This window comes from Chamaea fasciata, unplaced genomic scaffold (genome assembly GCF_029207755.1).
Source record: "Chamaea fasciata isolate MVZ Bird 193981 ecotype frontalis unplaced genomic scaffold, bChaFas1.0.hap1 SCAF_4, whole genome shotgun sequence".
In the NCBI taxonomy this organism is placed as follows: Eukaryota; Metazoa; Chordata; class Aves; order Passeriformes; family Sylviidae; genus Chamaea; species Chamaea fasciata.
The window spans coordinates 84,097,893-84,168,255 of NW_027094089.1; the positions used below are offsets into that span (position 1 = coordinate 84,097,893).

The window sequence follows — 70,363 nt, forward strand, 5'->3', positions numbered from 1 at the left end:
TGTGGGGCTCCATACGGCTGCTTTCCACTTACGGTTCATTCCCACGATGCGACAGGAACCGTCAGTGAAAAGAGCGTAGTGTGTTTCTTCTGCTGGCAGTTGGTTGTACAGAGGAGCTTCTTCAGCCCGTGTCACTTGTTCCTGCTCCTCTTCGTCCGTGAGACCGAAGTTTTCTCCTTCCGGCCAGTTTGTAATTATCTCCAAAATCCCAGGGCGATTTGGGTTTCTAATACGGGCACGCTGTGTGATGAGGGCAGTTCATTTGTTCCATGTGGCATCGGTGGCATGGTGCGTGGAGGGAGCCTTTCCTTTAAACATCCACCCCAGCACTGGTAGTCGGGGTGCCAAGAGGAGTTGTGCTTCTGTGCCAATCACTTCTGAGGCGGCTTGAACTCCTTCATAGGCGGCCAAGATCTCCTTCTCTGTGGGAGTGTAGTTGGCTTCAGATCCTCTGTAACTTCGACTCCAGAATCCCAGTGGTCGGCCTCGGCTCTCCCCTGGCACCTTCTGCCAAAGGCTCCAGGACAAACCGTTGTTCCCGGCTGCAGAATAAAGCACATTCTTCACATCTGGTCCCGTCCTGACTGGGCCAAGGGCTACTGCATGAGCAATCTCCTGCTTGATCTGGGCAAAGGCTTGTTGCTGTTCAGGGCCCCAGTGGAAATTGTTTTTCTTGCGGGTAACCAGGTAGAGAGGGCTCACGATCTGACTGTACTCAGGAATGTGCATCCTCCAAAAGCCTATGGCTCCTAGGAAAGCTTGTGTTTCCTTTTTGCTGGTCGGTGGAGACATTGCTGTGATCTTATCAATGACCTCAGTGGGGATCTGCCGCCGTCCATCTTGCCACTTTACTCCCAGGAACTGGATCTCTCTGGCAGGTCCCTTGACTTTGCTCTTCTTGATGGCAAACCCGGCTTTCAGCAAAATCTGGATGATCCTCTCTCCTTTCTCGAACACTTCAGCTGCAGTCTTTCCCCACACAATGATGTCATCAATGTACTGTAGATGTTCCGGAGCCTCACCCTTCTCCAGTGCAGCCTGGATCAGCCCATGGCAGATGGTGGGACTGTGTTTCCACCCCTGGGGCAGCCGGTTCCAGGTGTACTGCACGCCCCTCCAGGTGAAAGCAAACTGAGGCCTGCATTCTGCAGCCAGAGGAATGGAGAAAAATGCATTGGCAATGTCAATAGTGGCATACCACCTCGCTGCCTTGGACTCCAGCTCGTACTGAAGTTCCAGCATGTCCGGCACAGCAGCGCTCAGCGGTGGAGTCACTTCATTCAATGCACGATAGTCCACAGTCAGTCTCCATTCTCCATCAGACTTGCGCACAGGCCAGATGGGGCTGTTGAAAGGTGAGTGGGTTTTGCTGACCACCCCTTGGCTCTCCAGCTCACGGATCATTTTGTGGATGGGGATCACAGCGTCTTGATTTGTCCGATACTGCTGACGGTGCACTGTCGAGGTGGCAACAGGTACTTGTTGTTCTTCTACCTTCAGGAGTCCCACTGCAGATGGGTTCTCTGATAGTCCCGGCAAGGTGTTCAACTGCTTAATGTTCTCTGTCTCCACAGCAGCTATTCCAAAAGCCCATCTGAGTCCTTTAGGGTCTTTATAATATCCATTCCTGAGGAAGTCTATGCCCAGAATACATGGAGCCTCTGGGCCGGTCACAATCGGAAGTTTCTGCCACTCCTTCCCGGTCAGGCTCACCTCGGCTTCAACCAGAGTCAATTCCTGTGATCCCCCCGTCACCCCGGCAATGGAAATCGGTTCTGCCCCCACATGTCCTGATGGCATTAGAGTACACTGCGACCCAGTATCTACCAAAGCTTCATGTTTTTGTGGCTCTGATGTGCCAGGCCATCGAATCCACACAGTCCAAAAAACCCGATTTTCCCGTGCCTCTTCCTGGCTAGAGGCAGGGCCCCTCTAGCACTGGTTATTATTCCCTTCTTGGACATACATGGTAGAGGTTCCTTCGAGGGAATCTGACACAGCATTCCCACCTCCGTAATACCTGGCAGCTTGCTCATGGGAGGCTGAGGCTACCTTCATTGTAGTGGAACTCCCTCTGTTAGCGTTTCTCTCCTTGAGCTCACGTACCCGTGCTGCCAGGACAGAAGTAGGTTTCCCATGCCACGCTCCCATGTCCTCCCCATGGTCCCGCAGATAAAACCACAGGTCAGCTCGAGGGGTGTACCCTCTCTCTCTCGCTGGGGGATGTTGGGCTCTGATTCTGGGGCCTGTGACTCGCACCGGTGCTACATGGGAACTGTTCCTTCTCATGTCCTCTCTCATTTCCCTCATCTCCTCTTTGAGTTCCTTCACCACCACAGAGACATGAGCCTGCATTGGGCCACTGATCATACTTTCATAATTTCTGAGCTTGTTGGCAACAGAACCCACCGTCTCTCGGTTATCCTCGGCATTAATTGTTGCGATGAATGTGGCGTATTGGGATGGTCCATGAGTTGCCAGATTCCACAACATGTGCCCTGTGCATTTAACATTGTCAGGGTCATTATCATGCTGTCCGGTCCTCCCAAAAAGTACTTCCAATACTGCCACTTCTCTCAACTGTTGGATTCCTTCCTCAAGGGTCTTCCATCGCATTCTATTGTTGTGCTCTTGCATTCTGTCTCTGTGGACAAATCTCTCTCTCACACTCATTAGAAGTCGTTCCCAAAGGGGAAGGGGCCTTTGCTCTCTTACAAATACCTGATTTATACCTGAGTCCTGGGTCAAGGGTCCCAAATTCCTTGCTTCAGCACTGTTCAGTTGCACACCTGTACTCATAAGGTCCCAGACTCGAAGTAGCCAGGCTGTATAAGCCTCACGTCCTCGTCGTGCAATATCTTTTTGCAGATTACGTAGACTTTCATATGTCAGGGACTCAGTGATGATCTCAACCTGTGGCTCTTCTGTGGACTGTGAGGACCCTCCTTTTTTATCTTTAATACCAGGATTTGACGATTTCACTTTACACTTCCTTGTTTCCACAGGGGCGACTGCTGCTGGCTGTGGCTGCCCTTGTGGTTCAGCTGGAACCTGGACAGTTGTAACGTCTGTGGGTTCCACTGCTGCACCATCAGTCTCTGCCTTCTCGGGGCAGGGGGAGGGTTTGTCATGAGCTGGGGAAATGTACTCCTTCAGCATTTGGCCTATCTCTTTTACCAGAACCTCAACCCAATCCGGGTGGGTCCTTTCTGAGGCAGGCTGTGGGGCAGAGTCAGGCTCTGGGGTATCATCCCTGTTCTGTGGGGTAGGTATCAGGGTGGTTATCCAGGTCAATCTTCCCTTATCTCTGAATGCTAAATAGAATATGCCTATTAGCAGCACCAGCCATTGTATGATATCATTAGCATTCAGAGAGGATTTAAACCCTTCAAAAACTGGTGGGGCAGACCCAAAGAGATGGGTAAAGGGTTGGGAAAAAGAAACTTCCCCCGGTGTCATTTCCTCACAGTAGGTACCATTGTTAAAGTAACTCCAAAAACACACAGTTAGTGTACGATAGCCCTGAATCCATGTGCCTGCCTTCCAGAGGAAATTAAAAATCCATGAGTTCTTCACCTTATTAAGCCATAAAATAAACTGGATGACAGTCACAGTAGCCTTAGTTATAGGGCCCATGTTTAGATAAGGGCCTGCAAATGGAAGGAATACAGCCACAACCACATGCCACCCAAACCAGGCTAAGTTAGACCACATGATGCAGCCTAACGAGGTTTTTATATCCAACGCACACAAAAGAAAGTACTAGGTTAGTTAAGAACTGCTATTTCTCTTCCCTTTTCTTTTCTCAGTGCCCTCAAGCCCCACACTTGGGCGCCAAAATCTGTCTTGGTTTAGGAAGACAGGTATCTGCTAGGTAAAATTACAATCAGAGGCTCTTTGGCAAAGATTTGGGAAATAGGAATAGCAGTTCTTTACTAGTATGTAATACAAAGCAAACAAACACAAAAAAACTCCCCCCCCACCAAACAACTACAGCATTAATGACAAACGACAACAGTACCAAGAACCTTGAGGGCTTTGTTTCACAAAAACCAGGGCAGTTTGGTTTCGGTGTCCCTGCAGGATCCTCAGAGCACCAAGCTGGAACAGTGGAAAAGTCCCGGGCTGGTAGCTGGGATGGCAGGGTGTCCCGGCAGGCAGGGGCAGGATGTCCCGGCAGCGCAGGGAGTGCAGGGTCACGCTACAGCAAGAGGAGCAGCGCCGAAGAAGCTCGAAGGCGAGGCAGAAAAGCGGCCCAGCTTCTGCTCGGCGTGTTTTGCGGCGGCTGAGATCCTCGAGGAGCGGCAGACACGCGCCTCCCCGAACGCCAGAAGCAGAAAAGCCCGCAGCTGCCTCAAGCTGTGTCTTTTACCTGCGTTATCTCCCCCTTCCACCTTTTGTCCACCTCTTTGTTTCAGCCAAGCACTCTCAAGTATCCAACACCCGGTCCCCTTGGCAACCCGTGGGGAAAAAATTCCCCAGAGAAAGAAGGAACAAACCCAACCCCCAACATGGGGCCACTGTTGTCCTGTGTGGCAAAAGAAAGCAACCATATGGCTCTGAATCCTTCTCGTAAGGCAAAAGGCAGAAGCAGCAAGTCTCTGTTGCTCCATTTTGTGGTGAAGTCTTACAGCATTGAAAAGTGCATTGGAGCCTGGAGCGGGGATGAAGCTGCAGGTCCTTGCCTGTTGTCTTGTGTTGCTAAGAACAGGAAGGACACGTTGAAATCCTGTAGGCTGTATTTTATAGCAAACGTGCACCTGTGTGCCAGGAGAGGTGGGTGGGACAAAAGGAGGCAGGGGTGCGGGTCAAGAGCAGCAGAATGTGAGCCCAGCGTGCCAGGAAGGCCAAGGGCATCCTGGCCTGTGTCAGCAATAGGGGAAGAGCAGGAGCAGGGCAGTGACCGTCCCCCTGTGCTGGGCAGCGCTGCGGGCACAGCTGGAGTGCTGTGCCAGTTCTGGGCCCCTACTCTGTTCCAGGTAGCCACTCCAAAGCATCAGTACCTTAACTGGAAACACAGAACTGTCACAGAATCATTACGTATCAGGAAAAGTTCCATTTTGGCAGCACGGTCTCTGAGATGATATTCCTGTCTGGAATTGGGATGAAATTTTGTCTTACATGACAGAATGAAGTATTTCATTAGTTCATCACCCACTATTTTGCAAATACTATTAATAGCTTATGTCTAACATGGTTAAGTGGAATTATTTGTCGAGAGGCTACTCCCCTTTTAATTGTTAATTGCATTTCTTGACGAGTTGGGAACAATGTGTGGGCAATTCTGAGATGAATTAGACAGGAGTGAATTGAAACAATGGTGAATTCAGAAGACAGATATTGACTTTGCTGACATCAGTCTGAAATATGCAATTACCCCATGACCTTGCTAAATAAATAAGTTAGAGCTCTTATCCGGTGGCATCAATAGAAAAACTCAGTACTTTCAGTGTACTGAGTCAGAACTGGGGTTTTTTCTGCTTTTCAACTAGAGAATCCTAGTTGACTTTTTTCTGCAATGGATTACTTAATTATTTTTCTGCCACTTGTGTATGCTAATGCTTAGCTGACCACTTTAGACTTCCACGGACTACTGACTTTTTAATCCACCTCAGAAAGTTAAATTTCCTATGAGGAAGAGGAGCAACACTGGGAATATTTTGCTTAGATGATTAGAAACTATATAGGGAAATCACAGAGGTCGTTCAGCACAGAAAAGAAAATCAAAGATTTGCCAATATTGCTTTGCAAAAACAACGTCCACGGAACAATTAAGAATTTTGTGATGAGTATTTCTCTACCCGGTGCATCATCAAGGAGGCCACTGGAAAATTCTGTCTTTCGTATTATTTAGCACATTCTGAAAGTGGACAGGTTTGTGGACGAAAAGAGGTGCTAGAAGACTTCAGGAGTAGTAATAAATATTAATTATTATTAATTATTACTTCAGGAGTAGTATTAATGGGCCTGTTTAGCTTCAGCAGAGCAATACATCTTGGCCTTGACATTGCTTCTTCACAGGTTCTCACAGTTTTGGCATCTAGGCAGAAGCATTTCTCTGAAGCAGTGCTTGTGCCCATTGTCCTCTTACAGAATGAAATTGTTTCGGCCTTCAGTTTCAGCTGTGAGCCCGACATTGTGTCAGAGGTCATCACAGGTCTTTGGGGGAAGAAAGCAGGTCTTACCTGCTGGTCTTGTGATTGCATCATTTTTAGTGATGCACCAGGTAGCTGGACTCTGAGGGCTGACGGAGAGTTTTGAAGCAAACTGGAAGTAAGATAGATATGGTCTTTCAGTTATTAAAGAGAGTTTCTAAAAAAGGTGAAAAGCAACTTTTTACATGGGAAAATAGTGATAGAATAAGGAGGGAATGGTTTTGAAATAATAGAGGGGAGTTTTAGGCAGAAATTTGTTTCTGTGAGGAGGGTGGGACATTGGCACAGGGAATTTATACATCTGGAAATGTTTCAATTCAGGTTGGAAGGGGCTTAGAGCATCCTGGTCTAGTGGAAGGTGACCCTGCCCATGACGGAGGGGTTGGATAGAGGTGATGATTATAGTTCCTTTCAGTCCACACTATTCTGTGTTTCAGTGATTGCATGATGATTCCATGATTCTATGAGGTGTGACAATGAAGATGGCTCACAAACCTTCCTGTACCCAAAAACGAACCTCAAATAAATGATCTAAACCAAAACAGGGGCATTTGGTCTCCCTGGCCAATCATTTTGCTATCCTTCACATTTCCAGAAGGAAGGTATTTTTTACAACGATTGAAAACAAATAAATAAATGGAGTGACACTACTACCTGATTTGTTGGGAAATATGCACATATACTCCTGAAAGCATATTTCTCAGTCTTGGTTTCTATGATAAAAATAATTAAAAAAAAAAAAAAAAAAAAAAAAAAAAAACAAAAGAAAAAAAGAAAATTAAAAAAAGGGAAGAGAATCAGTTAAATGTCGAGCTTGGGGAAGGAAAACCTCAAGACAATTATCCTTTTGCTGTTAAGGTTTCTCTTAAATGAACACAAGTTGTCATTTCTTTCTTTCTGCTCTTCCACATGTAACTCATATAGGGTTTTTCAACTTCCCTTCACACTTTGTAACTTTGCAAACCAGCTGGAGCTGCATATCTTTTAGCTGTTACAGATAGAACTGTTTCCTTGGTAGGTAGAAAAGTTGAAAGTATTCTTATCCATTTTCTCACAAAGTGAGAAAAATCCATGTATGCATATACCTACTGAAGTGTCATCCTAAACACAGAATAAGAGTCCTTTGTGAAGGCAGCTCAGTTGGATCCTACAAGGAGATTTGAAATGTAAGAAAATAATTTTGGGTACCTAAACACCTTTTGTTTCTACTCAGATCTGTAAAGCTCAATAATATATACATTTTAAACCCTAAAATTTAATTCTGTTCTCTTGCCCAACTCTTTTCTGTTTGTTGAGTGAGCCATAGTGCATTGCTTTGCCTAAATGTTAGTGCATACACTCAGAGCTCATCCATTCCTCCCAACAAAATACCAAATTTCCAAGTAAGCGTGTGGAATGGGCTTAACTGTATTTAAGTGAGGCTCCAGTTAGCCTACTGAGAGAGTCAGAGGAAATACCAATGATCTGAGAACTCATCTCCTTTAAGGATGGGAAAAATAGAAACAGTAACAGAAAGTGGTGTCTGACCACTTTTTTTGAAAGCCATCTTCCTGGTTACTCGTTGTAATAGAGCCCCCTAGCCCCTTCCTTTTCTATCCTAGTAGAACGGCAGAAAAGGAAGATCCTTAGGATTAGTAAGAAAGAGGACAGGAGGATAGGCAACTTTTGGGTGACACGTAGCAGAGATTTGGCCCTAGGCCAGTGAACTGGCTTGCACAGAACTCACAAAAATGAGGGGCAGGATCTCAGGCCATTGCTATTCCAAAAACGTACCCACCACAACTGGTCCATAAAGCCATCAAACTGTCTATCCTCCACTCACATATTCAGTTTTAGAAATTTAGTATCATGATTTGGAAGAGGAGGAGTTTCACCCAACTTACCTAGGAATGAGAAATCTCTCTTTGAATGTAGGCTGTCATCCTTCCTAAAAGTGGACCTGCGCTATCTCAGTGAAGGACCCATCAGCTACTCAAGTGGAGTACCACAAAGTCATGTTAAACAGTATTCTCTTTAGTCCTGTATTCTAATGAATAACAAAAAGTAAGAGCCTGTTTCTTACAGATCAAGCTCCTCTGAGCACATTGCTGTATTGTAAGCTTAGACAGGTTTGGAAAAGTAAGTAGACTGCTGAGACAGCTACTAGACACCTACAGATAGGCTTAATTTTGGTCTCTAGTTATATTAACAGTTATATTTACTCCAGACTAAATGTTGCTCTCCATCTCTTCTTCACCAGCAGGAGGCAGGCTCTTCTGTGTTTTGGGAATATCATGTGACTTCACATGAACTGTTGTAGCTGCCTCCTCTTGCCAGATTTCCTCAACTTTTAACTACTTTTCACAAACGTCAACAGCTGACACAGTTGGTGGTTTTAGACAAACATTCGCTGAAAACAACTCTTCTCTGTCACCTAAAGTAATACCTTTTTAAAATGATTATTTACAAGGCCATAAATCGATGTCTTCACTGAAATTTCTGGTTGAACTTCCAATACTATTCTTTTCCTTTAGTTTACCACATAGAATTTGATTAGAGGGAGAATTGAGTTTGATAGGGAATGGCATAGAAAGAGCATAGAGTGTTAGAGGAAACAGCAACAAGTGGAGATTTGATGAAAAACCTTGAGATGATAGTGGTGAAAGTGAGGAAAATAGAAGTGGTGAAAAAAGTTTGAACTTCCTTCTCAGGAGCTGTCCTTTCCATCTCTACTCTTGTTCAAATATTCTACAGACAACTATTTTGGGTTTGAAGGACTCTTAAGAGGTGCTTCTCAGCATGCATTCTTCTCTGAGCTTCTCCACCACCATCATGCTCCTTCCCTTGTTTTCTCCTCTATGCACGACAGCCAAATCCCTGAAGCAGCAAGTGATAGAACAAGAGGAAATGGCCTCAAGTTGGGCCACAATAGGTTGAGATAGGAAATCAAGTAAAATTTCTTTACTGGAAAGGTTGTCAAGCCCTGGCACAGACTGCTCAGGGCAATGTTGAAGTCACCATCCCCAGAGTGATCTAAATGTGTAGATGTGTTGTTTGGGGACACAGTTTAGTGATGGGCTTGTGAGCTCTGCGTAAATGCACAGACTCTATGATGTTAGAGGTCTTGTCCGACATAAATGAGTCAGTAATTCTACAATTCTGAGATGCTTGCTGGTTTTCTCTATTTTGGATGCAGGTGTGTATGAACAGCACAGTGGGTGTTTGAAACCTCCCATGGTAAAATTTGACATCCTCTGTTGGGCACAATCCACTTTAACTTGTGCCTAAAATAATTTCAGGTGCCAGCACTGAAACTAGCAAGGCAAACGTAGACATTATTTCCTATGTTCCTGTGTATAAATTTCCAGAAGAAAATCAGAGATTTTATTATCATTCATAATTACAATACAAGCAAACTCTAAATGTCAGTCAGAGCAACTGAAAAGCAGGACTTATGTGCTGAATCACTTCTGTGCTGTGAAGCTGGGAAGACATAATGCTCAGAGCTGAGAAACATAGTAAATTAAAAGAAGAAAGAAGAGATTTCAATAAAACACGATGTACTCATAATTTGAGGGACAATAGGACATCTTAGAATGACATTTACTGCTGTTTCCATAAAGTGGGAAAGCGGGGACCGGGGGGGGCGGGGGGGGGGACAGCTGGTGTGCGCGGGGAGGAAGCAACTCTGGACTCTCAGTGATTGCAAAAGCCCACACTGTAAAAAGACCCTATTTTGGTTAACATGTTGTCCATCTTTAATGGTAATAGCTTTAATATAACAGCTGGTTTTGATGTAATTTCTTTTCCCAGACTTCCCCCCAGACTGCTCCCTGGGTACAGGCAGGGAGGCCAGAGATCTAAAGCCAGGAGCTAAAGGATTTTTCATCATTTAACAGGCCACTTGTTGCTATGTACTCTGCAAGCTGGACAGTGCAGCCTAGCAGGACAGTGGGATCTGTTTTAATATTACATGCTTCCAAAAGTGCAACTGGGTCTGCAGAAGCAACCTGGGCATCATCATTTTGTACCTGGGGGTTGTGGGATGCAGCAAAATATCCTCAAGTAGCATGGTGATAATGGTTGTCTATGCGTGCACTCGATGTTCTGACATAAACCTTCAAAACACAGTGAGGGATGGAAATGACCTAAGCAGGTAAGAAAGCAAACCTGCTGCTCTGGGTCATAATAGCTGTGCCTCAAATTACACTCTTAATTACATGAGTGTAATTGGAAGAGAATTGTTCACAATTCCTGCAAATTCCAGTCCTTTTCCACTGCTCCTGTTACACAGTCACACAAAGGTTTCTTTCCAGAATCTATGAAAAAATTAGTATAAATTGTCTGCAATCAGGACACAATGAGATACTGTCTGTAAGAACCACATGAACACGGGAAGGCTGATTTACTAGGAGTCTGAGAAAACATTGCTGACTGAGAAAATATGGGGGCTGGGTGACTTTTCCCCCTCAAAAATGGAAAAATGTCTCCTGCAACTGAAGCCAAAAATGTCAAGCTCTAGAAGTGTGATTATTTATTAAGGGAATTCTTGCCAAGAAGATCTCTTCTTTGAGGAGGATTGTATTCAGCAAATAAAACCCAGAAATATTCATATTGGTCAATTCTTTGTGCCAATAATGTTTTTACGTATCAGAACAGCTATTTGGCGTTGGTTCTAGTCCTATTAACTTTGATTCTTGACATGCACAAGGCAAAAGAGGTTAATGTTTTGCCTTTATATTATGCTCAATGATCATGTATGTCAAGCCAAACAGAAAAGGAGCATTCAGGTACCTTGAAAGATAGCTAGTAAATCAATCAAAATTTGCTGTTTTCCTTGCTCCTTTGTTGTCAGTATTGTGGACACTGTAAGATGGTGAGACACAAAGGTAAGCGCTTTCTAGAATCTCATTTTTGTCTAAGGACCTTAATAAATCAAAAAACTACTGAAACTATCGGGAAGGGCAATTTGAGTATTCTCTCTGCCTTGAGAAAATGATGAAACCGCTTTTTTGAAACTGAAACCTCTGATTGTTTAGCCTTGTCCCAAATTCAGTTGTGCAATCGCACATTCTGGATTGGAACTCCTTCCCTAGGTCCTGCTGTGTGTGCCAGAAACTCAGGGGATGTGGAGTAGATACTCCTTGATGAAGGGTTGCTGTATTTTCATGTACTGTATTTTCTTTTTCTGAAAGAGAGGGAAGAGCTAATGGAGGTAAAACTGAACCGGTTGAGTGCACTAGGTGGTGTTCTGTCACTGTATCCCATGCATAGGATGTTTCTCCTTGTTTTTTTAAGGATGAAAAATGTAGAGAAGTCCTTTACACTCCTTTGGAGAGGACATCCATGGTACTTCACATCTGCTCAGCCTAGCTCTTACAGAGGCTCACAGGTAAGATTGGATCACAGCCAAGGAGGTTTTAGGAGTCTCTGGGATGTGTCTTCAAAGCACTGACCTCATCTGCATGAGTGGCACCTGCCTGTGACATGCTTCCCCAGCTTGAAACCCAGTAATGTTATAAGTTGTACTATATTCTATCTGGTTGTAGGGAACTAGTGCCATAAACATAAATTCTGTGCTTTACTAACCATATATTCTCTTAATAAAATGAAGTTTTAATTGTAACTACAATTTACTGCTGCCATTGCCGAGGATTCCTTAGAGTGTCCATTTGTCCCCTTTCTGTTGGATAGCACTTGTGACCTCAGGAATCTTCTCTGTGTATTTTTTAGGGAGAGGGTAAGCCTAGTGGGAGTTCACCATTAGAAATGAGGCTGTCTCTAAATATTCTGCCAATTCTCTATGCTTTGCATATATAAAGGTAGTAAAGAAAGGAAAATAAAATTAGTCAAAACAGACAACCCAGAATATGAAACCTGTTTCCACATTCTTTACATAAGAAAATGTGCCTTTATTGCTTTCCATATGAAGATATAGATGTACTTCCATCTGGAAGACAGCTTTTGAAAGCTTTGCAGAACTCAGCTGCAAAATATAGACTTTGAAATGAAAGTTGGTATAAAGCAACTGATTCTTTTATATATTGCATACTTCATGTATATAATGCTGTACATATTATAAGCATGCTAGTGGGGCATTCTATTTTCAGCACACTCAACTCTGACTTTGTTGCTCAAACAGCTAGTGGTTAATAATACAGATTTTTGAGGGTTTGTATGTCACCAGATTGTTTCTGAAATTTGAAATGATCTAATGAAAAGATCTTCATTAACATATACTTTTGCCTATCATTTTGAAAACAGATCCATGCCCAAATCTAATATCTACAAGGCTTCCCTTTTATCTCCCGCCTCAAAAGTTCCATCATTCATTTAAAATAAAGTCATACCCTCCAATAGGAATTTTTTATTGTAGTTGATATTACACTCTGTATGAACTAATATACTATGGGATTAAAAAACACAAGGACTAATATGCAGGAAAATTTTTTTCTTCTACTTCTATGCAAGAAATAAATTTAGTTGAATTTTTGTTCTTCTGAAGTTCTTTTCTTTCAAGAGGAAAATAAGGAACATACATTCCACTATTTACACTCTCTTACATGTACTTTCCACATACAACTACCTTCTGAAAAAGTACATGTGAAGAGCTGCCCTTTTACTGAGTGAACTAAGGTCATCCGCTCTGCCTTTGTCTGCTATTGAATAAATCACATCTTTCTTTTATGCAATGATGTGGAAGCTGCATCCCTTGATTTTGAAGGTATTTGCCACTGATCCTTTCTAATTTTTCCTGGAAGATTGCTGAGCAGTAGTTTTCTAAACTCTAGTTTTCACTGCTGAAAAGGGACAAGACAAGCTTTCCTAGAAGTTGGGGAGAATTCTGGCAAAATTCTCCTGGCAGTCCAAGCTTCCTTCCAGCACATCTTTGTTGAAATGAATGAACAGGTTTGGAGGACATGGAAGAGGAAAGAGGGGAGGAAAAGGGACATTTCACAGTTTTTTGTCTGTCACGATGATCAGTTCTGCCTACTGAGATGAATATCCAAAAACAGTGGACCATAAAATAAACATAATAGCTCAAAACCATTTACAATCACCAACCAATTGTCTATTACGCATCTCTTTCAGTTCATGAGATCTACCTCAGAGTGGGGGGCTATTTCTAAATTCTAGGTCATATTTAACCATCAATTTCAGTCCACCAATTTCAAAGGGATGGAAGTAATACAAGGTAAAAGTTAGGAAACTGAAAGGAACAGCAAGCTAAAAGTTAAGAAAAGTCCCTGCACCATGTATCAAAAAGATGCTGTGAAGACAAGGTGGGGAAACTCCCTAAAAATGTGTGATTGTATTTCTCAGTGCTATAATCCCAGTTTTGGGAAACTGTTTCATGCTGCATTACAAATTCCAAACATGTATTTTGATATTTGGAAATTTGTTTATTGTGCTGTTTTTTTAAAAAGAGATTATTTTATTTTATTTTATTTTATTTTATTTTATTTTATTTTATTTTATTTTATTTTATTTTATTTTATTTTATTTTATTTTATTCTGTTTTTAAAGTGAAAGAATAATCTACCACCTCTGTTGAAAACTAATCAGAAAGGTGCTGGCTATAGACAACAAGCTTGATTCAAAAGAAAATATTCAAATGAATACTTTGAATATTTACAGACTGCTTTGAGTTTTATTACTCCAGTTGAAATGTAATCAAAGTATTTAGAATTAGTGGCTTCAAACATAAGTGTAAAATTGAGGAATTTAAAAGTTAAAACTAGAAAGTTACATATTCTGCAGTGCCTAGCACAGTCTGGGTGTGTCCTTACATGATTCAGAAAGATGTCATGTTCATGACTTGTACTAAATTGTCCTACTCATGTGGTTTTAAACATGTTGAAGGGAGGGGTTACTATTTTTTGCTTACCAGCCTATCATTCCTCATGTGGTTTGTAAAGAAGTGCAGTCACTCTTGGAGCTAGTAATCCTGACTTTTGTTTGTGTTCCTCTCCCAGTCAGGACAACTGGCAGAGGGACTATTAAGGACAGCAGCCAGGCTGGGACATGTAAATTAGCTTCCTCCTGTTATCTCTGACACCCATTGGGTACAGGCTACACATCTGCCTACCATCAGCTTTAATTCAAGTTCATCATGCCCAGAGACAGCATCCTCCAGAATGAAGAAAAAACTGGCCTGCTGCCAACACCCTTTGTTCCTTCCATCTGGGTAGAACAGGATTACCTAGGATTAGCCAACACTTAGGTTCTCTGAACTGATCAGTTCAGTCAAATTACTGTGCAAAGTAAATTGATCCTCCCAAACAAAAGGGTCTGCCAGTGGGGAGGTACCTGAGAAAGCAGCATGCCTGTGTAAACAGTTCTGTCCTTTGCCACAGTGTGGAGTGTGTCAGCACCATACGCTGCCACTATGTATTTATTAAGTGACAGATTAACTCAGCATTTGGGACCCTGTTTCCAGCTGTGAGGATGATTGATGGGCTGACTACTGCTTCAGTCTTGGAAGTTATTTCCTCCATTGAACAGAGCCAAGAAGACAGGAAATTGCCCCCTTTGGAAATGCTAATCTCACCACTCCTTCAAAGACCAACCATAGCAGTTTCTTCCAGGCAAAGTCTTAAAAGTGGTACATTACACATCAAATGCATACGAATTAGAAATTTCTTTTCAAGGCTCTATCAGTTATTAAGGGTCTTCCTTTCCATATATTCATCATGCCCCACTTCACCCCTTAATTACAGTACAGTACTTTCTACTAATTGTGAGAAAGTCCATGGTAGGCAGGATCTGCATTAACTTCTGCACCCTCTGAGATGTATTTCAGGGTCAGGTAGAAAGGAGGCAGATGGGCCCCAATTCTTAGGGACATGGCCTTCAAGGAACAAAGACATGTTCCTTTTGTTTCCACCGGCAATGTTTCTTAAGAGAATGCCCCATGAAAAGTACATTTCATTAGTGTATTGCTTTGGCAAATCTCATGTCCACAAGACCTTGCACCCACACTGGTAAGGGAGTCACGGTTTCCCTACTGCTGTTGAATAGGGTCTCACTACCAGCCATTCATCTCCTGGTAACTTCTAGTGGGAAGATATCAATAAATCTTAAAATGGACTCTCGGCCATGGATCAGAGAATTTGGCCTGTCCAAACTGCTCTATCTTGACTCAGACCATGATCATTTTTTTTTGCCTTGTCTGATTCTTTACTTGTTGGGACGTGAAATTCAGGTTTACCAAATTTCTGTAAAATGGTTTGTTCTACCTACCTCACGTAAAAACCCCTCTTTGGTTTTTCCCTAGTTGTGGGTGCTGTCTATCACTATGCATCCCTGCCCAGGCTCTGCTGAGGGGCTGGGCTGATTGGCAGAGTCCATGACTTCTTCTCTGTTTATTATGTATGTATAAGATGTTGTCCTAATTGTCCTCTTGTTCTGGGTTACTCCCGTCCTCCCTGGGATTGGTTCTCGATTGTCCCCTATTCTTTCCACACCCCCTGTACTTAAGCCGAAACCCAAGGGCAAAAGCTCACTTCATACGTGGGGAGCCCTCTGGGTGGGATAAAGCCTAGGTGAAGCCCACATGGGAGTCCTCCTTTGGTCTTCCACGCTGTTTGCCATGCTTCTGCCAGAGGCTCAGACCCACCAAATTGGAAAGGTACTGAACCGTACCCCTTCATGTGGGCTCGGTGAGTGAGCTAGCCGGTAAGCAGCCCCCAACACCCGTATTATTTGCTGATTATATAAAGGTTCTTAAAAGCCCAGCACATTACTACTGCTCTGTACCACCTCTCATATCAGCATTGCATTATGAAGATAGAAAGGAAGTCAGGAAATGAAACCACCCAAACTAAGTCTGAGGCATATAAAAAATTTACACATTTTTCTTGGTGAAAACATAAAAATGCACTATTCTTTCCTTGCACCAGGCAACAGCAAGCAACAATAACCTTGGTGAGTAGCTCACCTTTATGCCTATAATGGCATAAATATAACTGGAGATGGATCAATAAAGGGCCAAGGTCAAAAGCAAGTTTCACTCCTAAGGTATTTATTTTCACGTGATCCTTAGAGGTAACTATGAGTTCATTTAATTTTGGTTTTTTTTTTTTTTTGCAACATCTTCTAAAGCTCCAAACAAGTGACTACATTTTTATGAAATGAGGAACATTTTGCGATGCAGATAAAACCAATTTATAGCTCCAGATACTTCCTTAGTCACCCTTTTAATGCTTAAAAGATGAACGTGCCTATTTTGCTTTAACTTAAAGTAATAATTTCAATGTACAGGAAATGATTTTTTTTTTTTTTTGGAGGGAAAAAGAACCTCTGGTTGTCTTTGTCTGTCCTGTGCAAAGAAAGTAGACCTTGTTTGAAGTTAGGATAAAATATTCATTCAAAGATTTAATATTTTCCTTGGTTTTGTTGGAACTTAATTTCAATCAAGATTTTTCTGCCAATACTAAGTGAAAAAGAATGAAACATCCTTATCTTTTAAAAGGAACATTAAAGGAAGCACCATCTCATTTCCCTTCATATTTCACTTTTTTAATTAATTACATCAGACATTAAAACCAAAGTTAAAACAGATGCTAGCACATATGTGTGTTGTCTGCAAGCAAGTTCCAGGTTTGGATTTGCTAAAAATAAAACTTCAATGAGCAGATATACTTGCCAAATTTGTGGTCACTCTAAGAGATTACAATCATTTGTGCTTTAGAAATTCTCTGGTGTAAGACCAAGAACCCATTTCAGGACATCCTAGGAAAAACTTTCCACCTGGCATAACCTTCACCTTAAGATGCACCAGCAACACCATCAGATGAGACTCGCATGAATTCCAGAGACCACTCCAGTGATTTGGGCTGGCAGCCAATTTATTCTAACTTGTGCACCTGTCTACTAGAAAAAAAAGAATCCACACATCTTTCATTTACACGGCCCTTCCAAAATGCCACATTGACAGGAATATTATCTACATTTTTATAGGTAAGATTAAATATTTGCATGTGACCTGTGGACATGGTGAGACCACAGCTAAACAGAGACCTGCCTCATCCCAGCAGCAGTCTTGGTCCAAGCCTTTGCTCTCGGTGTTTGTAGCAAAAACTATACCTGTCTTGTAACAGCTCACCTTGATTGTGTCTGGGCAGTGAATGTTTTTACAGGACATCTACCTGCTGAAACGTCCCTTGCTGGGATTTCTAGAATAAAAGAGTTTGATTTCTTCTAATTTAATGCACTGTCATGGAAATAATTGGGAAAGGTAATGGAATTATTTCCCATTCCTCTGAACACTCTGCAGGGATTTTTTAACCAAACCAGATAATTGACTAAGTCAACATAGCATTAAACTTCTATTTTTAGCACTCAAGTCCTTGTAAACATGATGTGGTGACAGGAACAGTTTTTCCAGCTGTGTTAATAATAAAAAATAACAGCAAAAAACCCTCCTAACAAATCAACACAATCTAAGAACCTCCAAATGAAAAAAAGGCATTTTGCTTGGCCTAGAGACTGAACAAAAATAGTCCCTCACTTGAGAAGCAGGTACTTAAAGATAGCGTACAAATGAGGTGGAGAAATGAGGAGCTCCTTTAATGTATTTATATATATCTGCTGTCTTGGTTTGGGGAGACAGGTATCTGCCAGGTAATAAAAAGAAAACAACTGGAGTTTCCTTTGGAATGGAGAGTGTAAACCCCTCCCTCCACCCCTTTTTTCTTCTTTTTCAATTATAAATTTACAATCAGAGACTCTTAGGCAAAGATTTGGGAAATAGGAATAGCAGTTCTTTACTAGAATGTATTACAAAGCAAACAAACACAGAAACCCCTACCAAACAACTACAGCATTAGTAACAAACAAAAACAGTACTAAGAACCTTGAGGGCTTTGTTTCACAAAACCCAGGGCAGTTTGGTTTCGGTGTTCCTGCAGGATCCTCAGAGCACCAAGCTGAAAGAGTGGAAAAGTCCCGGGCTGGTAGCTGGGATGGCAGGGTGTCCCGGCAGGCAGGGGCAGGATGTCCCAGCAGGGCAGGGGGTGCAGGGTCACACTGCAGCAAGACGAGCAGCGCCGAAGGAGCCGAAGGCGAGGCAAGGCCGGCCCAGCTCCCGCGGGTGGCAGAGAAAACTCTGGATTCAGGCCGAAGCGGTGATAGTAGATTTCCAGGACTGGATCCCTTTGGCCACAGTGAAACTCTTCCAGCCAGCAATAGCCCTTCTCTCTCTCCCCGAACGCCGAACGCCGGAAAAAGAACAGCCCGCAGCTGCCTCAAGCTCTGTCTTTTACCTGCCTTATCTCCCTCTTCCAACTTTGTCCACCTCTTTGTTTCAGTTAAGGACTCTCCAACTCTCCAACACTTGGTCTCCTTGGTAACTTCTGGAGAAAAAATTCTTTAGAGAAAGAAGGAACAAACCTAACCCCCAACATCTGCACATGTATGTACAAATACATGTTTACACATGTGTATCTCTAAATTTGAGTATGTGTGCATTTATTCCATCTATATCCACAAATATATCTATATAGAAATAATGTCATGACTTAACATCTTGCCTGTGAGAGTGAAGTAAATAGCAGAGCACTTTTTTTGAGCACTGATGCTTGACAATGCTGCATTACTTTGAATTGGGAACTGACAGACCCACACATCCCTGCAAGTGTCAATGTTATAATGAAGAAACGTGATTATGTTATCTGTGTCAGGTAGAGATTTGGCCAATCACTCAATGTTCATCTTCTTTCATCACATATTAGCTTTGTTGTGTTTTAGGTGCTTTATTTTCAGCGGCAACACCATGTTGATCAAACTACAACTCTCATTCCATTTAGTGAGGAATAGAACAGCCTTCTGTTCTCAATTTAGGCATCTTAAAAGCATTCTTGAAATACAAAATCCTCTGTCAGCTGGGCTGAACAGCATGATAATAATGTTATTTTTCTTTCTAACACAAGATCAAAGCTTCAGACAAGGTGGCATATATCTTGGATATTCAGCCTCTAAAATTCAGGTCCGTTGAACCCAGAGATCGCTTGTTGCTGATTTTAGAGTGTAAAATTGCTTGTGAAGGAAGCATCCAGTTCCATGGCAGTATTTAACCACTGTCCTAAGTTCATGTACCACTGAGTACTTTGCTAAAATGTGAGGGATTTTCCTCTGATGTACTGTCATTTGTTTTACTACAGAAAATGAGCATGAAGCCAAGGCTCTGCAAGATCTGCAGAGAAAGCAGAAATACCGAAGAATTGTCAATCCAGCTCTCTTCAGCCTAGCTTTTAAATTTACAGGGAGGAATTAATATTTGCCTTCTTTCCACTCCTTACATTGTAACTGTCCTGCATAAATCTAGGAGAGGCTCTAACCTCAAGTTATTAGCAGTCACTGGGCAATTTACTCCTGCTTTCCTTCTCCCCTTCCCCAGCTCCATAAAAACATTGTATTTCCCTCTTACAGTGCCAAAGTGCCTAACCAATGCATAAGAAGGCTCTAAGCGTGGATTTGGCCTCCAAAATACTGTGTTGGTCTGGCCTGGGAAGACATGAAATGCCTCAACATTCACTGCAAGAACTTCTGCTCATGACCAATTGTCCGATAAGATATTAATGTCTCCTCACAAACTGCAAGAACTGCGGTCATTGAGTTGCTGTCTTCCAGAAGGGCTGCAGGCAGACCTGAATCTGGATTCCTTCTCTCATCTAAGAATTTCTCATCACCAGAGATGACAGAAGAATCACCTGAACCCTCTGTCTGAAGACTCGATGAGTACAGGAGAAAATCTTTGAGCAGCCATTGAAAGTGAGAGCTGTTTTAAATCCCCAAATCAGTCAATCAGAAATAAAAGGAATCATGACAGAAGAGCTGGCCATGTTTCCCATGGCAAGATTCTGAACTGATGGAATGTAAAACTTTTCACTTGAATTAGTGCAAGAGCACTTGAGGGCAATAGTCTGGAGAAAGAAAGCATTTTTAATTGGAGTAACAGAAGGGAGAAGGGGCACTTCTAACCATGTTAACTGGGAAAGCAAACTCACTGATTTTCCTCACTGAACTGGTCAAGAGCTTTCTTTCCTGCTTTATTTAATTTAAACATGGATCTTCTGTGGCTCCACTGCATTGCACACAGATGGAATGCTTTTGTAAAGTGAAAAGAGAATTGCTTACTTGTCAGCCTGAATAACCTCAGCTATCATGAAGAGACTGCTTACATTATGCTTAAAGGAAGTTTCATTCCTTTTGTCCCTTCATCTTTTCCCTTTATCTGAGTTTTGTTAGAGTCTTAATACTCCTGTCATTTACAGGAATGTCCTGGTGTCTTGGTTTAGGAAGACAGGTATCTGCTAGGTAAAATTACAATCAGAGGCTCTTTGGCAAAGATTTGGGAAATAGGAATAGCAGTTCTTTACTAGTATGTAATACAAAGCAAACAAACACAAAAAAAACTCCCCCCCTACCAAACAACTACAGCATTAATGACAAACGACAACAGTACTAAGAACTTTGAGGGCTTTGTTTCACAAAACCCAGAGCAGTTTGGTTTTGGTGTCTCTGCAGGATCTTCAGAGCACCAAGCTGGAACAGTGGAAAAGTCCCGGGCTGGTAGCTGGGATGGCAGGGTGTCTCGGCAGGCAGGGGCAGGATGTCCCAGCAGCGCAGGGAGTGCAGGGTCACGCTGCAGCAAGAGGAGCAGCGCCGAAGCAGCTCGACGGCGAGGCAGAAAAACGGCGGCTGAGATCTTCGAGGAGCGGCTGACACGCGTCTCTCGAACGCCGGAAGCAGAAAAGCACACAGCTGCCTCAAGCTGTGTCTTTTACTTGCGTTATCTCTCCCTTCTACCTTTTGTCCACTTCTTTGTTTCAGCCAAGCACTCTCAAGTATTCAACATCCGGTCCTCTTGGCAACTCGTGGGGAAAAAATTCTCTAGAGAAAGAAGGAACAAACTCAACCCTCAACATTATTCACCCCGAATTTTTTTCCCATACAAACATATTACATTGAGTTTGAACTAGTAAAACTACATATATATATATGCAAATATGGATGCAGCCACATTGTCATGGGTAGTTCACTCCAAAACAAGGTCCCCTTGAGGTATGCATCGGGTCTCTCTATCTTTTTGCATCACCCACTAGGTGCAATCTGGTCCCTGAGTGAAGACAACCCCACGGATGGGATTGTCTTTGCTGGAGGCAGGATTAATCTAAACAGTTTTTCTCAGCATACTTCTCATGTGTACCACTGGAACCTTATCTCCGTCTGTTTTTTGCAAGGGCTCAGATTGGGCAGGACCTGCTCGGTTGGTGGACCCTCGAGTGTTCACCAACTAGGTGGCCTTTGCTAAATTAGTATCTTAATTTTTAAAGGTTCTTCTATCCAGTGCTTTCAAGGTAGTTTTAAGCAGGCCATTGTACCGTTCAACTTTCTCGGCCGCTGGTGCATGATAAGGAATATGGTACACCTACTCAATGCTATGTTCTTTAGCCCAGGTGCTTATAAGACTATTCTTGAAATGAGTCTCATTGTCCGACTCGATTCTTTTAGGGGTGCCATGTCTCCACAGGACTTGTTTTTCCAGGCTCAGGATGGTGTTCCGGGCAGTAGCATGAGGCACAGGGTAGGTCTCTAACTATCTAGTGGTGGCTTCCACTATGGTTAGTACATAACGCTTGCCCTGGCGGGTTTGGGGAAGGGTGATGTAGTCAATCTGCTAGGCTTTTCTATATTTATATTTGGACCACCGCCTACCATACTATAAGGGCTTCACCCGCTTGGCTTGCTTGATTGCAGCACATGTCTCACAGCCATGGATAACTTGAGAAATACTGTCTATGGTTAAATCCACCCTTCGGTCTCGGGTCCACTTATAGGTGGCATCTCTGCCTTGATGACCCGAGGCATCATGGGCCCATCGGGCTAGGAACAACTTTCCTTTGTGTTGCTAATCTAAATCTATCTTTGACACTTCTATCTTGGCAGCCTGATTTACTTGCTTGTTGTTTTGGTGTTCTTCATTAGCCCGACTCTTGGGAACATGGGCATCTACATGGCGGACTTTTACAGGCAGCTTCTCTACACGAGTGGCAACGTTCTTCCATTCATTAGCAGCCCAGATTGGTTTTCTTCTACGCTGTCAGTTGGCCTTTTTCTACCTTTCCAGCTAGCTCCACAGAGCATTGGCTACTATCCACGAATCAGTGTAGAGGTAGAGCTTTGGCTACTTCTCTCTTTCAGCAATGTCAAGGGTTAATTGAACAGCTTTGAGTTCAGCAAGCTGACTTGATCTCTCATCTTCTTTAGTGGCTTCTGCAACCTGTCGTGTGGGGCTCTATACGGCTGCTTTCCACTTACGGTTCATTCTCACGATGCGACAGGAACTATCAGTGAAAAGGGCGTAGTGTGTTTCTTCTGTTGGCAGTTGGTTGTATGGAGGAGCTTTTTCAGCTCGTGTCACTTGCTCTTCTTCGTTCGTGAAACTGAAGTTTTCTCTTTCCGGCCAGTTTGTAATTATCTTCAAAATTTCAGGGCGATTTGGGTTTTTAATACGGGCACGCTGTGTGATGAGGGCAGTCTATTTGCTCTATGTGGCATCGGTGGCATGGTGCGTGGAGGGAGCCTTTCCTTTAAACATCCACCCCAGCACTGGTAGTCGGGGTGCCAAGAGGAGTTGTGCTTCTGTGCCAATTACTTCTGAGGCGGCTTGAACTCTTTCATAGGCGGCCAAGATCTTTTTTTTTGTGGGAGTGTAGTTGGCTTCAGATCCTCTGTAACTTCGACTCTAGAATCTCAGTGGTCGGCCTTGGGTCTCCCCTGGCACCTTCTGCCAAAGGCTCTAGGACAAACTGTTGTTCTTGGCTGCAGAATAAAGCACATTCTTCACATCTGGTTTCGTCCTGACTGGGCCAAGGGCTACTGCATGAGCAATCTCTTGCTTGATCTGGGCAAAGGCTTGTTGCTATTCAGGGCCCCAGTGGAAATTGTTCTTCTTGCGGGTAACCAGGTAGAGAGGGCTTACGATTTGACTGTACTTAGGAATGTGCATCCTCTAAAAACTTATGGCTCTTAGGAAAGCTTGTGTTTCTTTTTTGCTGGTCGGTGGAGACATTGCTGTGATCTTATTAATGACCTCAGTGGGGATTTGCCGCCGTCTATCTTGCCACTTTACTCCCAGGAACTGGATCTCTCTGGCAGGTCCCTTGACTTTGCTCTTCTTGATGGCAAACCTGGCTTTCAGTAAAATCTGGATGATCCTCTCTCTTTTCTCGAATACTTCAGCTGCAGTCTTTCCCCACACAATGATGTCATCAATGTACTGTAGATGTTCCGGAGCCTCACCCTTCTCCAGTGCAGCCTGGATCAGCCCATGGCAGATGGTGGGGCTGTGTTTTCACCCTTGGGGCAGCCGGTTCCAGGTGTACTGCACGCCGCTCCAGGTGAAAGCAAACTGAGGCCTGCATTCTGCAGCCAGAGGAATGGAGAAAAATGCATTGGCAATGTCAATAGTGGCATACTACTTCGCTGCCTTGGACTCCAGCTCGTACTGAAGTTCTAGCATGTTCGGCACAGCAGCGCTCAGCGGTGGAGTCACTTCATTCAATGCACGATAGTCCACAGTCAGTCTTTATTCTCCATCAGACTTGCGCACAGGCCAGATGGGGCTGTTGAAGGGTGAGTGGGTTTTGCTGACCACTCTTTGGCTCTTCAGCTCACGGATCATCTTGTGGATGGGGATCACGGCGTCTTGATTTGTCTGATACTGCTGACGGTGCACTGTCGAGGTGGCAACAGGTACTTGTTGTTCTTTTACCTTTAGGAGTCTCACTGCAGATGGGTTCTCTGATAGTCCCGGCAAGGTGTTCAACTGCTTAATGTTCTCTGTCTCCACAGCAGCTATTCCAAAAGCCCATCTGAGTCCTTTAGGGTCTTTATAATATCCATTCCTGAGGAAGTTTATGCCCAGAATACATGGAGCCTCTGGGCCGGTCACAATCGGAAGTTTCTGCCACTCTTTCTCGGTCAGGCTCACCTCGGCTTCAACCAGAGTCAGTTCTTGTGATCCTCCCGTCACTCCGGCAATGGAAATCGGTTCTACCCTCACATGTCTTGATGGCATTAGAGTACACTGCGACTTAGTATCTACTAAAGCTTCATATTTTTGTGGCTCTGATGTGCCAGGCCATCGAATTCACACAGTCCAAAAAACCCGATTTTTCCGTGCCTCTTCCTGGCTAGAGGCAGGGCCCCTCTAGCACTGGTTATTATTCCTTTCTTGGACATACATGGTAGAGGTTCCTTCGAGGGAATTTGACACAGCATTCTCACCTCTGTAATACTTGGCAGCTTGCTCATGGGAGGTTGAGGCTACTTTCATTCTAGTGGAACTCTTTCTGTTAGCGTTTTTCTCCTTGAGCTCACGTACCCGTGCTGCTAGGACAGAAGTAGGTTTCTCATGCTACGCTCTCATGTCTTCCTTATGGTCTCGCAGATAAAACCACAGGTCAGCTCGAGGGGTGTACCCTCTCTCTCTTGCTGGGGGATGTTGGGCTCTGATTCTGGGGCTTGTGACTCGCACTGGTGCTACATGGGAACTGTTTCTTCTCATCTCCTCTCTCACCTCTTTTATCTCTTCTTTGAGTTCCTTCACCACCGCAGAGACATGAGCTTGCATTGGGCCACTGATCATACTTTCATAATTTCTGAGCTTGTTGGCAACAGAACTCACTGTCTCTGGGTTATCCTCGGCATTAATTGTTGCGATGAATGTGGCGTATTGGGATGGTCCATGAGTTGCCAGATTTTACAACATGTGCCTTGTGCATTTAACTTTGTCGGGGTCATTATCATGCTGTCCGGTCTTCTTAAAAAGTACTTCCAATACTGCTATTTCTCTCAACTGTTGGATTTCTTCCTCAAGGGTCTTCTATCGCATTCTATTGTTGTGCTCTTGCATTCTGTCTCTGTGGACAAATCTCTTTCTCACACTTATTAGAAGTCGTTCCCAAAGGGAAAGGGGCCCTTGCTCTCTTACAAATACTTGATTTATACCTGAGTCCTGGGTCAAGGGTCCCAAATTCCTTGCTTCAGCACTATCTAGTTGCACACTTGTACCCATAAGGTCTCAGACTCGAAGTAGCCAGGCTGTATAAGCCTCACGTCCTCGTCGTGCAATATCTTTTTGCAGATTACGTAGACTTTCATATGTCAGGGACTCAGTGATGATCTCAACTTGTGGCTCTTCTGTGGATTGTGAGGACCCTCCTTTCTTACTCTTAATATCAGGATCTGACGATTTCACTTTACACTTCCTTGTTTCCACAGGGGCGACTGCTGCTGGCTGTGGCTGCCCTTGTGGTTCAGCTGGAACCTGGACAGTTGTAACATCTGTGGGTTCTACTGCTGCACTATCAGTCTCTGCCTTCTCGGGGCCGGGGGAGGGTTTTTCATGAGCTGGGGAAATGTACTCCTTCAGCATTTGGCCTATCTCTTTTACTAGAACTTCAACGCAATCCAGGTGGGTTTTTTCTGAGGCAGGCTGTGGGGCAGAGTTAGGCTCTGGGGTATCATCCCTATTCTGTGGGGTAGGTATCAGGGTGGTTATCTAGGTCAATCTTCCCTTATCTCTGAATGCTAAACAGAATACGCATATTAGCAGCACCAGCCATTGTATGATATTATTAGCATTCAGAGAGGATTTAAACCCTTCAAAAACTGGTGGGGCAGACTCAAAGAGATGGGTAAAGGGTTGGGAAAAAGAAACTTCCTCCGGTGTCATTTCTTCACAGTAGGTACCATTGTTAAAGTAACTCCAAAAACACACAGTTAGTGTACGATAGCCCTGAATCCATGTGCCTGCCTTCCAGAGGAAATTAAAAATCCATGAGTTCTTCACCTTATTAAGCCATAAAATAAACTGGATGACAGTCACAGTAGCTTTAGTTATAGGGCTCATGTTTAGATAAGGGCCTGCAAATGGAAGGAATACAGCCACAACCACATGCCACTCAAACCAGGCTAAGTTAGACCACATGATGCAGCTTAATGAGGTTTTTATATCCAACGCACACAAAAGAAAGTACTAGGTTAGTTAAGAACTGCTATTTTTCTTCTCTTTTCTTTTCTTAGTGCCTTCAAGCCCCACGTTGGGCGCCAAAATCTGTCTTGGTTTAGGAAGACAGGTATCTGCTAGGTAAAATTACAATCAGAGGCTCTTTGGCAAAGATTTGGGAAATAGGAATAGCAGTTCTTTACTAGTATGTAATACAAAGCAAACAAACACAAAAAAAACTCCCCCCCCACCAAACAACTACAGCATTAATGACAAACGACAACAGTACCAAGAACTTTGAGGGCTTTGTTTCACAAAACCCAGGGCAGTTTGGTTTTGGTGTCCCTGCAGGATCTTCAGAGCACCAAGCTGGAACAGTGGAAAAGTCCCGGGCTGGTAGCTGGGATGGCAGGGTGTCTCGGCAGGCAGGGGCAGGATGTCCCGGCAGCGCAGGGAGTGCAGGGTCACGCTGCAGCAAGAGGAGCAGCGCCGAAGCAGCTCGACGGCGAGGCAGAAAAACGGCGGCTGAGATCTTCGAGGAGCGGCTGACACGCGTCTCTCGAACGCCGGAAGCAGAAAAGCACGCAGCTGCCTCAAGCTGTGTCTTTTACTTGCGTTATCTCTCCCTTCTACCTTTTGTCCACTTCTTTGTTTCAGCCAAGCACTCTCAAGTATTCAACATCCGGTCCTCTTGGCAACTCGTGGGGAAAAAATTCCCTAGAGAAAGAAGGAACAAACTCAACCCCCAACACCTGGGCACAGAAAAGCTGCCTCAGAAAAATAGCACATCACCTTTTCTTCCCTGCTGTGCAGCCCCCTATGAAAGCTCCTGGGACTCTTCAGGGGGTGCCTGAAAAATAGGAGAAAAAAGCAGGACGTGGACAGGAGGGAATGACAGAAGCCTGCATTCACGTTAAGTGCTATTTATTAAAGTGAATCCCCAGTGAGCACAGCCCCTATATACATGAAAGCACAGAGGATTAATGACAATCGCCTCAGCAATGACAGAAGCAACAAGTGGCCTTCCTCCACTGGCCTTGATATTACCTGTCAGACTCAGTGCAGCACACACACACACATACACTCACCATACACAAAGCAGCCTTGCCCTGGACCTTGTGGCTGAGGTGTGTGGGTGCAAATTATGTTGAACCTTGGATTTCATTTTCCACAGGGCAAAGTGATAAGTCACAGAATCGCAAAATCCCTAGGTCAGAAGAGATTTTCGAGATCATTGAGTCCAACCCAGCCTTAACACCTCGACTAAAGCAAGGCACCAAGTGCCTCACCCAGTCTTTCTTTAAACACATCCAGGGATGGTGACTCCACCATCCTGAGCAGACCATACCAATACTTTATCACCCTTTGTGTAAAAAGCTTTTTTATACTATCCAGCCTATATTTCCCTTGGCACAGCTTGAGACTGTGTCCTTTTGTGCTGCCTGTCAGTTGCTGCCTGTGTGTCAAGCCCCTGCATGTGCTTTTATACTCTCAAGATGAGAGAAACTGAATTAGTGTAGGAAAAGGAGGCTGAGCTCTAGAAACGCTGCCCTGTGAGCTTGTCCATCTTTCTGCTGGTCATCACTTCAATGGATGGGCTGATGCACTCATCAAGAGCATTTCATGTGACCTGGCTGCAGGAGCAGGCTAAAAGTTGCTTTTACCACACTGTTGAAATAGACAATTTTGCACGTGGAGATTAACAGTCCTTGGATGTTTTGGCCATGTTTATCCAAATGCCTGCTCATTAATCAACTCAGTGGGAAGATCTACAGTGAGCTATTGCCAGGTCTGCCATGGCCTCAGAAAAACGCTTCATGAAAAGCACCTCAATAAAGGGCACACTCTCTTTCTGTTGGAAGGTGTGCAGTTGTCTAGGAAATTGCTGTGATATACTGGGATTCATGCCCCCAAAAACGTGAGAGTCCTATTTTCATGCCTGTTCCTCTGTTGCATTTTTCCCTTTTCCCACTGAGTTTGTTCCAGCACTGTCTTGGGCACCAGCAGGTGCAAGAGCAGTTCACACCCTGAACATGAAACCTCCCGTCTCCTGCTACCCTTCCTTTGACAGCTGAGCAGGAAAGAGTGGTTACCCACAGATGGGAAATGAAGGTGTGTTGCCATCTCCCCCATCCTCTGAGATGGCAAGACATGGAAAGATGACCCATCCTAGGCTTTTGTGAGAACTTTGAGTTCCCCTTATGAGACACATGTTTCAGAACTAATGTAGAAACAATTTAAGCTAAAAGACCTTTCAGGATTGTCCCATAGACAACTTCTGGATGTTGTGCTTTCTTTTGTGCCTTCTTTTGTTTTCAGCCCAAAGTTAAAGACATTACGAACAATTTCCCCTTGCAGAAAAGCTGAACATTTCCAGTTTCCTGTGACCCATCCCTTCTCTCATCACTATACCAATAAATGCCCCCACCGTTTGATTAGGTGTTTCCAGCCCTATGCTACCAGAAGTAGTGAGATTGAGAATAACTGGAGACTTTGAATTAAAAGATTAGTGGAAACAAATTGTAATGAAAGACATCAACAGAATTTTGAACCTTGATTTCATTTTACACATAGGAACTGGAATTGCTTTAGTGGAGGAAAGTATAATTTTTTTGGAGAGTTAAGACTTAGCAGTCCCCAGAGCAGGACAATAGGGGGCCACTGTGCCAAAGTGTCAGTCCAGCTCTTTAGGCCTGAAGACAGGAAAAAAAGTTTTAAAAATTCACAGTGACAACACAGACAAGCTTTTTTCATCTGTCTGTATAGAAGAAAGAATTACTACTTCAATTTCTATCTGAAACTTCAGGAACAGGCTTAATGGGACTCTGCACCAGAACTTGTCTCTCTGAAGAGGAATTTGCTGCCTCCAGGGTCAGGAATGCGGGAGAGGGTGGAGGAGTGTTCTGTAGTTGTCCTTGTGGACTTTCAAGGGTGAATCCAGGCTAGGAAGAGTATTAATTTGAAAGAAAAGTAGTAGAAAAGTAGATACAAAAATGAAGATAGATTTGCCTCTGAATCCTAATGTCTTTATCCTTGGGGATTTTGATTCCGTTACAAACATTAGCAAAGATCAAGGGCATATTATTTCAGGGCCAAGTCTGTTTGGAAAGAAGTCAATTCAACAAATGTGGAAATCAGCTAAAGAATTGAAAACTGATGTGAGATATTCAATGGAATTCTCAGATCTTTTAGGAGTCTTCCCACACTTGACTTGGACCTTCAAGGAACTTCTTGTATCTTTTAAACCCAAACCTACTCTCTCCACTTATCCTCGTAGATCCACCTAGCCCTTCCTTTGCACATTTTGCCTTTGATACTCTTTCAGAATATCTTCTCCCCTTCCTACCATGCTTTTTTGGAGGCACAAAATGCTGCCTATTATCTACCTAGACCACCAAGAAAAGATGGAGAGCATTCTCCCCATTGCTTATTTTAGCGTCCCCTTCTGCCTTTCACGTTGTCTATTTTTACTGCCTCTGCCAGTAGGGAAGACTCAGACAGATGGCAAGTACTGGATTTTTAATGAGGAATGGATGTGTATGGCAAACCAAACCTCACCTCAGAGTCAGAGTGGCATCCAAGGAGATGTTCTTAAGAAAATCCTCCTCAATGAAAATTAAAGGAGGATGGTTTACCCATTTTCTAAAATTAAGGTGGTTTTTTACATCTATTCTTCATTGGCTGTTGAACTGATGCATCTCAAGCGAGAAAAGAAACAAAAAAGACAATTTGGCCATGCAGATGGAGTCGACAGTGGGAAAGAGAGACATGAGATGAGACTAGTTTCAAATTTCTTTCTTACCTACTTGTCCAAAGAGACAAAGCTCATGTTTTCACAGGTTAAGAGGCATGCCTGCACCTGTGCATCTGTGTATCTTCCTTCCTAATATTCTTTCAGTGACATTGCAGACTGCATTGTCTGAAGCTATTATATTTCTAGAAGGTTTATGAAAAAGCCTTCTGAAGTTCTACTAAGCCAAGTAGAACTTCAGGCACTTGAGCCAAGGCAATCCCAAGCACAAATTACAGGCTGTGAGGAGACTAGATTAAGAGCAGCCCAAGAAGAAGGACTTAGGAGTGTTGGTGGATGAGAAGCCCAACATGTGAGCTCCCAGATTAGAAAGCCTCTGTCCTTGGCGGCAGCCAAAGAAATGGGACCAAAGCAGGTTGAGGGAAGGCATTCTGTCCTTCTACTATCCTCTCGTGAAACCCCACTGGGTCCGTTTCTGGGCCCTTCAGAATAAGAAGGACATCACCTTGCTGAATCACGTCCAGAGCAGGTCATAGGGCCTGGTGCATCTCTCCTGTGAGAAACGGTTGACAGGCGTTGTTCCGAATGGAGAAGAGAAGGCTCTGGAGAGATCTCAGAGTACCTTCCAGCAACTAAGAGTGCTATAAGAGAACTGGAGAGGGCCTTTTGATGAGGGCATGGAGTGATAGGATAAGGAAGAATGTTTTCAAACTGAAAGAGGCCAGGGCATTATTAGATGTTTGAAAGAAATTCCTCTCTGTGAAGGTGGTGAAGCACCGGCACAGGTTGCTCAGAAAAGCTGTGGATGCCCCATCCTGGAAGTGTTCAAGGCCAGCTTGCATGAGGTTTTAGGGAATCCGGTCTAGTGGAAAGGGTCCCTGCCCATGGCATGTGGGTCACACGGGGAGATCTTTAGGGTGTCTTCCAACTCAGACTGTCCAATGATCCCGTGAAGCAAAATCTTACTATCTGCTTGCCTTGCCGTGACTCCGTTCCTAACTGGCCTCTGTTGAACCCCACTGGCCCCTTTGTCTAACTATGCACAGCAGCTTTTGCTGTCATGGTAAACAGATGGTTTGATGAGCAAGGTCCTGCAATCATATCTAGCAGAGCAGACTGCACACTTCCTCCCCTTCCTCTGTAGTTAAAATCAAGAATATAAAGGCCATTTGTTGTTGCTCCGAATAAAAAGCTCCATAATACTGAAACCATTTAGAGGTTATTTTGGGTACACAAAGATTTTACCATTATGTTTAGAGTTCCTCTAATTGTGTTAGAAACAATATGAAGTTCCAATTGAAATATGAAATGATATCTGCTGTATAAAAACTGAAAGGAGTTACATCACAAGTCATGAGTTAGAAATCGAGCTGGTTGCAGAAATTCACAAACTCTAAAGGTACAACATGTGTAGAATGGAGGGCCCAAACCACCTTTCTGTCTACTGCCTGGAATTGGTTAATCAAAAAAGTTAATGTGAAACAAAGACATTTTCAAGAAAAGCTTGTAAGCTACAAGCAAAAAACAATTGCAAATCATATATTTAATTTAATCTTGACATTTGCAGTTAAGAGTGAATGACTTATTATGTGGTGATGGTTATGTGGTAATGCTCCTCACTCACTGAAAGCTGTATCTCCATCTCCTCCTTGCTGTTTTTGTAATCTCTTTTGAAACCTCTCTGGAAATCCTCCACCATCTTCCACAGGAAGGTGAGGAGGGCATCGTTGTAGGAGTTCTTGGCAAACTGCAGGTTCCAGAACACCAGGCTGCTCAAGTTGTTGGTGTATAGCTTCATCAGGACCCCTGGGGTGAGGGAGTTCCGCAGATTCAAGCCGTTCTCCAGGAAGAGCCAGACAAATTTGGGCCTGTCTTTCACCAGGGCTGTGAACGTCACATCCTGAAGGTCAGCAGCCTAGGAAGAACTGGAAAAGCAAATGTGAGGGATCACATGTGAGACATGTAAATTTCATCTATGGCCTGATACACAATCACTGTCACACTTTCATCAGAATCAGGCCGGGGGCTTTTTCTGTGCACAATTGCCTTGGCTAGATGGCCCAGAGCATTTCTGGCATGGGCAGATCACCTTTCTAACCAGTGATGATAGAATGGATGGATCATCAGCGAATGATGGAGCTGGCTCTATGGATTATCCTGACTGAATGAGTTGGAAAGGACCCACAAGGATCATGGAGTCCAGCCCCCGGCCCTGCACAGACACCCCAACAATGCCACCCTATGCATCCCTGAGAGTGTTGCTCAAATGCTCCTTGGGCTGTGGCAGCCTTGGGGCCGTGCCCATTCCCTGGGGAGCCTGGGCAGCGCCCTGTACCCTCTGGGAGAAGAACCTTTCCCTGGTCTCCAGCCTGAGCCTCCCCTGGCACAGCTCCAGCCATTCCCTGTGGTCCTGTCCCTGTAACAGTAGAGATGGGAGCTGCCCCTTGTGAGGAAGCAGCAGCTGCCAAGGAGGTCTGACCTCCTCTTCTCCAGGCTGAACGGAATGTGACGATCAGTGCGGGAGCAATAGACACTCTCTTGACACAGAGGCCCAGGTGCTGAGACAGTGGCTCCTGCTGGGATGTGTCCCTCCCCACAGCTCCCAGCACTCCCTCAGAAGGGGGCTGCACCTGCCAGTTTCGGTCATTGGTGAAGATCTTGTCGCTGGCCAGGTCCAGCTGGTTCCATTCCAGCAGCAGCTTCAGCTGCCCGTTCCAGTTCTCCCTGTCGTGCTCCTTGGTGCGGAAAGCTGCAGGCGAGGAACAATCTCTGAGTAACAACCAGGCACATTTATCATCGCTGCTTCTCACACTGCCAGGACAAGACTTCTTCCAAGTGGCTTTTTCCCCAGACTCATGCACATCTTCCTGACTGGGGGCTGGAGGCTGCTGGAGGCTCAGGGATGTGTTTATGGTCCAGGAGCACTTCCTAACCAAGATCAGCACAAGGCTTTCTTCAGGCTGCTCAGAGTCCTGCACCCTCTACACCAGGGAGATTCTGCAGGATTCCCAAGTGGGGCCCGACCAGCATCCCCAAGACTCTCCAAAATGCCTTCCCAGTTACCTGGTTTGGATCTTTCCCACGCTCAGAGATCCCATACTGCTGTTGTAGCCTGCCCACACCCCTTCAGCAGAAGAAGACAGGCTCCACATTGTGACAGGAGCTTAGCTCTAGGGAGATGGCACTGCTCTAAGGAAACCTCCTCTAGGGAATAAATAGCCATCCCATTTCCATTTATTATTAAATTCCCAAACAAACCCAGAAAAACAATTATTTGCCTTTGTACAGAGCAAAGGAAATGGCATTGCTCAAAATTTCATTGCCACCTTCTTCTATTTTGATCACTGTCAGTAAATGAGGGCTTTCAAGGATGTCTTTGATCTACAAAAGAATAGAAAAATTCCCTTTCAAAGCTATCAAGGCAGTTTAGTAGCAGATCTCCTAGATCCTTTAACAAAGAAATTTACCACCGCATCGTAGCAAAGTTGCTTCTCATCAGTCCTGGGTTTTAACAAATTTAAAAAAGCCTAAATGGAAGTAGATAATGAGTTAGATTTTAAAGTCACCAAAGGACAACATTAATTATCCTCTGAACATACAGCAAAGAACTATGATTCCCCTATGCAGAACATCTTGAACACCAAGATATCGTCTCAGTAATTAGAAGCAGCAACACATTTGCCTTACGGTCATCCACTGAATGTCACTTTGCAAAGCAGAAGACCACACAGAGGCAAAATAAAGGCCTTACTTTGGATTCAAACATTTTCCTAGGAAGGCATGAGAAGAACCTAATTCTCTTAAGGAATCAAAGCTCTCCAGGAATGAAAGTCCACTCAGTGCTACAAAAGTAGCCCAAACAAATGAGTAGATTGCAAAAGGGCTAATCCACCCCCTGCTCCAGACATGGAAGCGGCCAAGAAAGCAGAGCTCTCCCCTCTTCTTCTCTGCAGGAGAAGCAGGATGACTAAGAGAAAATGTCCAAGCTATTCCTTCAGCCCTCCATCACCAAAGCTGTGCCATAGCACAGGTGCTTTGAAAAGTGACCCCAGTTCCAGCCTAGACCTCTCACCTTCCAGACAACTCCTTCCCCAACACGCCCAGCAGCACCAACCCCAGCTCAACACCCTGCCAAGACCCGCAGCTGTCCCCATGCCTGCGCAGAGCTTTCCCACCCCCTGGTTCCCTGCACGTGCCGTGGCATGGCACTCAGGAGGATGTGCTCCAAGGCCTTCCCCGCTAGCAAGCTCAGGCTGCCAGGCCTACGGTTCCTGGATCATCCTTCCCACCCACCCTTCCCGTGCACGGCTGGTCCATTTGCGCTCAGCTCCGACTTGGCCGCTTCAGCAGGACTGCTGCTAAAGGATGGAGAGCAGCCCGGCAAGCTCCTTCTCCAGCTCCCTCTTTACTCTCGGGGGCAGGTAGAACATGCCACAGGAAAGCAAGCAGTGCCAAAAGACATGGGCCAGCATCAGGCACATTGAGGAATGAAACAAGGCCTTTGTTCGATGGAAGGAAGCACAAGCAATTGACAGAAGTGAAGAGGACTTAGCACAGATATCCAGAAGTCCTTAGCACCAGGTAACATCAGAAAAACCTGGAAGCCTAACTTGACATGAGAGTGACTTGACAAAAAGCTTGAGACATAGCCTTCGGGAAGACCTAAGGGCGGCTACAGAATCAGCCCTGTGCAGGGACGGCATGAGGAAGATGAGCTGCTTTGGTGCGCTGAGACTCCTCCTGGCCAGCAGGTAGACACTAGGTTCAAGTCTAGGATTCTGACGCAATGTGTTTCCTTCTAAGCCCCTGCCTATGGAATCACCTCAGCAGTCTAAAGACGGAAGGGATTTTTGATAGAATTCCTACAGAAACCCACTGAAATTTGGACGTGGCAAAGAAGCCTTGTGCTGGGGTGCAGAGCCCTAACCTCCTGCCAATAAAAGAGCTCTTGGTGGACAATGCATTTGTCTGCTGATTTCTTTGAATTCTAGAGACCTCTCAGGACTGCTGTATCCTGAGGGAAGGCCCTTGGCCTTGAGCTGCAGGCACCCGCGCAAGCTTCAGATCAGCTCCCTCAGCTTCCAGGACCTCTCTTGGCCGGCATCCTGACGGGGAGGCAGGACTGCTGCCAGGCACTGCTGGGACCCAGCAGGACAGGACCGGCTGTCTCGTGTCTACGTAGCAGCCCCTGACACAGCCAGGGTCATCCCGAAAGCAGACAAGGCTCACGTGTCAGCGCAGAGGGGCAAGGAGCGCTGGGCTCCTCTCAGGGTGTCTCAGCTGGGCCTGCTCCACAAGACGCCCCCATTTGAAGGCCTGCTAATGCCCAGCTGCTAGAAATGCTTGCCTTGTTCTCTCCAAGATGCAGAGGAAGAGGCAGGGAGCAGGGCGCCTTGGGAGGCAAAGCTTCCAAGCCTTTTCTGAGGCCACGCACACACCAAGAGCAGCCAAGACTCTCCCTGCTGCCTGGCCCACACAGCCCAGCTCGGTGCTGGCCCTCTGGGCCGCAGCAGCTTCCAGCAAGCAAGAGGCAAATGCATATTGCCAAGAGTTGAAGCACAGCAGACAGGTAAGATGTGAGACGTGTGTGCGGGAAGGCCTTTGAATTCACAGCTCTCCAAGACAGCTTTGGGGCTGGCAGCTGGACAGAGATGCTCCTGCTCACACCTGTGTCCAGAGAGGGGGAACACACCCTGCTGCAGGCGCTTGCCTTGGTCTCTGCAGGTCCAGCTGGATTCCAAACCTGCTTTTCACAGCCTTCTCCCTTCCCTTGTCCACCTGCCAAGTGCAACGGGCCTCAGGGACTGAAAGGACCTCAGAGAGCCAAAGGGGGACAGTTCTTCCTACATCACGGGGAGCTCCTAGGAAAACGCTTTCCTTCAGCAGCAAGCCCCTTTCCCCCAGAGGCCTTTCCCCAGATTGGAAGCTTTCCTGGGGAACACCAAGACACTCTTAAGAAACCCTGGCAAGGCTGAATTTCTTTCTGGTCCTTTCTGGACAGGCGCTCCAGCTCTAGCTGGCATTTCCCCCAGTGTGATTCCAGCTGGAGGTTGACACATGCAGCCCCAGGCCCTCTACAAACACAAGCTGCCCGCTGCCTCCACTCCTGCCTGCGCTCACAGCAGCAAAAGCAGGCTCTTCCCGGCCAGAGACCAGAGAGCCCTGATCCCGCAGGACGCTCTCGCCAGCACCTTCCAGGACTCTCCGCTGTGCACGCAGCACTTTTCATGCCCGCTCTCCACAGCCTTTGGAAGACAGAGCGCAACCTGGTTGGCGCTGCTATCAGCACACCCCAAACACGGGCAGAGGAAGGAGAAGCAGGGGCTGCTTTGCGGCCATGCCCAGGAGAGACTGGAAGGCTGCCCTCCCTCTGCTCTCACTCGCTTGGCTTTCTGGCAGCCTCTGAGGCAGGGGCTGCGATTCCTCAGCTCTGGGCACCAGAACCGCAGCCGGGATCCCGGCACTGCCTGACGGCGCTGGGGCCATTGGCCGGGTCACGCGTCCGAGTCTCGGCCACCGTGCTGCTGCTGCTGCTGCTTCACTTGCCCTTAGGCACACCCCAAGCTCCCTGTTAAGGCCTGATGATCTCTGCTTCTGCCATCTCCCCGACCCTGTGCAGGGATGGAGCACTGCTGTGCTTTCAGCAAGCTATTCTTGAAAGCTTCCAGCATTCCAAGCTCCTTTGCCCTCTGTAGATGCTTGCCATGGAATCCCTCACAGCTGGCTTCAGAGCGTCCTCAGGTTGGCTCTCCCAAAATCCGGGAGCTTCAGGCTGCTCAGTAGGACCTTAAACTGCACAGTGTTGTGGAACTGGACCTTCAGCACAGGCACCTTTCCAACCTGACGCGGCCTCGCTCCTCTGTGTCTCTGCACAAAAGACGGCGCGCAAGAGGACGGCAGCAGGGGCCTGTGTGTGCTAGGGCTCAGGTTTTACACCGTTTCAGCTCCACAGAGACGCAGGTGAAGTGAAGAAGCCAAAGTGTTTATTAATTCAAGGCCAAGCAAAGGGATGAGCTGGGAAGGAATAAGGGGGGATGGGCAGGGTCTGAGGGCTGGAGGGAGGGAGCTAAGTACAAAGAGCGAGAGGTGTGAAGCCAGGAGAATTGTGCTCAGCCTCAGCTGTGCGTGGAGCTCCAGCAGCACTGAGAGATGGTGTCCTCTTCAGTGTCTCCTGGTGTGTTCTTGGGACACCGGTTTGCTGGATTCAGAAGACGTCCCCAGTTGTTTAGCTTTCTGGGGAAAGCGGGTTTCATTTTGCCGTTTCAGAGCATGACGGTCTGTTGTCTTGCCTCTGGGTTTGAAGGGCTACAAGAGAGAAGAACAGAGCCATGGTCAGAGTCTGGATCAGTGGGAATCCTAGGAGATCTTCCTGCCAGAACCATCCCACTCAGAAGCAAGCAGGAGACATTGGGATCAGCCCGAAGGTCCTTGCCATGAATCCCCCACGTGCCCCTAAAATCTCTGTGTGTTGTGCCCGCTCCAGCCCTCGTCCACACAAGGAGCAAAGGCCTCCAGAGCCGGGGATTGCAGCTGTCTGCCCGGGCAGTGCAGCTTCCCCCGCCAGAGCCGCTGACGGCCCGCTGCCCTCACTCACCCTGACTGAGAAGGTGAAGCTGTCCTGGCTGCCCCCTCAGAGAGCGTGTCACGGCCCCAGCGGCACGGCTCCTTGCCAGCGTCGCTGCCAGCCCTGTGGCCACACGGCCTCCTGCCCCGGCAGGGCTCAGCCCGGGCCCTTGCCGCCTGCTGCCGCCCCAGGGCACGGCTGCCAGAGGGCGGCAGCAGCCCCGAGGGCAGGCGGGGCTCCACGGCGCCGGGCCCGGATGCCGCTGCAGCCGGGGCAGCAGCAGCCGGGGCCGGGGCCGAGCTGCGGTGGGCCGGGGAGGGAGCCCAGGCTCATGGCTCACCCATGAACCGCATGGCTGCCTCTGGCAGGGATTCCTGTGTGTTCTCCAGGTAGGGCAGGACCTGGCGCAGGTGCTCGGTCGCTCGGATCATGTCGTCTGCCAGCTGGAGAGAGCGGCAGGAGGGAAGGGTTGGCGCGGGCTCAGCCCCTGGGGCGGGCTTTGGCCGCGCCCAGCCCCGGCCTCCCCTGCCCGCACGGCCCTGAGGCCCGGCCAGCAGCCGCTGGCGCCGGGCTCTGGAGGGGGCAGAGGGCCGGCTGCTGCCCGGGGAGCCGCGGTGCCGCCCCGTGCCCGCAGCCCCGCTGGGCCGGGACTCCACGGGCACCCGGCTCGGGGCCGCAGGAGCCTGGAGAAGAGCCCGCGGGGCCCAGGGAAGGCAGCGGCGTGTGGGGCGCAGGCTGGAGCCCCCGGGTGCAGCACTGGGCAGGGGCCACGGCTTCCAGCCCCGCGGCCACGGATCTTCTCCAGGCTGAGGCTGCCACTTCTCCAAGCCATCCTTACCTTACACTCATCAATAGTCAAGGGTTGTTTCTTCGTCAGTCGCTCCTCAAGATCCATCCTCTTCAGGAACTTGGCCGCACAATGCAGGGTTTCCCGAGAGGCCTGAAGAGCAGCAGAGATGCAGAGATGGCACCACAGCCCAGGGCACAAGGACCCGCATCCCTGTGCCATGGCCTGGAGGAGGACTCAGCCTCCTCCTCCTCCTGCAGCAGGGCAGGAGGCAGCTGAGCCCCCGTCCCAGGGATGCACAAAACCTCACATTTGCCACACTCCGGTTCTCATCATGGCAGTAGATTAAAAGTAGGTACAGGCTCTTGTTGACAATTGTCTTTAGAGGCTCTTCTCCCTCCTTCACTACCAACTCCATCACCTTACAGAAGAGGTCAATGGAGAGCAGTTTCATGTAGCTATTTTCCTAGAGGAAAGGAAAAACCCTAAGCATCAATTACTCCAGGCCCACTTAGGCAAAGGCTTGAAAACGCAGACAGCACAAGGTTTCTGGGCAGCACCCAATGCCTGTGGCTTGGGTTGCAGAACCTTACATTGTCAAAGAGCGCCAGGAGTGCCTCAGCCAGCTTTGGGGCGGTGGTGCTGGATACCAGGATGTCTTCGCTCTCCAGCATATTAGTAAGCACACGAAGGGTCAGGGCAACCACCACTCCATCTTCATCAGCCAGCAGATCCACAAAGCTTTCAGACAGGCAGCACATTCTTCTGGCCTGTGTGGAACACAAGGCTGCGCTGTGAAGCCGTGAACAGCTGCACCAGCGACAGCGCCCTGGCACTGCAAGCCCAGCCTGCTGCCGCAGGGCCCAGACACCAAAGGCCTGTCCCAAAGCACTCGGGCAGCTGAGGCAGGAGAGCTGGGAGCAGTTGCCTCAGCTCCTGAAGCCCAGCCAGCCCATGGGGCTGCTCTCCCCAGTGCAGCTTCAGCTGCTGCCCCCTTCTCACCATCAGGGGATCCTTGCTGAGCACCAGCAGGCCTTTGAGTGCCAGGCGACACCTCTTCCTGCACTCGGTCCGCAGGTACCTCGACACGACCCTCAGGACCCAGCCACCACATTTAGTTAAGTCCAGGCACTCCAGAACCTGAAAGGCACAGGGCAGTGGTACAGGGTCCGGCTGGCAGGAGCCCAGAACTGCACAGGGCCAGCCCCAGGCAGCAGCAGCACAGGGCGCTGGTGCCATCCCAGGAGGCTAGGGATGCGGCTGCGAGAGGGCAGAGAGCTGGGAGGCAGCTCAGCCAGGCAGCGCTGCTCTTCAGGCTCACCTCCACAAGGAATGCTAGGAAAGGCAGATCGCAGCCTGGCTTCTCAATGCTGAGCAGCCGGAGCAAGCGGGTTGCGATGCAGGCAGAGAAAGGGATCAAGACATGGCGCATCTCCCTGTCAGGGGCAAAAAGGAAGAAAGAGCCTATGGAGGGGGGGGCACACTTTTCTCAGGACTGACTCCCAGAGGTGCAGTCTTTCCCCAGCATCCCTGGAGGGGACGTGGGTGCTTTGGGAGGCGGCCACTCTTGCGCACCCTCCTCTCCCAGCCTTTTCCAGTCTGCTCGGCCATCCCTAAAGTGACGAGGCCCTCTGGGCCACGACCAGAAAGACTGTGTGGGGCAGCCCGGGCACAGGGCACAAATTCCAGCGACAGCAGGGAGCAGGGTGTCTCACCTGGCCAGCAGAGCCACAGCATAGTACTGGGTATGAGCACAGAGCATGATGTCCCAGCCATGCTTGGACTCCACAGCCATCACCTCATTCTCACACTCCAGCCGGCAGAGTAGGGACTTCATGACCTGCACTGCAAACCTGTGTGCGGAGCAAAGCCCGGGTCACAGTAGGAGCACTGGCACTGGCCACAAGGACATGGGAAGGACGGGAGGACAGAGACCTGTTGGGTTCACTGGGAAGGTGGTGTTCCTCTCGGCACGCTCTCCAGAAGTGATCGACTTCCTGTGGTGGCATCTGCTGTGTGGTGACGACAACATGGAAAAGCAGAGCCACAAAGAGGCGGGAGGAATAAAGGATCATTGCCTCGTGGCACTCAGGCACCTGGACAATCACCCACACCACCAGAGTTGCCTGCAAAAGAAGTTGCCAAGGAGAGCGCTCAGTGCGAGGTGTCCATGTGGCAGGGCCCCAGGGGAGACGCAGGGGGAGCAGCGGACCTGGTGCCCCCTGAGCCTGCCCTTAGGCCAGGTTTCAGCCCAGGGCCTGAGGCAGGGAGAGGATGGAGAGCTGCTGGAGAGGTGACCTGGGGGTGAGTAAATGCCCAGAAACTCACAGCCAGAGCAAAGACGTCCTCCTTGTCCCCATCCGAGGTGAACGTGCTGTGCAGAGGCCAATTCTCCATCACACAGAGCAGTGTTGGCAGAACCTTCTCCACTGTGGGACTCGATGAGCCTATGCTTCTCCAGATCATTGCAGCAGCTCTGTGGGATCAGAGCTCTGTGTCAGGGACATCTCAGCCACACTACCATGCCCTGTGCGGCTCTGGGGGCCGGGTGACAGAGCCCCGGTGCCCTGAAGGGCAGGGAGGGAGCACGGCAGCAGGCTCGGGAAACAGAGGGGCCCGAGGGTCCCGGACCTGTTTGCCGCTCTGGCAGAGCCCATTGCACGGGCCGTGCAGGGCCATGGCCCTAAAGGCCGGGGAGGCCTGAGCTCTCCAGGCAGGTGGGCCCATACCTGTCACATGTTGGGGCACAGCGCAGGAGGGTCAGCACCACATCAGCTGGGTGTTCTTCGGCCAGCCTCACGATGTTCATGGGCAGCCTGGTATCCACATTTCCATGCGATGCAAAATTCTGGTGCATCTTCTTTACAATGGCTGGCACCTGGAAAGGGCATGGGGAAGACTTGGGCCGCTGTCTAGGAGAGCAACTTCACCAGCTTCCCCCAAGAATCGCTTCCCTTCCTGCCACGCTGTGCCGGCCTCAAAGGCTGAGGGGGCCCAGTGGCCGTGGCTGGAGATGACACACAATCCTGGGAGGCCTCTAGCCCCGGCCCCCAGGCTGTTTACCTGCTGCTCAGAAGAAATACCACTCTTCTGGATAAAATCCACGGTGGGAGCAGGAATGGCAGTGGGAGTGGCCGTGGCGCCAGTATGTCTGATGCCCTGAGTCTCTCCAGTGTCAGCCGTTTGGAGGGCCACATTCTCAGCCACTGCCTTGTCAGCCTTTGCCCTTTGATCATTCAATGGAGCGTCAAAATTTTCTAAAGGCTCAGCCAAATCTGTGTTGACATCAGGCTCTGCCCTGGGCTCGGTCAGCCCACAGTCAGGCTCAGCTGAGCCCTCAGCTGCCGTGCTGCTGGTGTTTCTACGCCGAATGCGCAGGAATTTTCGGATCATCTGCAGGAGAACAAAGGACAGGGAAGAGAGACGTGTTCCATGGACTGCTCCAAGCGCGGTGCTCGGCTGAGCAGTGACAGCAGGCCCAGCCCAGGAGGGGATGGCTGCAGGTACCTTCAGTGTCCTGCGGAAGCTTCCACCGGCAGGCCTCTGCTCTTGTGTGCCGTCCGTGGCTGCATCTGGCAAAGAGCGAGAGCAGCCAGAGCTGAGGGGCTGCGGGAGAGGCCGGAGAACACAGCCCAGCCCTGCCCTCCCCAGGCTGCGATAGGGACGGGACGGGATGGGGCCACGTTGGCTGCAGCCATCCGCCCTGTGGCCCAGCTCTGCCACTCACCATCCTGTAGTGACTGGATCCGCTCGGGCTCTTCAGGCTCTTGTGCTGGGGTAGCTCCAGGGCCTTTGCTTTTCTTCCCCCTGAACACTTTGGACAGGCCGAGAAATCTGCCCGCCATGCCACAGCACCTTTCAAGAGAGATGCCTCAGGAAAGCACTGAGGCAACAAGTTGTGCACTTGCGCCTTGAAAGCGCCTGTGGCAGAAGAAGCCTCAGGAAGGCTGCAGGACAGCAAGTCCTGCACTCTGGTCTCAAGGGCTCCTGCCACGATGACAGGAGGTTCCTCGTAGATGATTCAAGTCACCAAATCCCACAGTCCGGCCTGGAGGCCACAGGCCACAGGGATAAGAGATGACTTGGAAAGCCTCCGAGTCACCAAGTCGTGCAGTCTGGCCCTGAGGTCAGCTGCACAACTCACTCCTTGTAGAAGCTCTGGGTCAGGCACAAACGAGTGCGCTGTGCGGGGGCTCCTCACAGCACCGCTCTGGCGCGTCCTGTCCCGTCGCCTGCTCCAAGGAATGTGGCCTGGCTGCGTCAATTCCACCACCTATGTCCCCACGTGTCACAAAGGGTCCTTGGACACCCTGTGCAGTTCCATGCCACGGTGACCGCGCTGCTGCACCGCGTCACAAAGGGCCAATGCACACACTGTCACCTGCCCTGGGGCCGCTCCCAGCCCAGCCAAAGTGGCCCAGGTTGGAAGGAACCCCTCCCCCCAAGTGTCTAAGACAGCCCTGAGACAGCATCTTTCGCAGCGGCTCAAACCGTGGGCAAACGCTGCCCTGCTCTGCGGGCCAAGGGCAGCAGAAGGAGCCCCCAGGGCCGCCGACGCAGCCGCAGTGGGAAGGGCACGGGGCCTCGCACAGAAGCTGGCACGGCCTCCCTGGGACACGTCCCAGCCGGTGGCCGTCCTAAACTTGCGGGTGTGACACAGATGAGGAACCTGTGGGCCGGGGCACGGGCGCTGCTCTGACCCCAGGGGCCAGGGCAGCGCTGAAATCGGCAGGCGTGACGGAGCCCCCGCCCAAGCAGAGCTGCCACCCCTCAAGCCCTGGCAACGCTGGTGCCATCTCCTGCCCCAGAGACCTGTGCCCCGGGGCGCTTCTCTGCCACAGGGCAGCCAAAGTTAACGGGCCCTGGCGGCTGGGCTCCTTCCTACAGGGGATGTTGGCAGGAGCACCTGGAGCAAGTGCTGGCAACACTTGGTCTCTGTCAGAAGCTCTTACTCCATGCTGAAATTGTTTTCTACTTGGAGTGATTTCCTGAAGCACAAAATCACCCTGGCAGCAGAGGCATAGAAGGAGTTGGCATTTAAGAATCCTCAATTCAGGAAAGCTTTTCTTCCCGTTACTCAACTCAAGTAGTTGCAAAAAGTTGCCAACTTCCTAAATTTATAGCAATGGCCTGAGAACCTGATAGATTTGCAAGCTTCCTTCCCATCTCAAAGCAGTGTTAGAAATGATCAGAGCCAATTTCCAAACTCAAAGATTTAGTTAACAAATTTGAAAAGCAATTTCGGGAAATGCTACGATAAATCAGGACAACATGGATCGAATGTTGGGTGGTCAATCCGGGAGCAGCAAAGGGTGCTTCTCCGGAGTACTGCCCACAAATTCGGGGTCTCGGGGGAGGTGTTTTAGACCATTGTTCTACCCTGAGGCAAAAACAAGACGGTAACAAAGAACCCGAAGAACATGACATCGTGTACATAAGAGAATCATTGAAATGTCTGGTGTCCGCAAGGGATATCTGAAAGAGTTTCCTGAGAAATTGAAAAGACGTCTGCATGAAAAGTCTCCGAATCTTCTGTCAGAAGGTTTCTGTTGCCCTCCGCCCAGATTGGTATGGGATCTCCTGATGAACTGTGAAGATGTGGTCCGCCCATGCTTCATGGGACCTTTCCCGCTTATCTCTCTGGCAGATGTCCAGGTAACACCTTTGGACTGTGAAAAGACTGTGGTATGCAAAGAGATGCCCTGGAAGTGTTTCCAGCAATTCTGGGGATTTTACCTTCCACTGCAAAGTTTTAAGACACACAGTTTTAATCCAGGAATTTAATACTATGTATCTATTACAGCAGCAACACATCTGCCTTAAGGTCATCCACTGCATGTCACTTTGCAAAGCAGAAGACCACACAGAGGCAAAACAAAGGCCTTGCTTTGGTTTCAAACATTTTCCTAGGAAGGCATGAGAAGAACCCAATTCTCTTAAGGAATCAAAGCTCTCCAGGAATGAAAGTCCACTCAGTGTTACAAAAGTAGCCCAAACAAATGAGTAGATTGCAAAAGGGCTAATCCTCCCCCTGCTCCAGATATGGAAGTGGCCAAGAAAGTAGAGCTCTCCCCTCTTCTTCTCTGCAGGAGAAGCAGGATGACTAAGAGGAAAAGTCCCAGCTATTCCTTCAGTCCTCCATCACCAAAGCTGTGCCATAGCACAGGTGCTGCCTTCAAAGTGACCCCAGTTCCAGCCTAGACCTCTCACCTTCCAGACAACTCCTTCCCCAACACGCCCAGCAGCACCAACCCCAGCTCAACACCCTGCCAAGACCCGCAGCTGTCCCCACGCCTGCGCAGAGCTTTGCCACCCCCTGGTTCCCTGCACGTGCCGTGGCATGGCACTCAGGAGGATGTGCTCCAAGGCCTTCCCCGCTAGCAAGCTCAGGCTGCCAGGCCTACGGTTCCTGGATCATCCTTCCCACCCACCCTTCCCGTGCACGGCTGGTCCATTTGCGCTCAGCTCCGACTTGGCCGCTTCAGCAGGACTGTTGCTAAAGGATGGAGAGCAGCCCGGCAAGTTCCTTCTCCAGCTCTCTCTTTACTCTCGGGGGCAGGTAGAACATGCCACAGGAAAGCAAGCAGTGCCAAAAGACTTGGGCCAGGATCAGGCACATTGAGGAATGAAACAAGGCCTTTGTTCGATGGAAGGAAGCACAAGCAATTGACAGAAGTGAAGAGGACTTAGCACAGATATCCAGAAGTCCTTAGCACCAGTGAACATCAGAAAAACCTGGAAGCCTAACTTGACATGAGAGTGACTTGACAAAAAGCTTGAGACATAGCCTTCGGGAAGACCTAAGGGCGGCTACAGAATCAGCCCTGTGCAGGGAAGGCATGAGGAAGATGAGCTGCTTTGGTGAGCTGAGACTCCTCCTGGCCAGCAAGTAGACACTAGGTTCAAGTCTAGGATTCTGACGCAAAGTGTTTCCTTCTAAGCCCCTGCCTATGGAATCACCTCAGCAGTCTAAAGACGGAAGGGATTTTTGATAGAATTCCTACAGAAACCCACTGAAATTTGGACGTGGCGAAGAAGCCTTGTGCTACGGTGCAGAGCCCTAACCTCCAGCCAATAAAAGAGCTCTTGGTGGACAATGCATTTGCCTGCTGATTTCATTGAATTCTAGAGACCTCTCAGGACTGCTCTATCCTGAGGGAAGGCCCTTGGCCTTGAGCTGCAGGCACCCGCGCAAGCTTCAGATCAGCTCCCTCAGCTTCCAGGACCTCTCTTGGCCGGCATCCTGACGGGGAGGCAGGACCGCTGCCAGGCACTGCTGGGACCCAGCAGGACAGGACCGGCTGTCTCGTGTCCACGTAGCACCCCCTGACACAGCCAGGGTCATCCCGAAAGCAGACAAGGCTCACGTGTCAGCGCAGAGGGGCAAGGAGCGCTGGGCTCCTCTCAGGGTGTCTCAGCTGGGCCTGCTCCACAAGACGCCCCCATTTGAAGGTCTGCTAATGCCCAGCTGCTAGAAATGCCTGCCTTGTTCTCTCCAAGATGCAGAGGAAGAGGCAGGGAGCAGGGCGCCTTGGGAGGCAAAGCTTCCAAGCCTTTTCTGAGGCCGCTCACACACCAAGAGCAGCCAAGACTCTCCCTGCTGCCTGGCCCACACAGCCCAGCTCGGTGCTGGCCCTCTGGGCCGCAGCAGCCTCCAGCAAGCAAGAGGCAAATGCATATTGCCAAGAGTTGAAACACAGCAGACAGGTAAGACGTGAGACGTGTGCTGGAAGGCCTTTGAATTCACAGCTCTCCGAGACAGCTTTGGGGCTGGAAGCCGGACAGAGATGCTCCTGCTTACACCTTGTCACAATCCGCTTTCACAAGCGGGGTTCGTGATGGTTCGTTTTAGGGATCTCAGAGCGCAAAGGACACTGCGGAGGACAAACTCAGTTTACTCAATCACAAATGCATCTTTATTGAGTGCAAACAAACGCGATAGTGGGGAGAGAAAAGAGAATAGTAAGAAAGACAGAAAAGAGGGGAAGGGGATTATAGCTACCAACATGGAGAGTCGAGTCCTCAAAGCTTTTGAAGATGCCTATAGACGTGATCTTCTCCAGTTCTGAGATCTCCAAAGTGAGCGGCGGTCTCCAGGGTTTTTTTAGTCCTCTCTGAAGTGACAGGCAGTTGGCCAAACGGTTGGGGGAAATCACTGCAGTGTGTTCATTTAGAGAACTCAGAACACGTCTTTCGTCAGCAGGTACGGTGTCAACCAGTACAAGTCAGCAGGCGCAGTCACTTCACCGTGACTTGCCCATTGTTTCTGCTCAGGTTCTGATGTTCCGATATGGGTGCTGGGTTTTTCCATCGAACACACCTGCAGGCAGCACTTGGCCAACATCCCACCTCAGCCAGGCCAGAACTCCTGTCTTGAGATTTTAAAGTCCCCTTTAGGGGTTTCAATTTATGGTGCCAAGTGGTAGTACAGAACCTTTGAATGTGTAGGAGGTGCTGAAGGGCAAAAATTCCCAGTGATAAGGACATCTTCACTTAGCACAGCAAGGAAAGTGAAGGAGAATGTGCAATCTATCTTTCATGGAAGCTGTTCAGTTTTTAACAAATTATTTTTGCTGAAGACATGCCTAGGCAATGGTGATTTTAGAGCATTTTGTGACTCTCATAGTTATCCTCACACCGGTTTTGCCACATTTTCTCTCTTTTCTTTCCTGGTGAAGGATTTCTCCTGCCCAGCTGGCTTCTGGTTGGAGTTCTACACTCTGGAGTCCCCGAGTTTTCTCAGCAGCCTTTGCAGCGAGTCCTCAGCCAACGTGTGGCTCTGCTGCCATCCCAAATCTGTGCCTGCCTTGCCCAGCCAGGGCGCAAGTGGGGCATGTGCTGGGCATGGCTGGAGAATTGCAGGGACAAAGTCCTCCAGTGTTGTGATGTTCCGCCTGGTTGGCTCAAACCTTGTCACTCCACATTGAACCCTGCCCCTATTGCTTTGGTATTGGCTCCTGCCCCCAAAACTCCTCCCTTGGCCCTTCCCCTTCCAAGCTACTGCAAAGGCACTGTGAGGGGTTCTGCGTCCTGCTCGGGGTTAGAGTTGGAGTTTGCTTCAGGAAACGATCCTCAGAGGGGCACAGCTCCCGGGCCCTGCGGGCAGAGCTGCCTTGCCCAAGGACAGCCGCTGTGGCGGCCGGGGCAGCTGCACGGCCCAGGGCCAAAGCCCCGCGGCACCCTCAGTCCAGCCCGCCTGACCGGCCCTGCGGCCTCACCCGGGCTCGGGGCTAGCAGCAGCAGCTCCCTGCTCACTGCTGGAGCTGGTGGCCTTCAGCTTCTCCCCGCTGCCTCCTGTCAGTCCCTGCCTGTCCTCAAGGTCGGCAGGGCAGCCGTGGCCAAAGTGGAGCCTCTGGAATTGGTTCCACGGCCTGGCAGAGCTGCCCCCTCAGCCCCCTGTGTCTCCCCGTCCTTCAGCAGCTCCTCAGGGGACAGCGCCGGGGGCCACCGGCAGCTCCCAACGCTCCAGGGACACCCGGGGCTGGAACTGCTGCTCCGCCCGGCCCGGCCGCCAGCTGGGGCTGGGCACAGCAACAGGGGGCACAGGGGGCACAGGGGGAAAAACAAGAGCTGAAACAGGCAGCCGAGGAGGGAAAGAGGTAAAAATGCAGCCTAGGCCTACACAGACATCAGTCTCTCCGTCGGTATCAATTCACAGACCATCACAGAGCGTTTGCTTTGTGATGTCAGGGCACGGTTGCCACGTGGTCGTGGTGACATCCGAGGTTGTCTTGGTGCACGGAAGGCCTCAGGGGTGTCAGAGCAGCTCTTGAACTTGCTCAGCACAGGAGCTTTTGTCCTGCGCTTGAGTCTTTTGTCAGTGGGCAGGTGAACACGGAGAGTAGCCTTGCTTTTCTTTAGTGTTAGAGTTTGCAAACTTGCACAGCAGCTGCCACAATGATTGGGCAGCTTGCAGCTGTAGTTTTCTCTGTTTATGGAGTCGGATGTTGCTGCTATTTCCTGACACAGCTGGCACATAAGTAGAGGTTTTCCCTGGGTGTCACCTAACCTGGCTTTTGTATGTCTTCCTGCTCTTTCTTAGTGACTGAGTTGATTTGGAAACAGAAAGGCCATTTGGATGCCGCTTGGGTGAAGCGCTGTCAACACGTTCAGCTCAAAAGAGGGTGTCTGTAGCCAGGGCTGTGCAGGCAGCATTTGCAAGGGAGCCTGCAGGGGTTGTGTTCCCTCCATGGGAGAGTGTGTGGCAGTAGAGTCTGTCATTTCCTCCCTTTGCTGAGTCAAGCGGGACAACTTTGAAAATGTGGACTGGGAGGCCTTCTTGGAAGGTGCTGTAAAAATGCTCTGGTTGTCTCCAGCGTTCTCAAAGAATCTGTTTCATTTTCCCTTGCCCACTGCAGGTCACCTGAGCCGGGCGTTCAGAGGTTCTGATCCTGAGGTGAGTAAGAAAGGAACATTTGATTTTCCTGGCATTTAAGAATTGTGCAGCAAGCTGCCAGCTTGGCCTGTGGCAGTAGAGTGCAGAGGACCAGATGAGCAGGCTGCAGGAAAATCCATTTCCATGTCTGCAGCAGCAAGAGCAAAGGCGTCACTGGCTATTTCCTAATTTTCCATTTCCTCATTTTCCATTGCAGAGCTTCAAAAGAACTAAAAGCCCAGTTTTGCAGGGAGAAAGTTGCCCCCACATAGTAGCCAAGGGGGGAAAATCTAATTCAGAGCAATTGGCAGCACAGTTGAATCAGCCTATTTGAATTTAGTCTGAGTGACTTAGAATCCCATTGCTCTCAAAGTCGATGATTTGTGCTTAGTACAGGTGGTTTGAGGGCTGAAGAGAAAGAAGCTTATAAATGAGCCTGTATCTCACCGTCCTCTCTGTCCACAGATCACAGAAGCAAGAGCAGACTCTCCTCTGGCTCCCTCTGCTCCTGCAGAAGAGGCCAATGAGGAGCCAAATGACCACAGGCCTCCAGCAGCGGTCACACCACAGCTGGAACTGTCCCAGACGGTAAGTGCCACTTCTGGAGGGTGCTGTCTTTAGTGCAAGGCAGAGGTGCAAGTTTCTGCCCAGCCAGCTCTCGCTGCTGCTGGCTGAGGATGCTGAGTGCTGCAGTGCTGCCAGCACCTAGGGTCTCCCCCCAGTCAGTGACAGCTGGGCAATGGGCTTTGATCTGCCACGTTGAGGCACCAATGGGCTGGTGCTCTGCGTGAGCATCTGGTTCAGTGAAGCTCTATGTCTTGGCTTCTGCAGAGCTATAGCCCAAGGGCGCACAGGTTCCTTCTGGAAGTCAAGAGATTTTGTTTGTTTGTTTGTTTTCCTACTTGGGACACCTGTGTTTGGCTTTTGGAAGGTTTCTGTAGTTTTCTCGAGTCGTTCGTCACTTCTACAGAGTCTTTTGGGCACTCCAGCTGTGCCCAGTTTGGGGGCCCTGGGAAGCTGAACGTCATGGAGGGGCTGGAGTGTGTCCAGAGAAGGACAAGGGAGCTGGGGAAGGGTGTGGAGGACAAGCCCAGGGAGGAGGTGCTGAGGGAGCTTTAGCATGTTATTAGAGTCTCATTATTGACTTTGACCTTCCCCTCACTGTCTCCAAGTCCATAGTTACTGAACGACGTGGCATTTTCCCTTCTGTTTTTGTTCGTTTTTTTTGTTTGGTAAGTGCAGAATCCCTGTTCTTCTATTTTTCCATCATGGCTCTTTAGGTCAAGTTTTGCTGCCCTTTTCCAGTGTTGGAAACGATTCTGTTAGAAGTTAATTTGTAATGTTGCAGGTCTTGGAGATGCAGCATTTTTGCATGAGAATATGTAATTTGCGGCAGGGATGTTTGTGAAGATTGAACAGTTGTTTGGCTGAGGCAGCCAGTTGGGCTTGCTCATCACTTTCAGGTTAACTGGTGCCGTGCCTTTTGGCATCCCAGGGCATTTGTATGTGTTGGTTTTAGGAACTGAGCAGGAAATCAATGTCCTGGCATTCCAGCTTGTCTTCAGAGATCACAGGCACTGGGATGGGGCTGTTCTTAATTTCTGATTCCAGCCACTTCAGCACCATCAGTGTAGTAATTTCCAAGAGAAGAACTTGCCCGAGCACAGGTGCACAAGGAGTGTGGTTCCCAGTGCAGTGCTCTGGTTCTCATCACATTCCATAATGCCCTGCACATTCTATCTGTCCGTCTATCCATCTCTCCACCTTTCCATCTATCTAACATCTACACAATTGCATCTTCCCGGCTCTGGTGCAAAGCAGTTGGAGCTGCAAAGCTCACCTAAAGGCATCCCTTTCAAAAGAAGAGGAGAGACATGTTCCGTGGGCCGATTCTGAGCAGGCAGAGATGTTTCCTGCTGTAGACATGGGGTTTCTTTCCCCTCAGAGCCCTTTTCCTCCTCCAGCCGCTTCTTCCCTGAAGCGCTCAGTTAATTCTTGCAATTTCTGCCTGTGCGAGCGAGGTGGAATAATTCCATGTTTTAGGTGGTGTTTGGTGACTCTGGTCATACATGCATTCCGTGGGTCATTGTTTCCTTCATTGGCATCCTCAGGGGTGTGTAAGTTAATTTGCTGGTGGGGCCTTATGAGGGTCTCTGTCACTGCCAGTCAGAATTCTCAGTTGAGAAAAGGGGGAGAATAAAGACCTTGGTCCTCCTCCATAGACTGAGGTGGCTGTAGAGGCTCTGTGACGTCCATCAGAGGATCTTTGCACACATCCTTATCTCCTGAATGAGCAGGATTTCTGACAAGAGTGTAGATGTCAGAAAGGCAGGAATGGCGGCGCAGGCCTGAAGAGAACATGAACTCCAGAAGTGTCTCTCACAAGCAGTGAGCTGGCAGAGGAAGCCACCTGCAGAGCCAGGATGGAGCTGTGGGACAGGGCTGGGTGTCAGTCACAAGAGAAAGACAAAGAGGACACAGCAGAAGTGGAGGGATGCCCTCACCAGAGCCTTGAGAAATGCCACACTTTTCCTATCATCTGCCTGAGAGGCTGTTGGAGCGTCAGCCCTGTATGGAGCCTGATTATCTTACCAGTTTCACTTGGGAATCTGTGCCTCCCCATGGGCAGAGAATGAGCCAGGAGAACAGCAGCACAGTGCTTTGGGAATGTGTGAGCCCATCAGTCATGGAGTCTTGGCCCACAGATGTTGTATGGGAAGTTGAAAGCCATCTTCTCTTGCTTTCTGTGCAGCTCCTGCCAGACAACAGGCATGAGCAGATTGCACTCTCAGAGATGCCATGCCAGACTCAGGGAGAGCTGTTGCCAGCCCAAGAGCAGGAAGAGCAGCTCAGGCAGCAGGTGGAAGAGCCACAGGAGAATGAAGAGGTAAGCCTGGCTCTGCAGATGACAGAGTGAAGGGCAGGAAGAGGGGCATAAACAGAGCTCTTGGGACTGAGGAGACCAGGAGTCCCAGAGGCACAGAAAGCACCGAGCCTTGTCACGTGCAGAGATCGGCACTGGGAAAGGAGGTTGGCAGTGGAAGCAGAGGTGGGCAGGGACACAGAAAGACGTGGCTGAGTGAATGTGATTTTGAGGCTGAAAGAGGAAAAAGCTGAGCCTTATGGCGGCTCCCTGTCACCTGCTCTGTGTTTGTGTGCGTAGAATCTCAAGGCAGGGCCACAAGCAGAGCTGTCTGAAGCTCAGAGTGACATCAAGGCAGTGAAGAGGAGGAACACAGAAGACATGATGGAGATTCATCCTCAAGAGGAGATGAATCTCCATCAGCAGAGGGGACATCAACAACCTCAAGTGAGTGAGAGAGGTGAAGCTACTCCAATGAGGAAACGTCCCCTCTCACTTGATCTTCAGAATGACAAGGAACAGCTGCAAGCAGGGCTGCAGGAAATGGAGGCTAGGATCAAGGAAAAAGAGAAGAGGACGGAGCAAGAAATGAAAACAATGAGAGACATACTCAATGCCTTCCATCAAAGTCTTCAAAAGCAAGTGAGTGAAACAGCAATAACTGCCACAGTCACCAAGCTGGTGCTTTCTGCCCTTCTTGCCTTTCCACTGCAGAGCAGCAGGCAAGTGGGGTGATGCCTCTGAGGGCCATCCTGCTGTAGTGTCTGTGGCAGCCATTCTGAAGGACATTTCCTGGTATCTTGAATCTCGACTGCTGCCCTGGACAATGGAAGTAGTCCTTTGGCCTTTTGGCCAGCAGTCATCCAAACTGACTCCTGCTGGCCTCTTCTCGCTCTCCTCGTTTCTTGTGGTGTTCTAACAGTGGAACGTGGTGCCCAAGATGGAGGATGGAAACAAGTTGTCTGTAGCCCTTGTAAATCTCTTCTTTCCCTTTGCTCACAGCTGATGACTCTTGGCTAAGAGGGACAAGCTGTAGTCTCTGACTGCTTTGTTCTCTTTGACTCGAGGTGGAAGTGTTGACATCTGGCCAGGCAGCCTGCAAAGGCCTCCTGCAAATGGCTGAGAAGGAGGAGCCCTAGGATCGGCGTGAGCCGCAGGAACTGCCTCCACCAGAAATGCTGCCGGTTGAGAATGACCTGAACGTGGTGGAGGACAAGAGCACTCCGTGGGGGGAGGTAGAACATTTGAACCGGGAGCTGCAAGTGTGTCTGCAGCCCTTGGAGGAGGAAAAGAGGGAGGAAGTGGAATATGGTCCTTGGGAAGAAGTGGAATATGGTCCTTGTGGAAATCGTCCTTCAGAAAATCCCTGAAAATGGACGATGAATCTGACCATGAACTCCAATAAAACCAGTCTTTCGCTTTGACCCATCCAGTCAAACGGGAAGTGGATGTGCAAAAATTCCATTTTAAGAGCCCTGAGTGTGGCAGGTTGACAGCATCTTCCTAAGGGCTTGCATTTGGAACGGCATCTCAGGATCATCTCTGCCAGCCACCTTTCTGAACCAAACTCATTTCTTCTCCCAGATCTACACAGGCTCTTGCACCAAACCTGCTGCAGCAGGAGCATTGTGTCAAGGAGCCTTTGCTCCCCAAGCCGAGAAGGTGAGCCCGGGCAGTCGGTTCATCTGCAGCGCTGACACAGCTGCTGCTCAGCAACAGCAGATCGAAAAGGACTCCCTGGATCCACTGAGTACATCTTGTGTATTTCTTGTCTGAGGGACGGTGTCTTAAGAGCACATGAAAGCGTAGCTGGACCAAGTGGTCCACCTCAGTTTGATATCACAGGGACAGGTAGGACAGTTAGGCAGCAAGGGCCCGGGCTGAGCCCTGCCGGGGCAGGAGGCCGTGTGGCCACAGGGCTGGCAGCGGCGCTGGCAAGGAGCCGTGCCGCTGGGGCCGTGACACGCTCTCTGAGGGGGCAGCCAGGACAGCTTCACCTTCTCAGTCAGGGTGAGTGAGGGCAGCGGGCCGTCAGCGGCTCTGGCGGGGGAAGCTGCACTGCCTGGGCAGACAGCTGCAATCCCCGGCTCTGGAGGCCTTTGCTCCATGTGTGGACGAGGGCAAGATGGGATGGCCCTGGCAGGAAGATCTCCTAGGATTCCCACTGATCCAGCCTCTGACCATGGCTCTGTTCTTTGCTCTTGCAGCCCTTTAACCCAGAAGCAAGACAACAGCCCGTCATGCTCTGAACTTGCAAAATGAAGCCCGCTTTCCCCAGAAAGCTAAACAACTGGGGACGTCTTCTGAATCCAGCAAACCGGTGTCCCAAGAACACACCAGGAGACACTGAAGAGGACACCATCTCTCAGTGCTGCTGGAGCTCCACGCACAGCTGAGGCTGAGCACAATTCTCCTGGCTTCACACCTCTCCCTCTTTGTAGTTAGCTCCCTCCCTCCAGCCCTCAGACCCTGCCCATCCCCCCTTATTCCCTCCCAGCTCATCCCTTTGCTTGGCCTTGAATTAATAAACACTTTGGCTTCTTCACTTCACCTGCGTCTCTGTGGAGCTGAAACGGTGTAAAATCTGAGCCCTAGCACACACAGGCCCCTGCTGCCGTCCTCTTGCGCGCCGTCTTTTGTGCAGAGACACAGAGGAGCGAGGCCGCGTCAGGCTGGAAAGGTGCCTGTGCTGAAGGTCTAGTTCCACAACACTGTGCAGTTTAAGGTCCTACTGAGCAGCCTGAAGCTCCCGGATTTTGAGAGAGCCAACCTGAGGACGCTCTGAAGCCAGCTGTGAGGGATTCCATGGCAAGTATCTACAGAGGGCAAAGGAGCTTGGAATGCTGGAAGCTTTCAAGAATAGCTTGCTGAAAGCACAGCAGTGCTCCATCCCTGCACAGGGTCGGGGAGATGGCAGAAGCAGAGACCACCAGGCCTTAACAGGGAGCTTGGGGTGTGCCTAAGGGCAAGTGAAGCAGCAGCAGCAGCAGCACGGTGGCCGAGACTCGGACGCGTGACCCAGCCAATGGCCCCAGCGCCGTCAGGCAGTGCCGGGATCCCGGCTGCGGTTCTGGTGCCCAGAGCTGAGGAATCGCAGCCCCTGCCTCAGAGGCTGCCAGAAAGCCAAGCGAGTGAGAGCAGAGGGAGGGCAGCCTTCCAGTCTCTCCTGGGCATGGCCGCAAAGCAGCCCCTGCTTCTCCTTCCTCTGCCCGTGTTTGCAGTGTGCTGATGGCAGCGCCAGCCAGGTTGTGCTCTGTCTTCCAAAGGCTGTGGAGAGCGGGCATGAAAAGTGCTGCGTGCACAGCGGAGAGTCCTGGAAGGTGCTGGCGAGAGCGTCCTGCGGGATCAGGGCTCTGGTCTCTGGCCGGGAAGAGCCTGCTTTTGCTGCTGTGAGCGCAGGCAGGAGTGGAGGCAGCGGGCAGCTTGTGTTTGTAGAGGGCCTGGGGCTGCATGTGTCAACCTCCAGCTGGAATCACACTGGGGGAAATGCCAGCTAGAGCTGGAGCGCCTGTCCAGAAAGGTCCAGAGGGAATTCAGCCTTGCCAGGGTTTCTTAAGAGTGTCTTGGTGTTCCCCAGGAAAGCTTCCAATCTGGGGAAAGGCCTCTGGGGGAAAGGGGCTTGCTGCTGAAGGAAAGCGTTTTCCTAGGAGCTCCCCGTGATGTAGGAAGAACTGTCCCCTTTGGTTTTCTGTGGTCCTTTCAGTCCCTGAGGCCCGTTGCACTTGGCAGATGGACAAGGGAAGGGAGAAGGCTGTGAAGAGCAGGTTTGGAATCCAGCTGGACCTGCAGAGACCAAGGCAAGCACCTGCAGCAGGGTGTGTTCCCCCTCTCTGGACACAGGTGTGAGCAGGAGCATCTCTGTCCAGCTGCCAGCCCCAAAGCTGTCTTGGAGAGCTGTGAATTCAAAGGCCTTCCCACACACACGTCTCACATCTTACCTGTCTGCTGTGTTTCAACTCCTCGCAATATGTGTTTGCCTCTTGCTTGCTGGAGGCTGCTGCGGCCCAGAGGGCCAGCACCGAGCTGGGCTGTGTGGGCCAGGCAGCAGGGAGAGTCTTGGCTGCTCTTGGTGTGTGCGTGGCCTCAGAAAAGGCTTGGAAGCTTTGCCTCCCAAGGCGCTCTGCTCCCTGCCTCTTTCTCTGCATCTTGGAGAGAACAAGGCAGGCATTTCTGGCAGCTGGGCATTAGCAGGCCTTCTGTAAGAGACAGTCTGAAGATCCCTCATCTGCCTCATGACCATCGTCAAGGACAGAGACTGAAACCCCTAAAAGGGACTTTAAAATCTCAATACAGGAGTTCTGGCCTGGCTGAGGTGGGATGTTGGCCAAGTGCTTCCTGCAGGTGTGTTCGATGGAAAAACCCAGCACCCATATCGGAACATCAGAACCTGAGCAGATACAATGGGCAAGTCACGGTGAAGTGACTGTGCCTGCTGGCACTGCAGCTGCTGACTTGTACTGGCTGACAGTGTACCTGCTGACGACCGACTTGTTCTGGGTTCTCTAAATGAACACACTGCAATGATTTCCCCCACCTGTTTGGCCAACTGCCTGTCGCTTCGGAGAGGACTATAGAAACCCTGGAAACCCTCGCTCAATTTTGTGATCACCCCACTGGAGAAACTCGCGTCTATAGGCATCTTCAAAAGCCTCGAGGACTCAACCTTCCATGTTGGTAGCCATAATCCCCTTCCCCTCTTTTCTGTTTTTCTAACTATTCTCTTTTTCTCTCCCTACTATCGCATATGTTGGCACTAAATAAAGGTGCATTTGTGATTGAGTAAACTGAGTTTGTCCCCCGCTGAGTCTTTCGTGCTCTGAGATCCCTAAAACGAACCATCACGAACCCCGCTTGTGTGAGCGGATCGTGACACCTTCAAATGGGGGCGTCTTGTGGAGCAGGCCCAGCTGAGACACCCTGAGAGGAGCCCAGCGCTCCTTGCCCCTCTCCACTGACACGTGAGCCTTGTCTGCTTTCGGGATGACCCTGGCTGTGTCAGGGGCTGCTGCGTAGACACGAGACAGCCGGTCCTGTCCTGCTGGGTCCCAGCAGTGCCTGGCAGCAGTCCTGCCTCCCCGTCAGGATGCCGGCCAAGAGAGGTCCTGGAAGCTGAGGGAGCTGATCTGAAGCTTGCACGGGTGCCTGCAGCTCAAGGCCAAGGGCCTTCCCTCAGGATAGAGCAGTCCTGAGAGGTCTCTAGAATTCAAAGAAATCAGCAGACAAATGCATTGTCCACCAAGAGCTCTTTTATTGGCAGGAGGTTAGGGCTCTGCACCCCAGCACAAGGCTTCTTTGCCACGTCCAAATTTCAGTGGGTTTCTGTAGGAATTCTATCAAAAATCCCTTCCGTCTTTAGACTGCTGAGGTGATTCCATAGGCAGGGGCTTAGAAGGAAACACATTGCGTCAGAATCCTAGACTTGAACCTAGTGTCTACCTGCTGGCCAGGAGGAGTCTCAGCGCACCAAAGCAGCTCATCTTCCTCATGCCTTCCCTGCACAGGGCTGATTCTGTAGCCGCCCTTAGGTCTTCCCAAAGGCTATGTCTCAAGCTTTTTGTCAAGTCACTCTCATGTCAAGTTAGGCTTCCAGGTTTTTCTGATGTTCACTGGTGCTAAGGACTTCTGGATATCTGTGCTAAGTCCTCTTCACTTCTGTCAATTGCTTGTGCTTCCTTCCATCGAACAAAGGCCTTGTTTCATTCCTCAATGTGCCTGATGCTGGCCCATGTCTTTTGGCACTGCTTGCTTTCCTGTGGCATGTTCTACCTGCCCCCGAGAGTAAAGAGGGAGCTGGAGAAGGAGCTTGCCAGGCTGCTCTCCATCCTTTAGCAGCAGTCCTGCTGAAGCGGCCAAGTCGGAGCTGAGCGCAAATGGACCAGCCGTGCACGGGAAGGGTGGGTGGGAAGGATGATCCAGGAACTGTAGGCCTGGCAGCCTGAGCTTGCTAGCGGGGAAGGCCTTGGAGCACATCCTCCTGAGTGCCATGCCACGGCACGTGCAGGGAACCAGGGGGTGGCAAAGCTCTGCGCAGGCATGGGGACAGCTGCGGGTCTTGGCAGGGTGTTGAGCTGGGGTTGGTGCTGCTGGGCGTGTTGGGGAAGGAGTTGTCTGGAAGGTGAGAAGTCTAGGCTGGAACTGGGGTCACTTTGAAGGCAGCACCTGTGCTATGGCACAGCTTTGGTGATGGAGGACTGAAGGAATAGCTGGGACTTTTTCTCTTAGTCATCCTGCTTCTCCTGCAGAGAAGAAGAGGGGAGAGCTCTACTTTCTTGGCCACTTTGATATCTGGAGCAGGGGGAGGATTAGCCCTCTTGCAATCTACTCATTTGTTTGGGCTACTTTTGTAGCACTGAGTGGACTTTCATTCCTGGAGAGCTTTGATTCCTTAAGAGAATCAGGTTCTTCTCATGCCTTCCTAGGAAAATGTTTGAAACCAAAGCAAGGCCTTTATTTTGTCTCTGTGTGGTCTTCTGCTTTGCAAAGTGACATGCAGTGGATGACCTTAAGGCAAAGGTGTTGCTGCTGTAATTGATACATAGTATTAAATTCCTGGATTAAAATTGTGTGTCTTAAAACTTTGCAGTGGAAGGTAAAATCCCCAGAATTGCTGGAAACACTTCCAGGGCCTCTCTTTGCATACCACAGTCTTTTCACAGTCCAAAGGTGTTACCTGGACATCTGCCAGAGAGATAAGCGGGAAAGGGCTCATGAAGCATGGGCTGACCATATCTTCACAGCTCATCAGGAGATCCCATACCAATCTGGGCGGAGGGCAACAGAAACCTTCTGACAGAAGATTCGGAGACTTTTCATGCAGACGTCTTTTCAATTTCTCAGGAAACTCTTTCAGATATCCCTTGTGGACACCAGACATTTCAATGATTCTCTTATGTACATGATGTCATGCTCTTCGGGTTCTTTGTTACCGTCTTGTTTTTGCCTCAGGGTAGAAAAATGGTCTCAAACACCTCCCCTGAGACCCCGAATTTGTGGGCAGTACTCCGGAGGAGAACCCTGTGCTGCTCCCGGATTGACCACCCAACATTTGATCGATGTTGTCCTGATTTATCGTGGCATTTCCCGAAATTGCTTTTCAAATTTGTTAACTAAATCTTTGATTTTGGAAATTAGCTCTGATCATTTCTAACACTGCTTTGAGATGGGAAGGAAACTTGCAAATCTATCAGGTTCTCAGGCCATTGCTCTTAATTTAGCAAGTTGGCAACTTTTTGCAACTACTTGAGTTGAGTAATGGGAAGAAAAGCTTTCCCGAGTTGAGGATTCTTAAATGCCAGCTCCTTCTATGCCTCTGCTGCCAGGGTGATTTTGTGCTTCAGGAAATCACTCCAAGTAGAAAACAATTTCAGCATGGAGTAAGAGCTTCTGACAGAGACCAAGTGTTGCCAGCACTTGCTCCAGGTGCTCCTGCCAACATCCCCTGTAGGAAGGAGCCCAGCCGCCAGGGCCCGTTGGCATTGGCTGCCCTGTGGTAGAGAAGCGCCCCGGGGCACAGGTCTCTGGGGCAGGAGATGGCACCAGCGCTTGCCAGGGCTCGGGGGGGCGGCAGCTCTGCTTGGGCGGGGGCTCTGTCACGCCTGCCGATTTCAGCGCTGCCCTGGCCCCTGGGGTCAGAGCAGTGCCCGTGCCCCGGCCCACAGGTTCCTCATCTGTGTCACACCCGCGGGTTTAGGACGGCCACCGGCTGGGACGTGTCCCAGGGAGGCCGTGCCAGCTTCTGTGCGAGGCCCCGTGCCCTTCCCGCTGCGGCTGCGTCGGCGGCCCTGGGGGCTCCTTCTGCTGCCCTGAGCCCGCAGAGCAGGGCAGCGTTTGCCCATGGATTGAGCCGCTGCGAAAAATGCTGTCTCAGGGCTGTCTTAGACACTTGGGGAGAGGGGTTCCTTCCAACCTGGGCCACTTTGGCTGGGCTGGGAGCGGCCCCAGGGCAGGTGGCAGTGTGTGCATTGGCCCTTTGTGACGCGGTGCAGCAGCGCGGTCACCGTGGCATTGAACGGCACAGGGTGTCCAAGGACCCTTTGTGACACGTGGGGACATAGGTGCTGGCGGTGACGCAGCCAGGCCACATTCCTTGGAGCAGGCGACGGGACAGGACGCGCCAGAGCGGTGCTGTGAGGAGCCCCCGCACAGCGCACTCGTTTGTGCCTGACCCAGAGCTTCTACAAGGAGTGAGTTGTGCAGCTGACCTCAGGGCCAAACTGCACGACTTGGTGACTCGGAGGCTTTCCAAGTCATCTCTTATCCCTGTGGCCTGTGGCCTCCAGGCCGGACTGTGGGATTTGGTGACTTGAATCATCTACGAGGAACCTCCTGTCATCGTGGCAGGAGCCCTTGAGACCAGAGTGCAGGACTTGCTGTCCTGCAGCCTTCCTGAGGCTTCTTCTGCCACAGGCGCTTTCAAGGCGCAAGTGCACAACTTGTTGCCTCAGTGCTTTCCTGAGGCATCTCTCTTGAAAGGTGCTGTGGCATGGCGGGCAGATTTCTCGGCCTGTCCAAAGTATTCGGGGGGAAAAAAAGCAAAGGCCCTGGAGCTACCCCAGCACAAGAGCCTGAAGAGCCCGAGCGGATCCAGACACTACAGGATGGTGAGTGGCACAGCTGGGCCACAGGGCTGATGGCTGCAGCCAACGTGGCCCCATCCCGTCCCGTCCCTATCGCAGCCTGGGGAGGGCAGGGCTGGGCTGTGTTCTCCGGCCTCTCCCGCAGCCCTTCAGCTCTGGCTGCTCTCGCTCTTTGCCAGATGCAGCCACGGACGGCACACAAGAGCAGAGGCCTGCCGGTGGAAGCTTCCGCAGGACACTGAAGGTACCTGCAGCCATCCCCGCCTGGGCTGGGCCTGCTGTCACTGCTCAGCCGAGCACCGCGCTTGGAGCAGTCCATGGAACACGTCTCTCTTCCCTGTCCTTTGTTCTCCTGCAGATGATCCGAGAATTCCTGCGCATTCGGCGTAGAAACACCAGCAGCACGGCAGCTGAGGGCTCAGCTGAGCCTGACTGTGGGCTGACCGAGCCCAGGGCAGAGCCTGATGTCAACACAGATTTGGCTGAGCCCTCAGAAAATTTTGACACTGCGTTGAATGATCAAAGGGCAAGGGCTGACAAGGCAGTGGCTGAGGATGTGGCCCTCCAAACGGCTGACACTGGAGAGACTCAGGGCATCAGAGATACTGGCGCCACGGCCTCTCCCACTGCCATTCCTGCTCCCACTGAGGATTTTATCCAGAAGAGTGGTATTTCTTCTGAGCAGCAGGTAAACAGCCTGGGGCCGGGGCTAGAGGCCTCCCAGGATTGTGTGTCATCTCCAGCCACGGCCGCTGGGCCCCCTCAGCCTTTGAGGCCGGCACAGCGTGGCAGGAAGGGAAGCGATTCTTGGGGGAAGCTGGTGAAGTTGCTCTCCTAGACAGCGGCCCAAGTCTTCCCCATGCCCTTTCCAGGTGCCAGCCATTGTAAAGAAGATGCACCAGAATCTTGCATCGCATAGAAATGTGGATACCAGGCTGCCCATGAACATCGTGAGGCTGGCCGAAGAACACCCAGCTGACGTGGTGCTGACCCTCCTGCGCTGTGCCCCAACATGTGACAGGTATGGGCCCACCTGCCTGGAGAGCTCAGGCCTCCCCGGCCTTTAGGGCCATGGCCCTGCACGGCCCGTGCAATGGGCTCTGCCAGAGCGGCAGACAGGTCCGGGACCCTCGGGCCCCTCTGTTTCCCGAGCCTGCTGCCGTGCTCCCTCCCTGCCCTTCAGGGCACCGGGGCTCTGTCACCCGGCCCCCAGAGCCGCACAGGGCATGGTAGTGTGGCTGAGATGTCCCTGACACAGAGCTCTGATCCCACAGAGCTGCTGCAATGATGTGGAGAAGCATAGGCTCATCGAGTCTCACAGTGGAGATGGTTCTGCCAACACTGCTCTGTGTGATGGAGGATTGGCCTCTGCACAGCACGTTCACCTCCGATGGGGACAACGATGGCGTCTTTGCCCTGGCTGTGAGTTTCTGGGCATTTGCTCACCCCCAGGTCACCTCTCCAGCAGCTCTCCATCCTCTCCCTGCCTCAGGCCCTGGGCTGAAACCTGGCCTAAGGGCAGGCTCAGGGGGCACCAGGCCCGCTGCTCCCCCTGCGTCTCCCCTGGTGCCCTGCCACATGGACACCTCGCACTGAGCGCTCTCCTTGGCAACTTCTTTTGCAGGCAACTCTGGTGGTGTGGGTGATTCTCCAGGTGCCTGAGTGCCACGAGGCTATGACCCTTTATTCCTCCCGCCTCTTTGTGGCTTTGCTTTTCCATGTTGTCATCACCACACAGCAGATGCCACCACAGGAAGTCGATCGCTTCTGGAGAGCGTGCCGAGAGGAACACCACCTTCCCAGCGACCCCAACAGGTCTCCGTCCTCCCGTCCTTCCCATGTCCTTGTGGCCAGTGCCAGTGCTCCCAATGTGACCCGGGCTTTGCTCTGCACACAGGTTTGCAGTGCAGGTCATGAAGTCCCTGCTCTGCCGGCTGGAGTGTGAGAATCAGGTGTTGGTTGTGGAGTCCAAGCATGGCTGGGACACCATGCTCTGTGCTAATACCCAGTACTATGCTGTGGCTCTGCTGGCCAGGTGAGACCCCCTGCTCCCTGCTGTCCCTGGAATTGGTGCCCTGTGCCCGGGCTGCCCCACACAGTCCCTGTGGTCATGGACCAGAGGGCCTCGTCACTTTAGGGACGGCCGAGCAGACTGAAAAAGGCTGGGAGAGGAGGGTGCACAGGAGTGGCCGCCTCCCAAAGCACCCACGTCCCCTCCAGGGATACTGGGGAAAGACTGCACTTCTGGGAGTCAGTCCTGTGAAAAGTGTGCCCCCCCCAGCTCAGGCTCTTTCTTCCTTTTTGCCCCTGACAGGGAGATGCGCCATGTCTTGATCCCTTTCTCTGCCTGCATCGCAACCCACTTGCTCCGGCTGCTCAGCATTGAGAAGCCAGGCTGCGATCTGCCTTTCCTGGCATTCCTTGTGGAGGTGAGCCTGAAGAGCAGCGCTGCCTGGCTGAGCTGCCTCCCAGCTCTCTGCCCTCTCGCAGCCGCATCCCTAGCCTCCTGGGATGGCACCAGTGCCCTGTGCTGCTGCTGCCTGGGGCTGGCCCTGGGCAGTTCTGGGCTCCTGCCAGCCGGGCCCTGTGCCACTGCCCTGTGCCTTTCAGGTCCTGGAGTGCCTGGACTTAACTAAATGTGGTGGCTGGGTCCTGAGGGTCGTGTCGAGGTACCTGCGGACCGAGTGCAGGAAGAGGTGTCGCCTGGCGCTCAAAGGCCTGCTGGTGCTCAGCAAGGATCCCCTGATGGTGAGAAGGGGGCAGCAGCTGAAGCTGCACTGGGGAGAGCAGCCCCATGGGCTGGCTGGGCTTCAGGAGCTGAGGCAGCTGCTCCCAGCTCTCCTGCCTCAGCTGCCCGAGTGCTTTGGGACAGGCCTTTGGTGTCTGGGCCCTGCGGCAGCAGGCTGGGCTTGCAGTGCCAGGGCGCTGTCGCTGGTGCAGCTGTTCACGGCTTCACAGCGCAGCCTTGTGTTCCACACAGGCCAGAAGAATGTGCTGCCTGTCTGAAAGCTTTGTGGATCTGCTGGCTGATGAAGACGGAGTGGTGGTTGCCCTGACCCTTCGTGTGCTTACTAATATGCTGGAGAGCGAAAACATCCTGGTATCCAGCACCACCGCCCCAAAGCTGGCTGAGGCACTCCTGGCGCTCTTTAACAGTGTAAGGTTCTGCAACCCGAGCCACAGGCATTGGGTGCTGCCCAGAAACCGTGTGCTGTCTGCATTTTCAGGCCTTTGCCTAGGTGGGCCTGGAGTAATTGATGCTTAGGTTTTTTCCTTTCCTCTAGGAAAATAGCTACATGCAACTGCTCTCCATGGACCTCTTCTGTAAGGTGATGGAGTTGGTAGTGAAGGAGGGAAAAAAGCCCCTGAAGGCAACTGTCAACAAGAGCCTGTACCTACTTTTAATCTACTGCCATGATGAGAACTGGCGTGTGGCAAATGTGAGGTTTTGTGCATCCCTGGGACGGGGGCTCAGCTGCCTCCTGCCCTGCTGCAGGAGGAGGAGGAGGCTGCGTCCTCCTCCAGGCCTTGGCACAGGGATGCGGGTCCTTGTGCCCTGGGCTGTGGTGCCATCTCTGCATCTCTGCTGCTCTCCAGACCTCTCGGGAAACCCTGCATTGTGCGGCCAAGTTCCTGAAGAGGAGGGATCTCCAGGAGCTACTGACAAAGGAACAACCGTTGACTATCGATGACTGTAAGGTAAGGATGGCTTGGAGAAGTGGCAGCCTCAGCCTGGAGAAGATCCGTGGCCGCGGGGCTGGCAGCCGTGGCCCCTGCCCAGTGCTGCACCCGGGGGCTCCAGCCTGCGCCCCACACGCCGCTGCCTTCCCTGGGCCCCGCGGGCTCTTCTCCAGGCTCCTGCGGGCCCGAGCCGGGTGCCCGTGGAGTCCCGGCCCAGCGGGGCTGCGGGCACGGGGCGGCACCGCGGCTCCCCGGGCAGCAGCCGGCCCTCTGCCCCCTCCAGAGCCCGGCGCCAGCGGCTGCTGGCCGGGCCTCAGGGCCGTGCGGGCAGGGGAGGCCGGGGCTGGGCGCGGCCAGAGCCCGGCCCAGGGGCTGAGCCCGCGCCAACCCTTCCCTCCTGCCGCTCTCTCCAGCTGGCAGACGACAGGATGCGAGCGGCCGAGTACCTGCTCCGGGCCCTGCCCTACCTGGAGAACCCGCAGGAGTCCCTGCCAGAGGCGGCCATGCGGTTCATGGGTGAGCCACGAGCCCGGGCTCCCTCCCCGGCCCGCCGCAGCTCGGCCCCGGCCCCGGCTGCTGCTGCCGCGGCTGCAGCGGCATCCGGGCCCGGCGCCGTGGAGCCCCGCCTGCCCTCGGGGCTGCTGCCGCCCTCTGGCAGCCGTGCCCTGGGGCGGCAGCAGGCGGCAAGGGCCCGGGCTGAGCCCTGCCGGGGCAGGAGGCCGTGTGGCCACAGGGCTGGCAGCGGCGCTGGCAGGGAGCCGTGCCGCTGGGGCCGTGACACGCTCTCTGAGGGGGCAGCCAGGACAGCTTCACCTTCTCAGTCAGGGTGAGTGAGGGCAGCGGGCCGTCAGCGGCTCTGGCGGGGGAAGCTGCACTGCCCGGGCAGACAGCTGCAATCCCCGGCTCTGGAGGCCTTTGCTCCTTGTGTGGACGAGGGCTGGAGAGGGCACAACGCACAGAGATTTCAGGGGCACGTGGGGGATTCGTGGCAAGGACCTTCGGGCTGATCCCAATGTCTCCTGCTTGCTTCTGGGTGGGATGGTTCTGGCAGGAAGATCCCCTAGGATTCCCACTGATCCAGCCTCTGACCATGGCTCTGTTCTTCGCTCTTGCAGCCCTTCAAACCCAGAGGCAAGACAGCAGCCCGTCATGCTCTAAACCTGCAAAATGAAGCCCGCTTTCCCCAGAAAGCTAAACAACTGGGGACATCTTCTGAATCTAGCGAATTGGTGTCCCAAGAACACACCAGGAGACACTGAAGAGGACACCATCTCTCAGTGCTGCTGGAGCTCCACGCACAGCTGAGGCTGAGCACAATTCTCCTGGCTTCACACCTCTCCCTCTTTGTAGTTAGCTCCCTCCCTCCAGCCCTCAGACCCTGCCCATGCCCTTTTTTTCCCTCCACTCTCCACCCCTTTGGACTTATCCTTACCTCCCAGCCCTCAGACCCTGCCCATCCCCCCTTATTCCCTCCCAGCTCATCCCTTTGCTTCGCCTTGAATTAATAAACACTTTGGCTTCTTCACTTTACCTGCGTCTCTGTGGAGCTGAAGCGGCGTAAAAACCTGAGCCCTGGCACACACAGGCCCCTGCTGCCGTCCTCTTGCGCGCCGTCTTTTGTGCAGAGACACAGAGGAGCGAGGCCGCGTCAGGCTGGAAAGGTGCCTGTGCTGAAGGTCCAGTTCCACAACACTGTGCAGTTTAAGGTCCTACTGAGCAGCCTGAAGCTCCCGGATTTTGGGAGAGCCAACCTGAGGACGCTCTGAAGCCAGCTGTGAGGGATTCCATGGCAAGCATCTACAGAGGGCAAAGGAGCTTGGAATGCTGGAAGCTTTCAAGAATAGCCTGCTGAAAGCACAGCAGGGCTCCATCCCTGCACAGGGTCGGGGAGATGGCAGAAGCAGAGACCACCAGGCCTTAACAGGGAGCTTGGGGTGTGCCTAAGGGCAAGTGAAGCAGCAGCAGCAGCAGCACGGTGGCCGAGACTCGGACGCGTGACCCGGCCAATGGCCCCAGCGCCGTCAGGCAGTGCCGGGATCCCGGCTGCGGTTCTGGTGCCCAGAGCTGAGGAATCGCAGCCCCTGCCTCAGAGGCTGCCAGAAAGCCAAGCGAGTGAGAGCAGAGGGAGGGCAGCCTTCCAGTCTCTCCTGGGCATGGCCGCAAAGCAGCCCCTGCTTCTCCTTCCTCTGCCCGTGTTTGGGGTGTGCTGATGGCAGCGCCAGCCAGGTTGCGCTCTGTCTTCCAAAGGCTGTGGAGAGCGGGCATGAAAAGTGCTGCGTGCACAGCGGAGAGTCCTGGAAGGTGCTGGCGAGAGCGTCCTGCGGGATCAGGGCTCTCTGGTCTCTGGCCGGGAAGAGCCTGCTTTTGCTGCTGTGAGCGCAGGCAGGAGTGGAGGCAGCGGGCAGCTTGTGTTTGTAGAGGGCCTGGGGCTGCATGTGTCAACCTCCAGCTGGAATCACACTGGGGGAAATGCCAGCTAGAGCTGGAGCGCCTGTCCAGAAAGGACCAGAAAGGAATTCAGCCTTGCCAGGGTTTCTTAAGAGTGTCTTGGTGTTCCCCAGGAAAGCTTCCAATCTGGGGAAAGGCCTCTGGGGGAAAGGGCCTTGCTGCTGAAGGAAAGCGTTTTCCTAGGAGCTCCCCGTGATGTAGGAAGAACTGTCCCCGTTTGGCTCTCTGTGGTCCTTTCAGTCCCTGAGGCCCGTTGCACTTGGCAGATGGACAAGGGAAGGGAGAAGGCTGTGAAAAGCAGGTTTGGAATCCAGCTGGACCTGCAGAGACCAAGGCAAGCGCCTGCAGCAGGGTGTGTTCCCCCTCTCTGGACACAGGTGTGAGCAGGAGCATCTCTGTCCAGCTGCCAGCCCCAAAGCTGTCTTGGAGAGCTGTGAATTCAAAGGCCTTCCAGCACACACGTCTCACATCTTACCTGTCTGCTGTGCTTCAACTCTTGGCAATATGCATTTGCCTCTTGCTTGCTGGAAGCTGCTGCGGCCCAGAGGGCCAGCACCGAGCTGGGCTGTGTGGGCCAGGCAGCAGGGAGAGTCTTGGCTGCTCTTGGTGTGTGCGTGGCCTCAGAAAAGGCTTGGAAGCTTTGCCTCCCAAGGCGCCCTGCTCCCTGCCTCTTCCTCTGCATCTTGGAGAGAACAAGGCAGGCATTTCTGGCAGCTGGGCATTAGCAGGCCTTCAAATGGGGGCGTCTTGTGGAGCAGGCCCAGCTGAGACACCCTGAGAGGAGCCCAGCGCTCCTTGCCCCTCTCCGCTGACACGTGAGCCTTGTCTGCTTTCGGGATGACCCTGGCTGTGTCAGGGGCTGCTACGTGGACACGAGACAGCCGGTCCTGTCCTGCTGGGTCCCAGCAGTGCCTGGCAGCAGTCCTGCCTCCCCGTCAGGATGCCGGCCAAGAGAGGTCCTGGAAGCTGAGGGAGCTGATCTGAAGCTTGCGCGGGTGCCTGCAGCTCAAGGCCAAGGGCCTTCCCTCAGGATACAGCAGTCCTGAGAGGTCTCTAGAATTCAAAGAAATCAGCAGACAAATGCATTGTCCACCAAGAGCTCTTTTATTGGCAGGAGGTTAGGGCTCTGCACCCCAGCACAAGGCTTCTTTGCCACGTCCAAATTTCAGTGGGTTTCTGTAGGAATTCTATCAAAAATCCCTTCCGTCTTTAGACTGCTGAGGTGATTCCATAGGCAGGGGCTTAGAAGGAAACACTTTGCGTCAGAATCCTAGACTTGAACCTAGTGTCTACCTGCTGGCCAGGAGGAGTCTCAGTGCACCAAAGCAGCTCATCTTCCTCATGCCTTCCCTGCACAGGGCTGATTCTGTAGCCGCCCTTAGGTCTTCCCGAAGGCTATGTCTCAAGCTTTTTGTCAAGTCACTCTCATGTCAAGTTAGGCTTCCAGGTTTTTCTGATGTTCACTGGTGCTAAGGACTTCTGGATATCTGTGCTAAGTCCTCTTCACTTCTGTCAATTGCTTGTGCTTCCTTCCATCGAACAAAGGCCTTGTTTCATTCCTCAATGTGCCTGATGCTGGCCCATGTCTTTTGGCACTGCTTGCTTTCCTGTGGCATGTTCTACCTGCCCCCGAGAGTAAAGAGGGAGCTGGAGAAGGAGCTTGCCAGGCTGCTCTCCATCCTTTAGCAGCAGTCCTGCTGAAGCGGCCAAGTCGGAGCTGAGCGCAAATGGACCAGCCGTGCACGGGAAGGGTGGGTGGGAAGGATGATCCAGGAACCGTAGGCCTGGCAGCCTGAGCTTGCTAGCGGGGAAGGCCTTGGAGCACATCCTCCTGAGTGCCATGCCACGGCACGTGCAGGGAACCAGGGGGTGGCAAAGCTCTGCGCAGGCATGGGGACAGCTGCGGGTCTTGGCAGGGTGTTGAGCTGGGGTTGGTGCTGCTGGGCGTGTTGGGGAAGGAGTTGTCTGGAAGGTGAGAAGTCTAGGCTGGAACTGGGGTCACTTTGAAGGCAGCACCTGTGCTATGGCACAGCTTTGGTGATGGAGGACTGAAGGAATAGCTGGGACTTTTTCTCTTAGTCATCCTGCTTCTCCTGCAGAGAAGAAGAGGGGAGAGCTCTACTTTCTTGGCCACTTTGATATCTGGAGCAGGGGGAGGATTAGCCCTCTTGCAATCTACTCATTTGTTTGGGCTACTTTTGTAGCACTGAGTGGACTTTCATTCCTGGAGAGCTTTGATTCCTTAAGAGAATCAGGTTCTTCTCATGCCTTCCTAGGAAAATGTTTGAAACCAAAGCAAGGCCTTTGTTTTGTCTCTGTGTGGTCTTCTGCTTTGCAAAGTGACATGCAGTGGATGACCTTAAGGCAAAGGTGTTGCTGCTGTAATTGATACATAGTATTAAATTCCTGGATTAAAATTGTGTGTCTTAAAACTTTGCAGTGGAAGGTAAAATCCCCAGAATTGCTGGAAACACTTCCAGGGCCTCTCTTTGCATACCACAGTCTTTTCACAGTCCAAAGGTGTTACCTGGACATCTGCCAGAGAGATAAGCGGGAAAGGGCTCATGAAGCATGGGCTGACCATATCTTCACAGCTCATCAGGAGATCCCATACCAATCTGGGCGGAGGGCAACAGAAACCTTCTGACAGAAGATTCGGAGACTTTTCATGCAGACGTCTTTTCAATTTCTCAGGAAACTCTTTCAGATATCCCTTGCGGACACCAGACATTTCAATGATTCTCTTATGTACATGATGTCATGCTCTTCGGGTTCTTTGTTACCGTCTTGTTTTTGCCTCAGGGTAGAAAAATGGTCTCAAACACCTCCCCTGAGACCCCGAATTTGTGGGCAGTACTCCGGAGGAGAACCCTGTGCTGCTCCCGGATTGACCACCCAACATTTGATCGATGTTGTCCTGATTTATCGTGGCATTTCCCGAAATTGCTTTTCAAATTTGTTAACTAAATCTTTGATTTTGGAAATTAGCTCTGATCATTTCTAACACTGCTTTGAGATGGGAAGGAAACTTGCAAATCTATCAGGTTCTCAGGCCATTGCTCTTAATTTAGCAAGTTGGCAACTTTTTGCAACTACTTGAGTTGAGTAATGGGAAGAAAAGCTTTCCCGAGTTGAGGATTCTTAAATGCCAGCTCCTTCTATGCCTCTGCTGCCAGGGTGATTTTGTGCTTCAGGAAATCACTCCAAGTAGAAAACAATTTCAGCATGGAGTAAGAGCTTCTGACAGAGACCAAGTGTTGCCAGCACTTGCTCCAGGTGCTCCTGCCAACATCCCCTGTAGGAAGGAGCCCAGCCGCCAGGGCCCGTTGGCATTGGCTGCCCTGTGGCAGAGAAGCGCCCCGGGGCACAGGTCTCTGGGGCAGGAGATGGCACCAGCATTGCCAGGGCTCGGGGGGGCGGCAGCTCTGCTTGGGCGGGGGCTCTGTCACGCCTGCCGATTTCAGCGCTGCCCTGGCCCCTGGGGTCAGAGCAGTGACCGTGCCCCGGCCCACAGGTTCCTCATCTGTGTCACACCCGCGGGTTTAGGACGGCCACCGGCTGGGACGTGTCCCAGGGAGGCCGTGCCAGCTTCTGTGCGAGGCCCCGTGCCCTTCCCACTGCGGCTGCGTCGGCGGCCCTGGGGGCTCCTTCTGCTGCCCTGAGCCCGCAGAGCAGGGCAGCGTTTGCCCATGGATTGAGCCGCTGCGAAAAATGCTGTCTCAGGGCTGTCTTAGACACTTGGGGAGAGGGGTTCCTTCCAACCTGGGCCACTTTGGCTGGGCTGGGAGCGGCCCCAGGGCAGGTGGCAGTGTGTGCATTGGCCCTTTGTGACATGGTGCAGCAGCGCGGTCACCGTGGCATTGAACGGCACAGGGTGTCCAAGGACCCTTTGTGACACGTGGGGACATAGGTGCTGGCGGTGACGCAGCCAGGCCACATTCCTTGGAGCAGGCGACGGGACAGGACGCGCCAGAGCGGTGCTGTGAGGAGCCCCCGCACAGCGCACTCGTTTGTGCCTGACCCAGAGCTTCTACAAGGAGTGAGTTGTGCAGCTGACCTCAGGGCCAAACTGCACGACTTGGTGACTCGGAGGCTTTCCAAGTCATCTCTTATCCCTGTGGCCTGTGGCCTCCAGGCCGGACTGTGGGATTTGGTGACTTGAATCAT

General features: G+C 50.6%; 1 protein-coding gene across 1 annotated transcript; it reads right to left on the reverse strand.

Moving 5' to 3' along the window:
- Nucleotides 1-31,487: 31,487 nt before the first annotated feature.
- LOC136289076 (transient receptor potential cation channel subfamily M member 8-like) lies at nucleotides 31,488-38,361 on the reverse strand. Its single transcript, XM_066182541.1, has 4 exons — nucleotides 38,305-38,361; nucleotides 37,807-37,909; nucleotides 32,533-32,651; nucleotides 31,488-31,817 (listed from the first exon to the last, which is right to left on the reverse strand). Exons 1-4 carry the CDS (start codon nucleotides 38,359-38,361, stop codon nucleotides 31,488-31,490), a joined length of 609 nt encoding a protein of 202 aa, XP_066038638.1.
- Between the last annotated feature and the right edge of the window lie 32,002 nt (nucleotides 38,362-70,363).

Excerpts from the sequence above, each read along its gene's own strand:
- LOC136289076 (XM_066182541.1), bottom strand. The coding sequence starts at position 38,361 with ATGGATCTTGAGGAGCGACTGACGAAGAAACAACCCTTGACTATTGAT. Across the intron at positions 37,910-38,304 it reads TGACTATTGATGAGTGTAAG|CTGGCAGACGACATGATCCG; the intron begins GTAAGGATGGCT and ends CGCTCTCTCCAG. Across the intron at positions 32,652-37,806 it reads GGCAGCCATGCGGTTCATGG|CTTTCCGCACCAAGGAGCAC; the intron begins GTGAGCCATGAG and ends CCTCGCCTGCAG.